General features: G+C 38.8%; 1 protein-coding gene, 2 non-coding genes and 1 pseudogene across 3 annotated transcripts; 2 read left to right on the forward strand and 2 right to left on the reverse strand.

The window, feature by feature from the left end:
- Window positions 1-105: 105 nt before the first annotated feature.
- On the reverse strand, window positions 106-12676 carry LOC138097903 (chorionic somatomammotropin hormone 2-like). The gene is made up of 5 exons (XM_068994133.1): window positions 12502-12676; window positions 5678-5859; window positions 3098-3205; window positions 1153-1332; window positions 106-297 (listed from the first exon to the last, which is right to left on the reverse strand). Exons 1-5 carry the CDS (start codon window positions 12674-12676, stop codon window positions 106-108), a joined length of 837 nt encoding a protein of 278 aa, XP_068850234.1.
- Window positions 7855-7963, forward strand: LOC138069862 (U6 spliceosomal RNA). Its single transcript, XR_011144128.1, has one exon. It is a non-coding gene; the product is annotated as a U6 spliceosomal RNA (small nuclear RNA).
- Window positions 12677-32905: 20229 nt separating the features above from the next.
- Window positions 32906-43007, reverse strand: LOC138098048 (placental prolactin-related protein 3-like; annotated as a pseudogene).
- Window positions 40937-41045, forward strand: LOC138069855 (U6 spliceosomal RNA). The gene has a single exon (XR_011144122.1). It is a non-coding gene; the product is annotated as a U6 spliceosomal RNA (small nuclear RNA).
- Window positions 43008-67491: the final 24484 nt, after the last annotated feature.

Genomic DNA, 67491 nt, shown 5'->3' on the forward strand with positions numbered 1-67491 from the left:
ACAGAGCATGCATTAAATTTCACAGAGCAGCTGTAAATTTCAAAGTAGCTTGCTATGGGATAGATCATTATGACCATCTCAGAACTGGATGGGATGGATGTGGATTTAGCACGTTTTGCGGATTCGGCATGCCAGGATCTTGGTGTACATGTCAACTTTATGTGAATCACTGCGCAGGCACTGGAACAGGTTATAAAATTCAGAATGACGCCTATCTTCATCGCTGGATGTCAGGGATGGGAGTCCTGACCAGTAAATACGAGCCTCATACATCTTCCACCTGACTGGAAAAATAATCTGAACACCCAAAAGATAATGACTTCTTATGCATTTTATTAGTGTTAGCTTATTTTGTCCCTTCTAATTATCAATTTACGATATGGGGAAGACATACAAATATAAAACTCTCTGAAGTGATGTGAAGTTGCTCAGTCGTGTCTGACTCTTTGCGACCCCATGAACTGTTGCTTATCAGGCTCTTCCATCCATGGGATTTTCCAGGCAAGAGTGCTGGAGTGGGTTGCCATTTCCTTCTCCAGGGGGTCTTCCTGAACCAGGAATCAAACCCAGGTCTTCCACATTGCAGGCAGATGCTTTACTGTCTGAACCACCAGGGAAGCCCTCATAAAACTCTCTAGATATGGATTTTGGAGCCAGCCTATGAGAAAACTATTAGGAAGCTAAAACCTAGAAACATAACTCAAGTTTAGTTTTAACTTTCTCCTTCCTTCCTTCCCACTCTCATCCTTTAATTTTAGGAGAACAGAGAAAGAAGACAAGTGGAATTTGAATAGCAGATGTCCTGGGATATTTTGAAGAAAATGCTGATCTTTGTAATTCTATTCTCTAGTTCTCTTACTCTTGAAGATATTTCAACCACCTGTGCCCAGGAAGAAGCAAGATTTTGGTGGAATTGTGTGCAATGCAGGGAAGGCTGCACATGTCAAAAATTGCAGTGAAATTCTGATTCCTTTACAGTAGAATCTATCACTATGAATGACTAGGCTCCTGCTTTATGTAGTAGCAGTCTAGCATATAAAAGTCATGAATCTTTTTCTTACAAAATGAGATATTGCCAAACTCCTTACGCATTACAGAGGTCATCTCTTCCATTCATGAAAAAAGCAAGAAAGCCCTCTGCAGGATGCTCACCTGGCTGAATTGCCTCTCTATGAGTCCTTGAAGTTTGTCTGAATTTTTCTCATTCTTTATGGCATTTGATAGGATAGCATCTGAGACATTTCTCAAACTCGGCAGCTCTTTGACTAGATGATACAGAGGTCTATTCCAGGAGTACAGTAATATGAGTATCCACTTACTAAGGTCTTCATTCTAAGCAACCATAAGAAACAATCTCATTAAAATAATCACAGTTCAGTGGTTTTGGTAACATGTGGTCTTTGCTCAGAGCAGCTGACCTAAAAAACTTGGTTATTCCTATGTGTATGCAGAGATATTTGAAGGTAGTTAAAGTTGTAAAAGTATAAAATGTAAGCTATTAGTTCACACTTCACTGAATTATTAAGAGCCTAGGTATTTTAGAAACTGATTCTTCTGATGCGTTCTAATATATAACATGAAGAATTTTCCTTTTTCCTCTGAAATTCTACCACCACTCAGTGGGTTCTTTTGTGTTTGTATATTTGCGTGAGAGAATCTAAGTGTTTACGGCAAGTCAGTACGTGCCTGCAGTGCCTGACCCAGGAACGAGGGATTCCACCTGTGCCCACGCCATTGTCACCCAGTGATTCATTCGTATTAATGAATCAGATGAGTCCTTTGTATTGATTTTTGATCGGTAATTGTTTTATGATATTACAACAAAGAGACAAGGAAGAAGACATGGCATTCCTAAACAGGCTTCTCTCCTCAGCTGATCCCGACACCAGCCCCCTGCTGATCTCAGAACACTCTGTTTTGTTGACATGTGTCCGGGCAGAAAATGGCACAGCATTATCTTTAGTAACAGCATCAATGGGATTCACAATGGAGGTTTCCCCCTCTTAGTTCACTACTACTAGCAGAATTGAGCCTGAAAATCCCAGGGGCTGAAGATCTCTAGTTAATATGCTTGATTTCTTTAAAGCCATGAACTGTTTTAGTGGTAAAGAACAGAGAACTGAATAGGATTAAATATAGTAATGCACATAAAGTGCTCAGTAAAATATATGTCCATGTAGTAACTCTCAGTAAACTTTAAATTTAAGCTTATTGAAAAATCCCTCCTCCTCCTCCACTTTGATATTTTTCCTTTACTTGATCATTTTCTTTATTAATGAGCTTAACAGAGGAAAAAAATGCTGGTATCATAAAGAAAGTTGTAGAGGGAGAAGATAGTATTTTAAGGGGGGATGCATGTGAAAATATTTTAAATAATGTTAGGATGAAGGATAATACAGGAAATCAGAAAGGAAAGATTATAATGATGAAAATTTGGAGCTGCCACAAATGATTGAGGCTTGACATGTAAACTGTGTTGTCCTCAGAACAGAGGCAATTTTTGTGGACAGGAGAAGCAAGGCAATGTTTTATAGGCCATTATGGGGGAGACTTACAAATTAAGAATAAAAGGTGACAGAGGAGTCATTGAGAATAACGAATGAAGGTGGTGTCAGGGAAGTAGAAGCAGAATCAGATTCTTGAAAGGAAGATGCGAGGGCTCAGATGGTGCCGTATAGGACTCCACGTAGCAGTCACTAGTGATATGGAGTACTCAAAACTGGGTGTGTTTCTTACATTTCATGAATTTTGCAATCATATTTTATACATGAAAATTCCCATTTATTTCCTGTTTTTGTACAGTATAATAGCTGCAATCCTGTGTCTAATACATTGGTTGAATTAAACTTGTCTGCATGGACAATTTATAGATCTGTTATTTATGTTGCTTCTACAGATCTTTAGTCACCACTTGTTTCTGCTTATGCTTCACTAATTGCATAATATAATTTCTCTTCAATTGCTTACAGTTCCTTCACCTTTTTCTGTATGTACAGTTACTATTACCTCTAATAATCTGAAGCCTGGTAAGCTACATACTGTTTCATTTGATCTGGTAAAAAAAAAAAAAAAAAAAAAAAACAGGTGAAAGACTCACGTTCATCTGTTGGGCTTTGTCTCTTTCTTCAGGAGTATGAAGGCAATTGGTGTGGCAGCTCTTGGTGGCATTGATATAGTACTGTTTGCCCTGGGCATATTTTTCATTCTGAAAGTGATCATGCAATTAGTTAGGGTCGTTGGGCATTTAGTAGTTTAACCCATTACCAGAACATTAACATGTTTGATAGACGTGTAATTTGTTTTAATGGGGGGGCATCACAAAATTTGAAAGTCATTCCTTTCGTACTTTTTCTATACATTGTCTCTATACAAATGATTTTACATAAAACATTTCTAAGTTTAACATTTCCCCTTCTCTGTTTTATCATTACCTTTTTTTTTTGTTAGTATTTGAACGAAATATAGTACATGCTGCTGCTGCTGCTAAGTCACTTCAGCCGTGTCTGACTCTGTGCGACCCCATAGACAGCAGCCCACTGGGCTCCCCTGTCCCTGGGATGCTCCAGGCAAGAACACTGGAGTGGGTTGCCATTTCCTTCTCCAATGCATGAAAGTGAAAAGTGAAAGTGAAGTCGCTCAGTCGTGTCTGACTCTTAGCAACCCCATGGACTGCAGCCCACCAGGCTCCTCCATCCATGGGATTTTCCAGGCAAGAGTACTGGAGTGGAGTGCCATTCTTTTCTCCAAATATAGTACATAAGTACCAATAATTGGTGCCTCCCAGGTGATGATAGTGGTAAAGAACATTCTTGCCAATGCAAGAGATAGAAGAAGACTCAGGTTTGATCCCTAGGTGAAGAGCATTCCTTGCAAGAGAGTACAGCAGCATACTCCAGGATTCTTGCCTTGTGAATCCTATGGACAGAGGAGCCTGTTGGACTTCACTCAGTAGGGCTGCAGAGTTGAGTTGAACACAACTGAAGTGACTTAGAATGCATGCAAGCACCTATATTTAACCATTTAATTTCTTGTTTCTTGTGGGTTAGAACCAATATATTCCCTTATAAGGAATTATACAGTTATGACTTTGACTTATCTCTGAATCCGCACACCAAAAAGCTTAGTATTCATCCCAGGTGCAGAATACAATCTTGTTTATGGTGACAAAATAGTACGTCAGAAAAACAAGGCATAAAGTTATAGGAAATACTAAGCAATGGACTGAGAATAATAAGAGTAGAAATCTAGCTAACACATTGATAGAGAAAAAGTAATCTTTAGCAAAAGTTATGAACATTTAAAGAGATTACTTGGTAGAGTTGGAAAAAAAATGGACAGTCAATAATGGAGGATGAAACAAAAACTAGTGAATAAAAAGAACTATGCGAATTTACTAAAAACCTTTAGTATCGCTTTTTATTAGCTGTCTGCTCTACTGTGTGTTCCTTGACTGACCTAAAAGAATTAACATACAACTTTTAAATAACTTCATCAGAAAGAGAATAATTGTTTCCAATTGTAAACTCCCCTTCTACTGTAGCTCTAAAGCTATACCCTGCAAATCTTAAAACAATAATTTGTAGCGTTAAAAAAAAACTACCATTATTTGTCTTTGTGACAGGATTTCAGCTTTGCTTAACATATTCCATACACCCAGTTCACTGCAGAGCAGTTCTCATTTATTGGCTATTTACTCTGAGCCTGGAGAAGAAAGCTCAGAGAAAAATTGAAGCATCAGTAAATCAACATGCTTCCTTTTCCCCAGTCCCACCTAAAAGTGCTTTGTGTCAGGTAGTATTGTGGACTGAATGCGTGTTCTTCAAATTCATGTGTTAGAGACCTAACTGCCAAAGTACTGTGTATTGAAAAGGGTTCCAACTTTTTGGGACCTCATGGACTGTAGCCCACCAGACTACTCTGTCCATGGGATTGCTCAGGCAAGAATACTGGAGTGGCTTGCCGTTTCCTTCTCCAGGGAATCTTCCAGACCCAGGGATAGAACCCAGGTCTCTCACATTGCAGGCAGATTCTTTACCATCTGAGCCACCGGCGAAGCCCATTAAGGTTAAATGAGCTCTTAAGGTAGAACACTGATCCAATAGGTTTAGTGTCTTCATGAAGCAAAACACCAGAGAATTCTCTCTGTGACTCTGTGTCTTTTATTCTATCTCTCTTCCCCACCCACCACCCTGTGTGAGGACACACGGAGAAGCCAGCATGGGAAGAAAGTTCTTATCAGAACCTCACCTTGCTGGCACCCTTATCTGGTACCTCGCCCCAAGAACTGTGAGGAAATAAATTTCTGTTGTTTATTCCACTGAGTCTATTGTATTCTTTTATGTCATTCCAAGCTGACAAATACAACATCATTTACTTTGGAAATTTACAAAAGAAAATGAATGAAAGGAAATTGAAAACATTATTGCACTTCTAATGAATCTTTGAGATTTCCCAAAACTGATCCTTTCTTCAATTTCCACATCTTATCAGCAGACGGCTTCTTTGACATAGAGATTGTGTTATTTGAAGTTGGCTGATGTAGCCTTCTTGTTTAAAGGATGGTATAGCCCAGTCAGTTACGCCAGGTTCCATCTGGGAGCCTGGTGGGCTACAGTCCATGGTGTCACAAGAGTCGGACATGACTTAGCATCTAAACCACTGCCAGCATAGTACTTACAAACTCATTGAACATTATGGTGGAAAGGTAATGGAAGTCGTGGGACAGCCTGGCGGCATCGATAAACAGGTCTGTAAGTGTTTTCAGGGGGATGTCAAATACATCTGGACTGCAGGATGGGCATGAGTTGCCTTGGCACAAGAGCAGATTTGACAGGACCAGCAGATGGAGCAGGCAGGACACTGCTTAAATAAAAACATGAGCCATTATGAGATGATTGAGTCACCTTAGTTTAACAAACCCATCCTGTGGAGGGAAGCCTTCTCTTTTCCTGTTTCTCTGAGCAGGATTTGGTGCTGTAGCAGCTGGGGTGGGGAAGAAGGAGCACATTCTGTATCAATTTACATGGATGATGATATTTGCACAGATAGATAGTTGGAGAATAGGTTACTCCCTGCATTTTTGTATTGCTCCCAGAAGTGCTTCTGTGCTCTGCAAACATTTGGAACTTAATTCTGAGCCAGAGTGTTTAGGCCATTCTTTTAAGACAGTTTAATGTTGGAACTCTGCAAACTCTGAGCAGCAAGGCCCTCTAGGAGTTCGTAAATTTTCTCACTCTACATTGACTAATGCCTGCATTTTAGACACTGAAATTACAAGAAAAATACCGTAGATCTGTGTGGTTTACTATCACACTGGAGTAACAGTAAACACATTAGTGACTGATTGTACTACAGAGTACAGAGAGAATACTAAGAGAAAAAGGATACTGTTTCTTGGGTCTGCTCACTCACCTTAGTAACCTCATGCATGTCTTTGATACTTTCCCAAAAGCTTTCAAACATCTTAAAATTTGTGTTTCACAGGAACCCTGTGAGATAGCCTTAATCTTCACTATGATCATGAAGTTATGTTAATGAAGATGCAATGACTTGGAGAGGGCAAGTAATTTTCCACAGGTCCCATTATTAGCAGATGCAGTTGACTGGGCACCAGTACTACTCATCTGTTCACTTCCTGATGTCACATCACACATGCCTGTGGCTCTCGGTCTGCATTTGTGCAACCAGGACCACATCAAGAGCTGTGATGACTCTGCTAAAGAGAAAAATATTTTGATTTGACTGCAAAACAGCAGTGATCCTAGAACATTGTTTCTATCCACTTGTTCCACTCTGTCTATAAAACACTCACTGTTAAAGTCTTTGACAATTATCAGTGTGGGGCCTGGTTCTGCTGGCTAGCCTTTCTTCTAGGCACCGCAACAGCTCTTCTACTTTTATGCATCTTTAATCTTCTCATTACATTTTTTTCTTTGAGAAAACAGCAAATAAAACTCCAAATGGTAATACAAGAATATTACCTCGTCAGCATCCAAGACAACGTCATTGGCTCTGCAAACAAGGCCTGCCCTTTCCTGACTTTGACTATTTAGGGACAAAATTTACCTGTCTGGTCAGGAGTACATCCTAACAACCCATGGGGCTTAGGTTCTGAACCGTCTCCAAGCGTCTCCTCTTTGATAGGAGAACTAGACCTTCCTGCTTCCGTGATGTATTGTAAAATTTCAGAAATTATTCCTGGCCCTACCTTTGGCCAACAGAAGCATAAAATCATAGACTCTTGCACGTGTGATTTTAATATTACTTTTCCTGTGCATCCTTTGTAAGTAAGCAGAATTTAAGACTGAAGTGAGCAAGAACTGAGTTTGGACAAGAGAACTGATAAAATAGAGATTTTATCCTCCTGAATGAGATCTGAACATGATTCTTTTTCCAATTTACCAGAAGAGTGGTAATTTAATGAAGGATAAGATATTAGCATTTACGAGGTTTTCTCTGCTCTTTGTTTGTTTAAAGGGGCATAGTATCTGAGAATAAACTGGTCATTTGAAATTACGTGATGAAAATAAAAGAAGTGGTTCTCAAAAAGGAGACATATAAGTTGAAGAAATTTTGGACTATATCTGTCATCAGCTAAAGACCTTATTGTGAGAGGAAAGGAGAATAATAGGTTGTATAACACAGACGTGTTTGTGTGCATATATTTCTGTGCAGGTATACATGTGTTATGCATAAATATGTGATTCATTCCTACATGGAATTTTGGACATTATAAAATTCAAATTCTATAATGGATAGTAAATATAGCAGAATACCCTAATTCCTAATGTAATTGATTATTTATTGGTAGATGACTAACTATATGATTTTTTATTCTGCTAAAATGTTAGATGTGTGTTTGCTTCAGTAACACGTATATTAAATAACTGGAATAATACTGAGAATATTAGCATGGCCCCTGCCCAAGGAAGACACACAAATCTGTGAAGCCTTCCATATTTTTCTGTAACAACTTTGAGGGTTGGGACAGGAAGGAAGGTGGAAAGGAGGTTAAAATTCGAGGGGACATAGGTATACCTATGGCTGATTCACACACTACTGTCTGTGATTCAGTGCCATAGCAAGCTATAATCCTTGTCTGTGTTCGCTTTTAGGTGGTATAGTGCCCAAACTTTGAAACTGAGCCTGTTCCCAGAAGCGCAGTCGTGAGTCCTGCCCAGGGTGTTTGTTCCTGATGCTGGAGGCTTCTGTTTGCTGGTCACTAAGGCCCAAATTTTCTCACCTGAGCATTCTCTGGGTCTATCATGTGCACAAGTCTTTATATTTTGGTGTTCTAATTTGATTCTCTTATTCCTTTAATCAGACTACCAAGTCCCTTTACGGTTTATTTTTCAGACCCTTTTGTGCTTTGATCTTTCTGATGCTCATTCGTGTATCTGCTTCCATGTCTACCTCTCTGAGTAGTTTTCAGTGTCTACATAAACCCTACCCTATTTTCTTGCTGTCTGGATTTTGGCGTTTAGCATCAGCATATTTTATGAACTTCATTTTCCTTCTGGGTCCGTTTCTGGTATACATTTAAGCTGGTTCTTTCATATCTGGCTTCTTTATGTTTTCTCCAAAAATTAGAGAACTCTGCTTTCTTTCTAGGCAGGATGCCCCTTGTTTTGATACCATTGCTAACTTTCTGTGATTTCACTTCCTGCCTCATAAGCTTTGTCTTTCTCAATCTACTGTAACTTGAGTACTATGTGCTCTATGCTGGTATTACTATTTTAAATAAATATCAACCTAGCGTACATGAGAAATAAAGGGAATAATATTATAAGTGTTAGTAATAATACATTCCCCCAAATTATAATCCAGTAATGCTCCCAGTTTTAACTGACTTTCTATCCATGTATTGTTGAGGTCCCATACTCATTTTTCCATACTAAGTGTTTCAATTTTGAAATAGAATGTAGAAAACAAAGGAATGGAAAATTCTGAAAATCACCTTGGATTTTATATGCTTCAAGATTAAGTATGTAATTGTTAGTTTTTTTATAGTTAGTAGGGCTCTTTTAGCACATATATCTCAGTGTAGAGTGATAGCTATTGAATGAAGGCTGTATACTGGGAACTCCAATCACCAAACAGGTGATTGGAGATAAAGAATGCAATCCCAGGAAGACACAGGCTTCTGTTCTGGAAGGAAAAATTTACAATGTCTCTCATCTACTGTCTACTCTTCAGATTTTTCAAAACACTTGCTCTTCCTCTGCTCATTTAATAATTTGGGTTGTTTGATTTCCTTTCCTATAAGATGCACGAGCCTCTTATATATACCTGGATATGAAGCCCTTACCAAATACGTGCTTTGCAAATAATTTTTTTTAATTCCATAGGTTGCCATTTCATTCTATGGATAGCTTCTTTCACTATGCAGAAGGTTTTGTGTTTGATGTGGTCTCACTAGTTTATTTTGCAGTTCTTGCCTTCTTTTTTGATGACTGAGTTGTTTGAGATGCTTCTATTTTAGAAAGCAATCCTTTTTCAGTTTTTTTTTTTGCTATTATTTTCTCCCATTCTTACCAAAAGACACAGACTGGCTGAATGGATACAAAAACAAGACCCATATATATGCTGTCTACAAGAGACCCACTTCAGTCCTTGAGACACATACAGACTGAAAGTAAGAGGATGAAAAAGATATTCCATGCAAATGGAAAAAAAAAAAAAAAGAAAACCAGATTGGCAATTCTCATAACAGAAAAAATAGTCCTTAAAATAAAAACTGTTATAAGAGATAAAGAAGGACACTAACAAATGATTAAGGGATCAGTCCAAGAAAAAGACAACAATTTTCAATATTTATATACCCAATGTAAGAGTACCTCAATACATAGTTAAACACTAACTGACATAAAAGGGGAAGTTGACAGTAATACAATAAGTGTAGGGCATGTTAACACCATACCGATACCAATGGACAGATCATCAAAACAGAATTTTAATAAGGAAACATAAGCCTAAAAGTAGATATTAGAGCAAACAGACCTAATTGGTATCTTCAGCACATTCCATCCAAATCAAGTGCACATGGAACATTTTCCTCATCTTGAGTCACAAATCAAACCTCAGTAAATTTAAAGAAATTGAAAGGATATCAAGCATTTTCTCTGACCACAACACTATGAGACAAGACATCGATCATAAGAAAAAAAACAACAACTCTAAAGAACACAAACACATGGAGATTAAACAACACATTTCTAAATAATGAACAGGTTACTGAAGAAGTGTCTGACTCTTAGCGACCCCATGGACTGCAGCCCTCCAGGCTCCTCTGTCCATGGGATTTTCCAGGCAAGAGTACTGGAGTGGGGTGCCATTGCCTTTTCCACTGAAGAAGTAAGGGAAATCAAAACACTCATAGAAACAAGGAACAATGAAAACATGATGATCTAAAACCTATAGAATGCAACAAAAGCAGTTCTAAGAAGGAAGTTTATAGTAATACAAATCCTACCTCAAGAAACACAGTGAATAGACAGCCTAACTTTACATATCTTTAACTCTTTTTAAATTTCTCTTATCAATGTCTTAAAGGTTTTGCATCAAATCTTTCAACACCTTGCTTAAGTTTATTTCTAAGTGTTTTATCTTTTTGTGATGCAATAGTAAATGGGATTGTTTTCTTTATTCCACTTTCTGATAGCTCGTTGTTGATATATAGGTTGGCAACTGAGTTTTGTATATTGGAATATAGTAAATATAATGTATGCTACATCTTTAAAGAATAGACATTTTCCCACAAATAAGATATGTAGATGATCAAGAGGTATATGACAAGATGCTCAGCATCACTAATAATCAAAGGAAATGCAGATCAAAAGAACAAGAGAGACCATGTCATACCTGTTTGAATGGCTAGTACCAAAAATGTAAGAAATGACAAATGTTATTGAGGATGTGGAGAAAACAGAGTGCTTATGCACTGTTTGTGGGGATGTATACCGGTGCAACTACCATGAAAATGTACTGTGGAGGTTCCTCAAGAAATTGGGGCTGGTGCACGGGGATGATCCAGAGAGATGATATGGGGTGGGAGGGGCATTCAGGATTGGGAACTCATGTACACCTGAGGCTGATTCATGTCAACGTATGGAAAAACCAATACAGTATTGTAAAGCAAAATAAAGTAAAAATTAAAATTAAAAAAAAAAAGAAATTTAGAAAAGAACTGTTATGTGATGCATTATCCCACTTCTGGATATGTAGTCAAAGGAAATGAAATCATTGTCTCAAAGAGAGATCTGTATTCCCATGTTCATTGCAGCATTATTCACAGTAGCCTTGGTATAGGAACAACCTGAGTATCTTTCAAGAGGTGAATGGATTAAAACAATGTGATATGACATATATAGTTAAATATTATTTAGCCATTAGAAAAAGAAATATATCCTTCCATTTGTGGCAACATGGATGAAACTGAAGGGCATCACCCCAAGTGAACTAAATCAGAGAAAGGCAAATACCATATGATCTCAATTATAACGAAACTCAGTAGAAAAAAAAAAAAAAAAGATGGAACTCAGAGTACAAAAAATAATTACCAAAGACTGGAAGTGAAGTGAAGTGAAATCTGCTCAGTCGTGACCGACTCTTTGGGATCCCATAGACTGTAGCCTACCAGGCTCCTCTTTCCATGGGATTTTCCAAGCATAGTACTGGAGTGGATTGCCGTTTCCTTCTCCAGGGGATCTTCCCAACCTAGGGCTTGAACCCGGGTCTCCTGCATTGTAGACAGATGCTTTACTGTCTGAGCCACCAGACTGGAGGGTAGGACAAATAGGGAGAGATTTTTAAAGGTTACATATTTTCATGAATAAAGAATTAATAAGGTCTGAGGATCTAAGTTTGAGCTTCATGATCTAATCATGAGATCTAATCATGAGATTGAACAAGCTCTGGGAGTTGTTTTTGGACAGGGAAGCCTGTGTTGCCACAGTCCATGGGATCATATAGAGTCGGACACCACTGAATGACTGACTGAACTGAAGAGAGTGGAACTTACCTGTGTTCTCTTCCAAAAGCAAAAGACAAACATGTGTGGTGATGACAGTGTTACTTAATAGAAAGGGAAATGTGTTTCTAATACATGCACAAATGGGGGTGGACAAGATGACGGAGTGGTGGGTGGAAGTGCATCTCTCCACGATGCATCAAGAATGTCTAAAGATGGAGCAATTCTCACAGAAGACCAGGGGACACTGGCAGGACTCCCTGACTACTGAGAAGGAATATCCAGATCCATACAGAACTCAGGACAAAGGAAAGAAGGGACAAGGAGGAAGGGGAAAGAAGGAGGAGAGCAAGTGGAACCAGCCTGCACCTGGGGAAGAAGGAGCTGAAGCACCAGGGAGAGATTCCCATGTGCAAGGCCATCCACTGGGACGGGGGAGGCATTTGAAGCTGTTGGGGAGTGAACTCACTAATCTGTGACAGTCTGAACAGAGTGAGAACCACATAGACAAGCCATGCTGCAGCCTTTCATACCTCGGACAGGGTTGTAAGTCCACTGGTGTCCACGGAAGCTGGGAGCTGGAGCCATGGGGATTGTGGAATGATCCCAGGGTGAGAACTCCTGTTGACCATGGGGAGTCAACCTGATGGGATGGGATGGAGGAAATCTAATGCATGGAATGCTTCTTAAGGAAAGCCATGAAGCCATAAAAGTAGGGTTCAACTGCCTGTGGAGTAGAGCTGTCTCTTTCTCCATGCTGGTACCTGCAGGTTGAGCAATAGAGAAAGACCTTAGTGAGGGTGGTCCTTGAGTGCCTGATGCACTAAGCAATGGAGAACTTTGAATGTTTATATACCCGCCCCTACCCTATTCTCTGTCTAAATTTTGGGTTTAGCATTGTAATGTTTTATGAACTTAAATTTCTTCTGGTAGAGTTTCTTGTTTACAAATTAAGCTAATTCCTCACATCTGGTTCGATCTTGGTGTTTCAAGTAACTTTGAGACCCTTCCTTCCTCAAGGCAATACTGCCCTTTACCTTACTACCATTGTTGACTTCCCATACTTTGACTTCTTGCCTAATATATTCTATGTCTTTCTCTATTCACTATAACTTTAGTAATATGGATCCCTGTGTTGGTATTAATATTTATAATAAATTATTAATGGATGCAATAGAGAATCAAAAGGACTACAGTTACAACAGTAGTAATAAATTACCCTCAAATTACAATCCATTAATACTCCCATTTAAAACTGATTTTCTATCTATATATTATTGAGGACTCTTAATTCATTTTCCTTACTAGGTGGCTCAATTTTGAAATGAAACATAGAAACAATGGAGTTGTAAACTCTGCAAATTACCTTCCTTTTGATATGCCTCATTAGTAAGTATGATTAGCCTCCTCCCCTCAATGGGGCTGTTCTTAGTACACATTATAGCTCACTGTGGGGTGATTGCTATTGACTGAAGAATGTACACTGTGAACTGTAACTGTCAAACAAGTGAGTGGAGATGAAGAAATTAACACCAGGAAGGCACAGGCTTTTGTTGTTCTAGAAGGAAAACCTTGCTGTGTCTCTCATCTACAGTCTAATCTTCAGATTTATTGAAACTCTTACTTTCCTTACACTCCATTAAAATTTTGGATTATTTGGGGCTTTTGGCCCTTGAGTTGTGTGTCTTGCGTATTTTGGATATTAAGCCCTTATCAAATATATGATTTGGAAATATCTTCTGTCAATCTGTAAATTGCCATTTGATTTTGTTGATGTTTCTTTGTTTGGAGTTTGATGTGGTTCCACTTGTATGTTTTTGCAGTTGTTGCCTTTGCTTTTGGTGTGAAATCCCAAAACTCGTTGCAAAGACCAATGGCAAGAAGAATACCTCAATGTATTCTTCTAGGGGTTTAGTTGCTTAAAGTCTTAGGTTCAACTTTTAATCGCTTTTTATTTGATTTTTGTATATGGTAAAAGACAAGGGTACAGTTTCAATTTTTCATAGGACATTCCAGTTTTCCCAATGCCATTTTGAAAAGCTTGTCCTTTCCCCACTAGATATTCTTGGCTCCTTTTTCATAAGCTAACCAACAATATATGGGTTTACTCTTCTTTCCGGCTTTGCTGTTCTGCTCTGTTGATCTGTGTCTGTTTTCGTGCCAGAAGCAAATCATTCTGTTTTTGATTATTATAGCTTTCTAATGCAATTTGAAATCAAAAACCATAGTTTTGAATTTTGTTCTTCTTTCTCAAGATCATTTTGACTCTTTGGTATTTTGTGATATAATACAGCAGAATAGACCAAGAAGAAATGGAAAAAGGACACAGAAGAGATATACAAAAACATATCTTAATGACCCAGGTAATCACAATGGTGTAGTCTCTCATTACAGCCAGACATTCTGGAATGTGAAGTCAAGTGGGGCTTAAGAAGAACTGCTGCCAATAAAGTTAGTGGAGGTGATGGAATTCCAGCAAAGCTATTTAAAATCCCAAAAGATGATACATTTAAAGTGCTCCACTCAATGTGTCAGAAAATTTGGAAAAGCCAGCAGTGGCCAGAGGACAGGAAGAGGTCAATCCTCATCCCAATTCTCAAGAAGAGCAGTACTAAAGAATGTTCAAGTCATTGAACATGTGCACTCATCTCCAGTGATAGTAAGGTTATGCTCAAAATCCTCCAGGCAGGGCTTCAGCATTATGTGAATCTAGAACTTCCAGATGTTCAAGATGGGTTTAGAAAAGGCAGAGGAATAGAGATCAAATCGGCAACATTTGCTGGAACATAGAGAAAGCAAGGGAATTCTGGAAAAACGTCTGCTTCATTGACCTCACCAGACTGTGTGAATCACAACAAAGTCGAAAATTTTACAGAGATGGGCACACCAGATAAACCTTACCCATCTTCTGAGAAACCTTTATGCAGTTCAAAAGGCAACAGTCACAAGTAGAAAAGGAACAATAAACTGGTTCAAAATTAGTGAAGAAGTCCGTCAAGGCTGAATATTGTCACCCTGCTGATTTAACTTATATGCAGTGCATGTCATGCGAAATGCTGGACTGGATGAGTCCTAAAAGCTGGAAGCAAGATTGCTGGGAGAAATATCAACAACCTCAGATATGTGAATAATACAATTTTAATGGCAGAAAGCGAAGAGGAACTAAAGAGCCTCTGATGAGGGTGAAAGAGGAGAGTGAAAAAGCTGGCTTAAAACTCAATATCAAAAAAGCTAAGATCATGGCATCTGGTCCCATCACTTACATGGCAAATAGAAGGGGAAAAAGTGGAAGCAGTGACAGATTTCCTCTTCTTGGGCTCTAAAATCACTGTGGATGGTGACTGCAGCCATGAAATTAGAAGACGATTGCTTCTTGGCAAGAAATCTATGACAAACCTAGACAGCGTGTTAAAAGCAAAAACATCACTTTGCCGACAGAGGTCTGTATAGTCAAGGCTATGCTCTTTCCAGTAGTCATGTACGCATGTAAGAGCTGGACAGACAATAAAGAAGGCAGAGTGCTGAAGAACTGATGTTTTCGAAAAGTGGTGCTGCAGAAGACTCTTGAGAGTCCCTGGGCACCAAGGAGATCAAACCAGTCAACTTTAAAGGAAATCAACCCCATATACTCTTTGGAATGACTGATGCTGAAGCTGAACATCCAGTACTTTGGCCACATAATGTGAACAGCTGACTCATTAGAAAAGACCCTGATGCTGGGAAAGATTGAAGGCAGAAGAAAAAGAGGGTGACAGAGGATGAGATGGTTGGCTGGCATCACCAATTCAAAGGGCATGAACTTGGGCAAATTCTAGGAGATGGTAAGGGACAGGGAAGGCTGGTGTGCTGCAGTCTGTGGAGTCACAAAGAGGCAGACAGGACCTGGCAACTGAAGAGCAACAGTTTTATTTTATTTCATCTTTTTAATTTTTATTTTTACTTTATTTACTTTACAATACTGTATTGGTTTTGCCATACATTGACATGAATCCATCACGGGTGTACATGAGTTCCCGAACATGAACCCCTCCCACCTCCCACCCCATATCATTTCTCTGGATCATCCCCGTGCACCAGCCCCAAGCATCCTGCAACCTGCATCGAACATAGACTGGCGATTTGTTTCTTACATGATAGTATACATGTTTCAATGCCATTATCCCAAATCATCCCACCCTCTCCCTCTCTCTCAGAGTCCAAAAGTCTGCTCTACACATCTGTGTCTCTTTTGCTGGCTCACATACAGGGTCATCATTACCATCTTTCTAAATTCCATATATATGTGTTAGTATACTGTATTGGTGTTTTTCTTTCTGGCTTACTTCACTCTGTATAATCGGCTCTAGTTTCATCCACCTCATTAGAACTGATTCAAATGTATTCTTTTTAATGGCTGAGTAATACTCCATTTGTATATGTACCACTGCTTTCTTATCCATTCATCTGCTGATGGACATCTAGGTTGTTTCCATGTCCTGGCTATTATAAACTTGCTGCGATGAACATTGGGGTACATGTGTCTCTTTCAATTCTGGTTTCCTGGGTGTGTATGCCCAGCAGTGGGATTGCTGGGTCATAAGGCAGTTCTATTTGCAATTTTTTAAGGAATCTCCAAACTGTTCTCCATAGTGGCTGTACTAGTTTGCATTCCCACCAACAGTGTAGGAGGGTTCCCTTTTCTCCACACCCTCACCAGCATTTATTGCTTGCAGACTTTTGCATCGTAGCCATTCTGACTGGTGTGAAGTGGTACCTCACTGTGGTTTTGATTTGCATTTCTCTGAAAATGAGTGATATTGAGCATCTTTTCATGTGTTTGTTAGCCATCTGTATGTCTTCTTTGGAGAAATGTCTATTTAGTTCTTTGGCCCATTTTTTGATTGGGTCATTTATTTTTCTGGACTGCATAAGTTGCTTGTATATTTTTGAGATTAGTTGTTTGTCAGTTGTTTCATTTGCTATTATTTCCTCCCATTCAGAAGGCTGTCTTTTCACCTTGCTTATATTTTCCTTTGTTGTGCAGAAGCTTTTAATTTTAATTAGATCCCATTTGTTTATTTTTGCTTTATTTCTAGAATTCTGGGAGGTGGATCATAGAGGATTCTGTTGTGATTTATGTCAGAGAGTATTTTTCCTATGTTCTCCTCTAGGAGTTTTATCATTTCTGGTCTTACATTTAGATCTTTAATCCATTTTGAGTTTATTTTTGTGTGTAGTGTTAGAAAGTGATCTAGTTTCATTCTTTTACAAGTGGTTGACCAGTTTTCCCAGCACCACTTGTTAAAGAGATTGTCTTTACTCCATTGTATATTCTTGCATCCTTTGTCAAAGATAAGGTGTCCATATGTGTGTGGATTTATCTCTGGGCTTTCTATTTTGTTCCATTGATCTATATTTCTGTCTTTGTGCCAGTACCATACTGTCTTGATGACCGTGGCTTTGTAGTAGAGCCGGAAGTCAGGCAAGTTGATTCCTCCAGTTCCATAGTTTTATACAAGTTGTAGAATTTTTTTTTTCTGTTCTGTGAAAAATGCCTTTGGAATTTTGAAAGAGACTGCAGTGAATATGTAGATAGCTTTGGGTAGTATGGATTTATTAACAACATTAATTCTTCCAGTAAATAAATATGAAATATGTTTCATTTTGTGTCTTTTAACCATTTCATGATTGTCTTGAATGTTTTCATACATAGATCTTTCAACACCTTGCTTAAAATTATTTCTAAGTATTTTATTTTTTGGATGCAATTGTAAATGGGATTATTTGTATTTCTGTAACGTGTTTTGGTGTATGGATAGGTAACTGAGTTTTATATATTCAAATACAGTATGCAAAATGCATGCTACTTTTTTACAGAGTAGACAATTTTCTGCCCAAATAAGACATATAGAATGCTCAAGAAGTATATGACAAGATGCTCAACATATCTATCAGGGAAGTGCAAATCAAAAGTACAACATATACCACATCATTCCTGCTTAAATGGCTTTTACCAAAAAGTAAGAAATAAGTGTGATTGAGAATGTGTAGGAAATGGAGGTCTAATAGATTATTTGTAGGAATCTATATTGGTGCAACTCCCATGGAATACCTTCTGGAAGTTTCTCATGGAATTTCACAAAGAACTGTTATATGGCCATTAATCCCACTTCTGGATATATATTCCTTTCTGCATGTATATTCAAAGGAAATGAAATAATCATCTCAAAGAGAAATCTGTACTCCCATGTTCATTGCATCAATATTCACAGTAGCCTAGAAACAACCTATTATGGGAACAATCTAAGTATCTGTCAGTCGTGAAGAGATTAAAACAATGTGATGTGAGATATATACGTGTGTGTGTGTGTGTGTGTGTGAATTTTATTTAGCCATTAAAAAAGAAAGAAATTTTTCCATTTGTGGCAGCATGGATGAGTTTGGAGGGCCTTATGTTAAGTAAAATAAGTTAGAGAAAGACAGATACTGTATGATCTCAGTTGTAAGGAATCTAAAAAAAAAAAATGGAAATCAGAAACAGAGTAGGAGAGTGATTGCCATAGCTTGGAGAGTGGAGGAAGTAGGGACAGGTTTATAAAAGGTTATACATTTTAGCATATGAAAATTTTAAGGTCTGAGGATCTAATGTATAGCATTATTACTATAACTGATAAAATTGTGTTGTATAATTGATGCTGTCTAAGAGAGTGGAACTTACCTGTGTTCTCTTCAAAAAATAAGAGGTAAACATGTCACATGCCAGCTAAGATACTTAATTTAATAGAAAGGGAAAATCTTTTCTAATGCATTATGGCAGAGGGGTAGGTGGAAATGGCAAGTATACTGGAATGGGTTGTCATTTCCTCCTCCAGAGGAGCTTCCTGACCTAGGGATTGAACCATCTCCTGTGTCGTCTGCATTTCAGGCAGATTCTTTACCTGCTGATCCATCAGGGAAGCCCTAACAAAACTACAATATGTCCTAGAAATTCCACTATTGGACATATACCCTGAGAAAACCATAACTCAAAAAGACATGTGAACCCCAAAATTCATTCCAACAGTGTTTACAATAGCCAGGACATGGAAGCAATCTAGATATGAATTGAGAGAGGAATGGATAAAGAAATTGTGGTACATCTATACAAGGGAATTTTAATTAACCTTAAAAAGAAGTGAATTTGGGTCACTTGAGCTGAGGTGGATGAACCTGCAGCCTGTTATGTAGAGTGAAGTAAGTCAAAAAGAGAAAACCAAATATTGTATACTAATGTGTATATATGGAATCTAGAAAAATAGCACTGGTTAAACTATTTTCAGGGCAGGAAGAGAGACACAGACAGAGAACATGTTTGTGGACACAACAGGGGAAGGAGAGGGCAAGTTGAATTGAGAGAGTAGCATTCAAACATAGTACATTACCACATGTAAAATATTAATGGATAGCCAGTGGGAAGAGGCTGTGTGAACCAGGAAGCTTACCCAGTGCTTTGTGACAACCTAGAGAAGTGGGATGGGGTGTGTAGTGGGGGATTCAAGAGGTAGGGGATACATGTATACTTATGGCTGATTCATGTCATTGTACAGCAGAAGCCAACACATTGTAAAGCAATTATACTTCAATTAAAAGTAAAATTAAAAAATAATATACATATATCAAATTATCCTGTCCTTGGAAGGAAAGTTATGACCAACCTAGATAGCATATTAAAAAGCAGAGACATTACTTTGCCAACAAAAGTCTGTCTAGTCAAGGCTATGGTTTTCCCAGTGGTCATGTATGTGTGAGAGTTGGACTGTGAAGAAAGCTGAGCACCGAAGAAATGATACTTTTGAACTGTGGTGCTGGAGAAGACTCTTGAGAGTCCTTTGGACTGCAAGGAGATCCAACCAGTCTATTCAAGGAGATCAGTCCTGGGTGTTCATTGGAAGGACTGATGCTAAAACTGAAACTCCAATACATGGCCACCTCGTGCAAAGAGTCAACTCACTGGAAAATACTCTGATGTTGGGAGGGATTGGGGGCAGGAGGAGTTGTAAGCAGTTTAGCATTAGATCTTTGAGGGACCATCTTTATCTAGCAGCTCCATAGCCGCCCCATCCTTGTCAGAAATGAAGATGATTTACACAGATAAGGAAAATAAAGAAGTCTCGCTTCCCTGGTGGCTCAGATGGTATAGAATCTGATTGCAATGTGTGAGACCTGGGTTGCACCCCTGGGGCAGGGAAGATCCATGCAGAAAGGAACGGTTACCCAATCTAGCATTCTTGTCTGAAGAAGCCTTTGGACAGAGAAGCCTTGTAGGCTACAGTCCCTGGGGATCACAAAAAGTCAGACATGCCTGAGCGACTAACACACAATGAACTTTAAGGATTTGGAAGCTGTACCAGAACTAAGGCTAGCTTATGGCAAAACCAATAAAATATTGTAAAGTAATTAGCCTCCAATAAAAAAAATAATAAAAAATAAAAATTAAAAAAAAGGGAAAGCAAAACTCTTTGAGTCAGGCAAGAATATGGATGCACGAACACTTTTAGGCCAACAGGGCAAAGGAAGAGAATGGATATTGCAGTCTCTAAAGAGTCTTATACATAGCTGCAGCTAAAAGTGAGGGCCTCTGACCAGAGCTCTGGGCTTCAGTGGAGAAACTTGGCCACTTCCCACCAAGAAAGGAGTCAGAGGAAATAATCAATCCACTAATCTTTCTCCACTGACTCACCAAACTCTTTTGTCCACCGCTGGCCAAATTCAAGTAGAAGTTAGAGGCGAGGAGATCTAGAGGGATAAAGTCTGGTCTCCTCAGCCTCCAAAGATTCATAACATAATAGAAAATGGTCTACAGGGTTCCCCAGTTCAGTTCAGTTGCTCCGTCATGTCCGACTTTTTGCAACCCCAAGAATCGCAGCACGCCAGACCTCCCTGTCCATCACCAGCTCCTGGAGTCCACTCAAACTCACGTCCATCAAGTCGGTGATGCAATCCCGCCATCTCATCCTCTGTCATCCCCTTCTCCTCCTGCCTCCAATCCCTCCAAGAATCAGAGTATTTTCCAATGAGTCAACTCTTCTCATGAGGTGGCCAAAGTATTGGAATATCAGCTTTAGCATCAGTCCATCCAAAGAACACCCAGGACTGATCTCTTTTATAATGGACTGATTGGATCTCCTTGCAGTCCAAGGAACTCACAAGAGACTTCTTCAACACCACAGTTCAAAAGCATCATTTCTTTGGTGCTCAGCTTTATTCACAGTCCAATTCTCACATCCATACATGGCCACTGGAAAAACCATAACACTGACTAGACAGACATTTGTTGGCAAAGTAATGTCTCTGCTTTTCAATATGCTATCTAGGTTGCTCATAACTTTCCTTCCAAGGAGTAAGCATCTTTTAATTTCATGGCTGCAGTCACAATCTGCAGTGATTTTGGAGCCCCCAAAATTTAAGTCTGACACTGTTTCTACTGTTTCCCCATCTATTTCCCATTAAGTGATGGGACCAGATGCCATGATCTTCGTTTTTTGAATGTTGAGCTTTAAGCCAACTTTTTCACTCTCCACTTTCACTTTCATCAAGAGGCCTTTTAGTTCTTCTTCACTTTTTGCCATAAGGGTGGTGTCATCTGCATATCTGAGGTTATTGATATATCTCCCGGCAATCTTGATTCCAGCTTGTGTTTCTTCCAGTCCAGCGTTTCTCATGATGTACTCTGCATATAAGTTAATTAAGCAGGGTGACAATAAACAGCCTTGACGTACTCTTTTTCCCATTTGGAACCAGTTTGTTGTTCCATGTCCAGTTCTAACTGTTGCTTCCTGACCTGCATACAGATTTCTCAAGAGGCAGGTCAGGTGGTCTGATGTTCCCATCTCTATCACAATTTTCCACAATTTATTGTGATCCACACAATCAAAGGCTTTGGCATAGTCAATAAAGCAGAAAAAGATATTTTTCTGGAGCTCTCTTCTTTTTTCCATGATCCAGTGGATGTTGGCAATTTGATTTCTGGTTCCTCTGCCTTTTCTAAAACCAGCTTGAACATCTGAAAGTTCATGGTTCATGTATTGCTGAAACCTGGCTTGGAGAATTTTGAGCATTACTTTACTAGCATGTGAGATGAGTGCAATTGTGCAGTAGTTTGAGCATTCTTTGGCATTGCCTTTCTTTGGGATTGGAATGAAAACTGACCTTGTCCAGTCCTATGGCCACTGCTGAGTTTTCCAAATTTGCTGGAAATTGAGTGCAGCACTGTCACAGCATCATCTTTCAGGATTTGAAACAGCTCAACTGGAATTCCATCGCCTCCACTAGCTTTGTTCATAGTGATGCTTTCCAAGGCCCACGTGACTTCACATTCCAGGATGTCTGGCTCTAGATTAGTGATCACACCATCATGATTATCTGGGTCGTGAAGATATTTTTTATACAGTTCTTCTGTGTATTCTTGCCATTTCTTCTTAATATCTTCTGCTTCTGTTAGGTCCCTACCATCTCTGTCCTTTATCGAGCCCATCTTTGCATGAAATGTTCCCTTGGTATCTCTAATTTTCTTGAAGAGATCTCTAGTCTTTCCCATTCTGTTCTTTTCCTCTATTTCTTTGCATTGCTCACTGAGGAAGGCTTTATGTCTCCTTGCTATTCTTTGGAACTCTGCATTCAGATGCTTATATCTTTCCTTTTCTCCTTTGCTTTTCGCTTCTCTTTTTTTCACAGCAATTTGTAAGGCCTCCCCAGACAGTCCTTTTGCTTTTTTGCATTTCTTTTCCATAGGGATGGTCTTGATCCCTGTCTCCTGTACAATGTCACGAACCTCCGTTCATAGTTCATCAGGCACTCTATCAGATCTAGTCCCTTAAATCTATTTCTCACTTCTACTGTATAATCATAAGGGTTTTGATTTAGGTCATACCTGAATGGTCTAGTTGTTTTCCCTACTTTCTTCTATTTATGTTTGAATTTGGCAATGAGGAGTTCATGGTCTGAGCCACAGTCAGCTCCCAGTCTTGTTTTTGCTGATTGTATAGAGCTTCTCCATCTTTGGCTGCAAAGAATATAATCAAACTGATTTCAGTGTTGACGATATGGTGATGTCCATGTGAAGAGTCTTCTCTTGTGTTGTTGGAAGAGGGTATTTGCTATGACCAGTGCACTCTCTTGGCAAAACTCTATTAGCCAAGGTTCCCCAGGGGCATATAAAGAATATCAAACACACCCACCATTTCTATGTAGTAGCTATGATTTCTTTATCTTATGAATCTAGTTGTAGTTATGTTTGCTAGACATTTAGGATGACTGAGTAGGATTAACTTTAATGGGAGAATTCAGTTTCTGATTTGACCTAGATTCGAGTATTTGTCACTGCGTTTCTGGTATCAAAATATTATTACTGGGACCCTAACTGACTGTATCCTTGGTTCACTTAAACCCCTTGAAGAGATAGGTAATGTGACCAGATTTTGGAAGGAACCAGAAACTTTCAAGATATGTTTTTATACATTGTTGAATTTGTTTGGTTGATTTGCATGTGTGAGAGTGAAAACTTAATTCCAAATTTGTGAGAGACATTAGTCTGAAATTTCCTTTTTGTACTGTCTTTGTCTGATTTTGATACAGAGCGATACTGGCCATATCTAATTAGTTGGGAATGATTTCCTACTCTTTTATTTTCTTGAAGAGATTATGTCAAACTGATCTTAATTTTTAAAATATTTGTTAGAATTCTCTGGTCAAACTATCTTGGATTGGTGATTTCTTTTTCAAAAGTTTTATGTCACAGTTTCAGTATCATTAAAGTTTATAGGAGTATTCAGATGATGTATCTATTTTTGCTTCAAGTATTTTGAGATTATGTTGTTTGATATATACATATTTAATATGCATGTATCCTGCTGAATTGACTCTTTTTTTCCTTATATAATGCTTGTATTCCTTTGCTTATAGATATTTTCTTTGCTCTAAAGTCTACTTTATCTAATATTAACATATGTTTTTATCCTTTTAGTTTCCAAATATCCATGCCATTATTGAGTTTCTTGGGCTTTCCAGGTGGCTCAGACAATAAGGAATCCACTTGCCTTATGAAGACCTGGATTCAATCCCTGAGTTGGGAAGATACCTTGGAGGAGGTCACAGGAATCCTTTTCTTACCTGGAGAATTCCGTGGACAGAGGAACCTGGTGGGCTATATTCCATGGGTCACAAAGAGTCAGGTACAGCTTAGCAACTAAACCACCACCTGGTGTTCCTTCACATTTGTTCCTTGGGAGGAACGGCCCTACTCAGGCTGCCTTCTGATCTAGGTTGGAGGTCAGGAATGCTGGGCCTGGCTTGTCTTCTCTTAGGTGCTTCTGTGTTGCTATTCCATTCTTCAGGCCCTAAACTAGTTCACCTTCTTCTTGCTAAATATACAAGGTCCCCTTTAGCGGTCTCTTCTTTTTTCCAGAACAAACAGAGGAGTGGGCACAAAGAGGTTAAGATCATCTTGTCTGAACCAGAAACCTGAGATGTGTTTTATAACTTAGGGAAGAGATTTCATGGAAGGAAGTTGAGGAAGAAAGTGGAAAGGAGTCCACAGCAGGCTGGAGATGACAGTCGTGCAGTCCCTTTCTTTAGAAGTCATCAGAAGCTGAGAAAGTATTTTTTCTAGGATATATATATATTCAGCTCTGAGTAAGTACACTTTCTGTTTCTGCAAACTGTAAGTCTTCTGTATTTTTTCATTAATTTTCTTTACAAATACATATATATATATATATATATATATATATATATACATATATATATACACACACACATACATAATGATATCCATACGACATTTTATTTATTCTTCTAGACCATTTCCGTTCAGTTCAGATCATTTGCTCAGTCTAGTCTGACTCTTTGCGACCCCATGAACTGCAGCACGCCAGGCCTTCCTGTCTATCACTAACTCTTGGAGTTCACCCAAACCCATGTCCATTGAGCTGGTGATGCCATCCAACCATCTCATCCTCTGTCATCCCCTTCTCCTGCAGCCCTCAATCTTTCCCAGCATCAGGGTCTTTTCAAATGAGTCAGCTCTTCACATCAGGTGGCCAGAGTATTGAAGTTTCAGCTTCAACATCAGTCCTTCCAATGAACACCCAGGACTGATCTACTTTAGGATGGACTGGTTGGATCTCCTTGCAGTCCAAGGGACTCGAGTCTTCTCCAAAACCACAATTCAGGAGCATCAATTCTTTGGTGCTCAGCTTTCTTTATAGTCCAACTCTCACACCCATACATGACCATTGGAAAAAGCATAGCCTTGACTAGATAGACCTTTTTGACAAAGTAATGTCTCTGCTTTTTAATATGCTTTCTAGGTTGGTCATAACTTTCTTTCCAAGGAGTAAGCGTCTTTTAATTTCATGGCTACAATCACTATCTGCAGTGATTTTGGAGTTTCAAAAATAAAGTCAGCCACTGTTTCCACTGTTTCCCATCTATTTGCCATAAAGTGATGGGACCGGATGCCGTGATCTTAGTTTTCTGAATGTTGAGCTTAAGCCAACTTTTTCACTAGGCCGTTTTTTTCAAGGCCATAGCTTTACATTTATTATGATTTGCAATTGAAATCCTGAAAAAAAGAAATCTATTGTAGAGTTTGGATTATCTCCCAGTAGATGGATTGATGGAATAACAAAACAATTAAAGATGACTCCTTAATTGAGCTCACAAAATTTTATGTATGCATATGAAGAGATTTATTCACATATAATTTTATTCTTGTCCCCTTGTGTTATTCTGAGAACTTTGATTGAAGTGATATATGAAAGAAATTACTTTATTATGATAGTTAAACTACTGGTATGATTGTGTGTGTACATTCAGAATCCATTAGTCCAGTGGCCGTAAAGATGAGTGTCCTCATCCCCTGGGGAAGAAAATGTTACCTTATCCATTTATTTTGATCTCACTGTTATTTAATTTATATTTTGTGTATATTTTTTAAATGTCATATTAGAATAGCAACACATAAAAAATATTTTTACATAATATAATTAGGTCACTGACAGTGTGTTGAAAAATGGAAAATAATTTGGAGATTAGTTTTTCAGGAAACAGAAAATTATCAAAATTTGTTGCATAAAATATTACTAATTTTACCAACAATTTTTTACAAAACCAGTTCAACTGAAGAGAGGCACAATGTTCAGAACATCCATGTTTGCGTGAGTCTGCATAGAGCCTCAGAGATGGAAATATTTTTGAAGTTGGGTAGAAGACCAAGAGACCTACCTGGACAGGGGAAAACTTGAATCTCGAATGCAAGAAAGTATGTTTGCTCCCCTCTGTGTGGTCTAAGTTGTTTTTCTTTAAATCACCTCCCTTTTTTCACCTTTATTCCCTAAATCCTATCCTCTGCTTTACTATTAGTTTCCAATAATACAGATCACCTGTTAACATACCATATAATGTACTTGGATACATGTTTATTGCAGATTATCTGTTTTCCACTAGCTGCAATATCAGTTGCATGAGGACAAGTGTCTGCCTGCTTTTTTTATAGATGTAAACTAAGCACCTATAAGAGTTTTTGAGTCAAGGAGAAATTAAGTCATTGATCAACTGGTTAAAAGACCAATAGCAGAGTACTGGGCAGGCCTATAGGTTTCAAAATTTTGTGGTTTTAATTAGCTATTGTAAATAAGCTATTCTGCAGTTAATATTACAGGTTAAGACATGTTTCTGTTTCTTTTATCAGCATAAACATAAACTACATTTGAAGATAAGTTTTTAGACCCGACATGATAAGTAAAATGCACGTTTGAAAATATATATATACTAGTTGATTTGTTTTCTTTATCCAAAATATAATTTTTTTCTTACCTAGGTGTGTCTACATATATGTTTATATATATAAATAAAATTCCATCTCGTCAAAGCTATGGTTTTTCCAGTAGTCAGTATGGATGTAAGAGCTGGACCATAAGGAAACTGAGCACTGAGGAATTAATGCTTTTGAACTGCGATGTTGGAGAAGACTCTTGAGTGTCCCTTGGACTGCAAGGAGATCAAACCAGTCAATACTAAAGGAAATCAGTCCTGAATATTCATTGAAAGGACTTATACTGAAGCTAAAGCCCCAATACTTTTTCCACCTGATACAAAGAACTGATTCATTGGAAAAGACCCTGATGCCCGGAAAGATTGATGGCAGGAGGAGAAGGAGATGGCAGAGGATGAGATGGTTGGATGGCATCACTGAGTCAATGGACATGAGTTTGAGCAGGCTCCAGGAGATGGTGGAAGACAGTGGAACTTGATGTGCTGCAGTCCATGAGGTCTCAAAGATTTGAATATGACTGAGTGACTGAACTTAAATGAAGGTATGCATATGTGTTATGTATATAACATAATGATCACTATACATAGGTCACATTGACAAATAATGTTATTTTAGTTTCAGGTATCATTATACATAGATAATATGGACATAAAATGTTATTTTCAGTTCAGGTGTACAACATAATAATTTGATATATATATATATATTGCAAAAGGATCACCACAGTAAGTCAGGTGAATATCCGTCACTAGAAATAGTTATACTTTTCTTCTTGCAGTGAGAACTTTAAGATCTCTTAACAGTGTTCAAATAGCCAATAAGCATAGTCCCTTTTTGACTTAGTGCAGTTAAATGAGAAATTGGCTAGAGTCTTAGAATCAAAGAATCATGTTGAAACAGTTGAGTTGAATCAAACTTCCCAGTGCCAACTCATATAGAGCTTTCTTGAAAAATTCATCCCTGATTAGGCCCTCCAGGCTCCCAAACCACATGGTTTGGTGTGCAGGCATATATTGGTGTTTAAGGCATATGCTCTCTTTTCCACTTGTCCATGCATTTCTTTCTCGACATCTTTCAGTGCTTTATCCATCTCCTGTCTTCACTATCCAAACTGGTTATAATTATGGCAGAAGACATCTAAGTAGCTAGACTCACAATTGCTGCCCACTGGGCATTTTGGAAAGAGGCTGTGAAGGAGTCCTTAGTCCATCAATAGGAATATATCTCAGGATTGAACACTGTTTAATTATTTATTTGATTAGAGATTAGCTGACCATCTGCTGAGAGTAAGGTAATGAAGGGTTAGCAACCAAGGGAGGATTCAGGCAAAAGGATGAGAACCTCTTGGAGAAAGTGGACACATGATTAAAGAGACCATGACCTCTATTTGGTTTAGGTTTTAGGTTTTGTCTAGGCTGGCTCTGTAAAGGTATGGGTTGTTTCCGTTTGATTTCCATTCAACCTCTATACTTTACAATGTATGTCTTATTTAAGTGCTGAAAGTGACTAGTGACTTACTGCTTGTTATTACTGGGTAGTTCTGCTTTGGATCTGGTATTCCAGAGTGTCTAGCAGAGGCTTCGTAGCATGCTTATTTCTATCATTTGCCTTAGAACCTTAACATTTTTTTTGGTGATTTCTGGTACTAAGTTGATGAAATACAGGAAAACATAGCTCAGGTGCTTTTGGATAAAACCTTAATTTATCTCCTCACTTCTCTCTGACTTTTCATTGATTGACTCAACTAGTCACATATTGCTGGATGTCTTTTTTGACTCTTATGTCTGCTTCATTCCTTGCATGTGGTCAAGCTCTATTTCATTTCCTGTATCTCTCACATCCTTTGCATCTTTTTAATTTGCAGGGCCCTCTTTGATTTTTAGTGTCATAATGTTCTCAGCTCTTTCTGGTCTCTTTCTTTTCCTCTACCAGCCCCAACAGCCACAATTCCACAATCCACATTAAAGTTTCTCTTTTCTAATTCTGAACATTGTGGTCTCTTGGAGTAAATATTCTTGGTTTCCTGTTGCTTTGTAGAATAAAGACAAACTGTCCAAACTGGCATATATGATTCTCCTTAATGCATAAAAATCCATAAAAGTATTTCTCCATTCTAACCCTACAATAATATATACAGTATATCATGGGAGCATAATCATGAGAGATACAACATGTACAGTAAAAAATGAACATTTCTTGTGTTTTTGTCAGACTTGATTATTCACTGATATCTTATAAGCTATCTGTATTAATATATCAGTTGCCTTGATCTAGGATGTCAGAGTTCCTTAATTCATAATATGATACTAAATGAATTGACAGATGTACTGTTTTCCTTTTTCCATATCAATATCCCATCAACCTTTCAAAACTCCATCATAAAGCCATCCCATTTGTGCCATTCCTATGACCCACTCAGGTGGCTCCTCGCTTTAGTTCAGTCTACTGTGGCCCCATGCTGGTATCACATCTCATTCTTCTCTCTACCATGCAATACAGCAGTTTGTGTGTTTATATCACCCTCTCCGTCTCCACAAGTTGCGGGCCTGCTTCTGGAACATAGAGACTTTTTTAAACCTCAGTTTAAGTCTCACTGTATCCATGACATGTGGCTTACTAATCTATAAGGTCAGTGAACTTAAAAGGTTCTTTATTTATTTGTTTCCATTCGGTAACCACTGCTACTATTCTTGATATAGTAGGGCCATTTCTTCAAATGTAATCTTACACGGAAATCTGTAAAAGAGGGGAAAATCGATGCTTTCTGGATGGCAAGGGAGTGATTGTTAAATCCTGTCCAAATATCCCCTCTTTGGCTATTCCTGACTGACTCTATAATATATCTATAGCTCTGTTCAATATTGTCTGAAATCTACAGTATTCACTTTATATGTCACAGTCAAGCAAGTAGAGCACTCTCAATGTCACCACCTCTGTGCTTGATGTAAAGTCCTAAATTTATGCTTGAAATAAATTTTATAAGAGACAAATACATGAAGATGTATGTGATCTATTGGTGAGTGTATGTTTCTTCCCATTGTCCCATTTATTGCCAAATTTTCCCTCTAATAAATACCATCTTCTCTGCTGGAAATATCGAGACATTGAAGGACAGAAAGTTAAGCAAGTACAAAATAGAATTAGGTGTTTTAGGCAGTAAATGACATAGAAAGTGCTTACAGGGTGTTTGATGGTCTTTTACCTTTGGAAGAAGAAAGTGAAAGTACAAGAAAGCTGACACTTTACATGCATGGAGGAGCCAAAGGAGGGATTGATAGTTTGCTTTGGGAGAGAGTATTTTGTCATGTTCTGAAAGGTTTGGGTCATCCCAGGTAGAGGCAGGGGCAGGACTCAGGCAAGAATAACCCTGCCTATGAGGGAAGAGGTTTGTTTTGCGGACAGTGTTCCTGTATGTGGGTGAAACTTTTCTTTGCCTAAGAAGAAGATTTGGCTGGATTCTGCCCTGAAGAGTTGCCAAGCTTTGTTCATCTCTAGAACTATGGCCTTTAGTAACAACAAAAGAATACTTCTAATATAAAGGACAATTTCAGAAAAAAGAGGAGACAAGAGAAAATGGAAATAAAAGGGAATATGAGATATTTGCTCATAGGATATTAAAAATGCATATATATTTGGGTCCTTAAAAATAAAGTGTTCTAACAGCATTTCATCCTTCACTACCCAAGTCCTAGACTCACTTTCCCTTTGCTGCTTTTCCTTCCTTCTGTCTTTCTCTTCCTTCTTCCTTTCTCTTCCTTCTCTTATTCATCCCACTTTTCCTTCTACCTTTTGATTTCCCATTTTCTGTTTAAGAAGAATTACTGCTATAGCCCTAAAGATGCTGCAACACCAGCCCAGTAACATCTCTGACTTCTTAGGAGAGCCGGTCAAGAGATTGGCCCTCATGTCAGGTTGTTTGGAGGCTGTTGAACAAGCTGAGCATCCCTAATCCACTCACATTGCTCCAGTCTCAGTAGAGACTAAGTCGATTTGGATGATTTTATAATTCAGGAATGACTAGGGCATGTTTGTAAGGCAAGATAATTAATGACTAGGATAGTTACTCTAACAGTAAGAGAGAATAGCATCTCACTTCTCAGATAAATGTGTTTTTAAATCCAGCTTTCTGATCTACTCAGTATCTATGTGACCAGTTAGTCAATTGTCCAGAATCCATAGTGGTAGACAGATGCACACCAGTATTCTGCCATTCAATTGTTCAGAGTTTTTATGATACATGGGTGTCCTGTGGGCTGCTTAATTTTCTCCAGATGGTGCTTGCAGAGTGAGGGAAACAGAGAGGCTGTGGTAACTACTGCAGGTGTCAAGCTGTGGGTTCCAGAACATTTCCCCTGATTAAAAAGGAAACTATGATGTTGGGAATCCCCAACTTGTGAATGTCATGGAAAATCACAAGGATACCCCTCAAGGGAAACACTTGTCAGTAAGGGGAATTTCAGATCAGTCCATCTGGGCCAAGAAAGGGTTACAACAGCAACATGTAAGTCAGTGATGTCAGAACTTTCCCTCTTGTGACCATCTACCCTCTTCCAACATGGCCTAAGGAAAGAAGATCCAGAGAGGGAGAGAGAAGGACATTTGCAGAAATGGACACATCTGCACTTCCTCGTAGGTCCCCTGGGCCTCAGCAGGGGAGAGGGAAACATTGAATAGGCTGAATATGAGGTGGAGTTGACACTTGACTGACCTGGACTTGGGAAACCCAGAGTGATGGAATGTGTGGAATGGCTGCAAGGTGATGCAGGAAATGAGGATGCAGTGGAGTGTGGGTGACGACAGCCCCTGGAGGAGGATGAGCCAGTTCACGTGTGTATGTGCTATAGACTCAACCTTTGTGTACCCCGGAATTTCATATGATGAAATCCTGATTCCCATGTTTATGGTATCCAAATCGTTGCAACCACATGAACTGTAGCCTACCAGGCTCCTCCATCCATGGGATTTTCCAGGCAAGGGTATTGGAATGGGTTGCCATTTCCTTCTCCAGGGGATCTTCCCAACTCAGATATCAAACCTGGGTCTCCCGCATTGCAGGCTGACGCTTTACCATCTGAGCCACCAGGGAGGCCCTAATGTAGGAAATGAGGGTTCAGTGGAGTGGGGGTGACAACAGCCCCTGGAGGAGGATGAGCCAGTTCACGTGTGTATCTGCTAGAGACTCAACCTTTGTGTCCCCCAGAAATTTCATATGATGAAATCCTGATTCCAATGCTTATGGTATCCATAGGTGGGGCCTTTGTGAGGTGATGGAGTTATAAGGATGGAGACTCCTCAGTGAGATGAGTGCCTTTATATATAAGAGACACACAGAGCTCCGAGCCCTCCCCCATGTGGGGATACAGTAAGAAGTGTGTGACCAGAATGGACCCTGCATGTCCACGGTGTGGAAATAAATTTCTGTTGTTTTTAAGCCTGTGATATTTTGTTATAGCAACCCAGAAGGACTAAGACAGCATCCTAACCATCTTTAGTCAGTTCAGTAAACCTCATGCTATTTATACAAAGGTGCAAAGCATTTGTATTGTGTGGTGTAACACTGTGATAGTTGGCTGACAGGTCGTGGCTGGGTTTCATAAAGAATTCTGAGAATTCAGTCTTCTTGGTAGCATGAACAGAACCATGAACAATTGTCTAATACTTTGATTCTAATAACTAGACCCAAAATACTTGGCTGTGATTCTTACATAATCTCTTAATGGTCTTTGTTGTAATGCCAGCTTCTGCTATTTGTGACTAATTTTAATAGGAGCTTCATTCTCTCAATGTAGGGGTGGATTTTCTTTTGATTTTCTATTAAATGAAGATAAAAAATGTTAAGAAATTGCCCTCTTAGACTTTGACATCTCTACAGAGTCTGTGTTAATTTTTTTAAGAGGAGACCAATTTCACAGAGCATGAATTATGTGGAGAGTGGTAGGACGGGGGTTCAGGATTGAGAACTCTTGTACACCTGTGGCGGATTCATGTCAATGTATGGCAAAACCAATACATATTGTAAAGTTAAAAAAATAAAATAAATAAAAAATAAAGAGCAAAAAGAAAAACAAAAGCTATAAATTTTAAAGAAGCTTGCTCTGGGATAGATCATTATGACCACCTCAGAGCTGGATGGGATGGATGTGGGTTTAGCACGTGTTGTTGATTCGGCACAATAGGATCTCGGTATAAATGTCAACTTTCCATGAATCCCTCTGCAGGCACTTGAACAGGTCATAAAAGGCAGAATGACGAATATCTTCATCGCTGGACACCAGGGATGGGAGTTCTGACCAGACTATGCGATCCTCGGTCAGCCGCCTTATTGGAAAAATAATCTGCATACCCAAGGGATAACGACTTCTTATGTGTTTTTAATTAGTATTTGCTAATTTTTTTTTTAACTTCCAATTATCAAAATAAGATTGGGGAAGACATACGAATATAAAACTCTCTAGATAAGGATTTTGGAGCCAGCCTATAAGAAAACTAAGAGAAATCTAAAATTTAGAAACATAACTCGTTTAGTTTTAATTTTCTCTTTTCTTCCTTCCCACTCTCATCCTTTGATTTGAAGAGAACAGAGAAAAGAAGACAAGTGGAATTTCAATAGCAGATGTCCTGGGTTACTTTGAAGAAAATGCTCATCTGGGAAATTCTGTTCTCTAGTTCTCTTACTCTTGAAAATATTTCAACCACTTGTGCCCAGGAAGAGGCAAGCTTTTGGTGGAACTGTGTGCAATGCAGGGAAGGCTGCACATGTCAAAAATTGCAGTGAAATTCTGATTCCTTTACAGTAGAGTCTATCACTATGAATGACTAGGCTCTTGCTTTATGTAGTAGCAGTCTAGTATATAGAAGTCATAAATATTTTTACAAAATGAGGTATTTCCAAACTCCTTACGCATTACAGAGGTCACCTCTTTCATTCATGAACAAAGTGAGAAAGCCCTCTGCAGGACGCTCACTTGGCTGAATTGCCTCTCTGAGTTCTTAAGTTCTTCAATTTTTTTCACATTCTCTCTGGCATTTGATAGGATAGTATCTGAGACTTCTTTCATTCTCTGCAGGTCCGTGACTAGATAATACAGAGGTCTATTCCAGGAGTACAGTAACATGAATATCCACTTACTAAGGTCTTCATTCTAAGAAACCAGAAGAAACTGTCTCATTAAAATAATCATAATTCAGTGGTTTTGGTAACACGTGATCTTTGCTCAGCGCAGCTGACCTAAAAAACTTTCGGTTTTTCTATGTGTATGCAGAGATATTTGAAGGTAGTAAAAGTTGCAAAACTATAAAATGTAAGCTATTAGTTCACACTTTATGAATTATTAAAACTCTAGGTTATGTTAGGAACTAATTCTTCTGATGAGGTCTAATTTATAACATGAAGAATTTTCTTTTTTCCTCTGAAATTCTATGACCACTCTGTGAGTTCTTTTATGTTGTGTATTTTCATGAGAGAAATCTAAGTATTTATGGCAAGTCAGTACGTGCCTGCAGTGCCTGACCCAGGAAAAAGGGATTCCACCTGTGCCCACATCACTGTCACCCAGTGATTCATTCATATTAATGAATCAGATGAGTCATTCGTATTGATTTTTGGTCAGTAATTGTTTTATGATATTACAACAAAGAGACAATGAAGAAGACTTGACATTCCTAAATAGGCTTCTCTCCTCAGCTGATCCCAACACCAGCCGCCTCCTGATATCAGAAGAGTCTGTTTTATTAACATGTGTCCAGGCAGAAAATGGCACAGCATTGTCTTTAGTAACAGCATCAGTGGGATTCACAATGGAGGGTTTCCCCTCCTACTTCACTACTAATACCAGAATTCAGCATGAAAATCCCAGGGGCTGAAGATCTCTAGTTAATATGTTTGATTTCTTTACAACCATGAACTGTTTTAGTGGTAAAGAACAGAGAACTGAGTAGGATTAAATACAGTAATGCACCTTAAGTGCTCAGTAAAATGTGAGGCCATGTAGTAACTCTCAATAAACTTTAAATTTAAGCTTATTGAAAAACTCCTCCTCTTTTTCCTCTTTGAACTTTTCCTTTACTTGATCATCCTCATTATTAATGAACTTAGTAGAAAATAATGCTGGTATCATTAAGAAAGTTATAGAGAGAGAAGATAGTATTTTAAGGGAGGATGCATGTGAAAATATTTTAAATAATGTTAGGAAGAAGGATAATGCAGGAAATCAGAAAAAAAGAGATTATAACTGCGAAAATTTGGAGCTTCCATAAATGAATGAGGCTTGATATGTAAACAGTGTTGTCCTCAGAAAAGAGGCAATTGTGGCCATGAGAAGCAAAGCAATGTTTATAGGCTGTTGTGGGAGAGACTTACAATTTAAGAATAAAAGGTGACAGAAGAGTCATTGAGAATGACAAATGAAGGAGATGTCAGAGAAGTGGAAGCAGAATCAAGAGCCTTGAGAGGCAGATGCAGTGGCTCGGGTGGTGCGGTATAGGACTCCCACATAGGAGTCACTAGTAACAGGGAGTACTGAAAACTGGGGTGTGTTTCTTACATACTCATGAATTTTTCAGTCTTATATTTTACACATGGAAGTTCCCATTCATTTCCTGTTTTCGTACAGAATAGTGTCTAATGCATTGGTTGAACTAAACTTGTCTGCATGGACATTTTATAGATCTGTTATTTATTTTGCTACTACAGATCTTTAGTCATCCCTTGATTTTGCTCATGCTTAATCAAATGCACAATATAATTTCTTTTCAATTTCTTACCGTTCCTCCACCTTTTCCTGCATGTACATTTACCATTACCTCTACTAATCTGAAGCCTGGTAACCTACATACTGTTTCATTTGATCCAGTGAAAAACCCAGGTGAAAGACTCACGGTCATCTTGAGGGCAGTTTCTCTTTCTTTGGGAGTAGGGATGATATTGGTATGGCACAGCTTGGTGGCATTGATATAGTACTGTTTGCCCTGGGCATATTTTTCATGCTGAAAGTGATCAAGCAATTAGTTAGGGTTGTTGGGCATTCAGTAGATGAACCCATTACAGGAACATTAACATGTTTGACATTTGTGTAATTTTTTTTAACAGAGTGCATTACAAAATTTTAAAGTCATTCTTTCCCTATTTTTCTATGCATTGTCTCTTAAAAATGATTTTACATCTAACTTTTCTATGTTCAAAATTTTCCCTTCACTATTTTAATATTCTCTTTTATTTTTATTTTTTAGTATTTGACCCAAATATAGTACTTTGGTACCATACTTGATGCTTCCCAGGTGACGTAGTTATAAAGAACATTCCTGCCAATGCAAGAGATATAACAAGACTCAGGTTTGATCCCTAGGTGAGAAGCATCCCTTGCAAGAGCGTACAGGAGCATACTCCAGTATTCTTGCCTGGCCAATCCTATGGACAGAGGAGCCTTCTGGGCTACAGTCAGTAGGGTTGCAAAGAGTTGGACACAACTGAAGTGAATTAGAATGCATGCATGTACCTATATTTAACTATTTAATCTCTTGTTTACTGTGGGTTTGAGCCAATATATTCCCTTACAGAGAGTTATACAGTTATGACTTTGACTTATCTCTGAATCCACACACCAAAAACCTTAGTGTTCTTCCCAGGTGCAGAATACAATGTTGTTTATGGTGACAAAATGGTAGGTCATAAAAACATGGCAAAAAGTTATAGGAAATACTAAGCAATGGACTGAGAAGAATAAAAGTAGAAAAATCTAGCTAACACATTGATATAGAAAAGCTAATGTGTAGTGAAAGCTATGAACATTTAAAGAGATTACTTGAAAGAGTTGGGAAAAAAATGGACAGTCAACAATGGAGGATGAAACAAAAACTAGTGAGTAAAAAGAACTATGCGAATTTAATAGAAACCTTTAGCACCACCTTTTATTAGCTGTCTGCTCTACTGTGTACTCTTTGATTGACCTAAAAGAATTAACATACAACTTTCAAATACCTTCATCAGAAAGAGAATAATTGTTTCCAATTGTAAACACTCCTATTGTAGATCTAAAACTGTTCACTTACAAATTTTAAAACAATAATTTTTAGCATTAAAAAAACTACCATTATTCATTTTTGTGGCCGGATTTTAGCTTTGTTTAACGTGTTCCGTCCACTCAGTTCACTGCAGAGCAGTTCTCATTTATTGGCTATTTACTCTGAGCATGGAGAAGAAAGCCCAGAGAGATCCTGAAGCACCAGAAAATCAACATGCTTCCCTTTCCCCAGTCCCACCTTAAAGTGCTTTATGTCAGGTAGTATTGTGGACTGAATATGTGTTCTTCAAATTCATGTGTTTGAGCCCTAAGTTCCAAAGTACTGTGTTTTGAAAAGGGTTCCAACATAATGGGATCCCATAGACTTAGCCCACCAGACTCCTCTGTCCATGAGATTGCTCAGGCAAGAATACTGGAGTGACTTGCCGTTCCCTTCTCCAGCTAATCTTCCAGACCCAGGGAGAGAACCCAAGTCTCTCACATTGCAGGCAGATTCTTTACCATCTGAGCCACCAGCGAAGCCCATTAAGGTTAAATGAGCTCTTAGGGTGGAACACTGACTCAATAGGTTTAGTGTCTTCATGAAGCGAAACACCAGAGAATTCTCTCTGTGTCTCTGTGTCTTTTATTTTCTCTCTCTTCCCCACCCACCACCCTGTGTGAGGATGCATGGGGAATCCAGCCTGGGAAGAAATAATTCTTACCAGAACTTCACCTTGCTGGCACCTTTATCTGGGATTTCTAGCCGCCAGAACTGTGAGAATTATTTCTGTTGTTTATTCCACTGTTAAAATAAATTTCTGTTGTTTATTTCACTGAGTCTATTGTATTCTTTTTGGCATTCTTGGCTGACAAATACAAAATCATTTGTTTTGGAAATTTACAAAAGAAAAGGAATGAAAGGAAATTGAAAAAGTTATTGCACTTCTTAGGAATCTTTGAGATTTCACGAAACTGATCCTTTCTTCGATTTCCACATCTTAGGATCTGATGACTTCTTTGAACTAGAGCCTGTGTTATATGAAGTTTGGCTGATGTAGCCTTCTTGTTGAAAGGACAATATAGCTCAGTCACTTACGCGAAGATTCCAACTGGGAGCCTGGCTGGCTACAGTCCATGGGGTCACAAGAGTCAGACATGACTTAGCAACTAAACCACTATCACCACAGTACTTACAAACTCATTGAACATTATGTTGGAATGGGTAGCGATGTCGCAGGACAGCATGGTGGTGTTGAGAAACAGATCTCTAAGGGATTCCAGGGGAATGTCAAACATGTCAGGACAGCAGATCGGGCATGTTTTGCCTTGGCACAGGAGCAGATTAGACATGACCAGCAGCAGCAGCAGGCCGGACCATGTTTAAATAAAACATGAGCCGTTCTGAGTTGATCTAGTCACCTGAGGTTATCAAATCCATACTGTGGTGGGAAGCCTTCTCTTTCTCTGTTCCTCTGAGCAAGAGTGGTGCTGTAGAAGCTGGGATGGGGAGAAAGGAGGGCCTTCCATGTAAATTTACATGGATGATGATATTTGCACAGATAGATAGTTGGAGAAGTAGGATACTCCCTGTATTTTTGTATTGCTGCCAGAAGTACTTTTGTGCTCTGCAAACATTTGGAACTTAATTCTGAGCCAGAGTGTTTAGGCCATTCTTTTAAGACAGTTTAATGTTGGGATTCTGCAAATCTGAGCAGCGAGGCCATCTAGAAGTTCCTAATTTTTAGACTCTACATTGACTAATGCTTGCATTTTAGACACTGAAATGACAAGAAAAGTCCAATTGATCAGTGTGGCTTACCATCACGCTGGGTTAACAGTAAACACATGACTGACTGATCGCTACCATTGACTAAAAAGAGAATACTAAGAGAAAAAGGATACTTTACTTTGATCTGCTCACTCACCTTAGTAACCTCATGCATGTCTTTGATACTTTCCCATAAGCTTAAAACATCTTAAAATTTGTGTTTCACTGTAACCCTGTGATATAGCCTTAATCTTCACTATGATCATCAAGTTATGTTAATGAAGATGCAATGACTTGGAGAGGGCAAGTAATTTTCCCCAGGTCCCATTATTAGCAGATACAGGTAACTGGGCACCAATACACTCTTCTGTTCACTTCCTGATGTCACATCACACATACCTGTGGGCTCTTGGTCTGCATGTATGTAAGCAGGACCACATCCAGAGCTTGATGACTGTGCTTAGGAGAAAAATATTTTGTCTTTGACTGCAAAACAAAGTGACCCTAGAACATAGGTTTTATCCACTTGTTCTGCTCTGTCTATAAAACACTCACTGTTATAGTCTCTGACAATTATCAGGGTGGGGGACTGGTTCTCCTGGCTAGCTTTTCTTCTAGGCACCTTGACAGCTCTTCTACTTTTATTCATCTTTAATCTTCTTGTTACATTTGTTTCTTCAATAAAATAGCAAATAAATCTCCAAATTTAACAGAAGAATATTACCTGGTCAGCACCCAGGATAACGTCATTGGCTCTGTGAACAAAGCCTGCTCTTTACTGACTTAGACTTTTTAGGGACAAAATTTATCTGTCTGGTCAGGAGTACATCCTGACAAACCATGGGGCTTAGTTTTTGTAACTATTTCCAAACATCTCCTCTTTGATAGGAGAATTAGACCTTCATGCTTCCATGATGTATTATAATATTTCAGGAATTATTCCTGGCCCTACCTTTGGCCAACAGAAGCATAAAATCGTAGACCCTTGCAAGCGTGATTTTAATATTACTTTTCTTGTGCATCCTTTGTAAGTAAGTAGAATTTAAGACTGAAGTGAGCAAGAACTGAGTTTGGACTAGAGAACTGTGATAAAATAGAGATTTTATCCTCGTGAATGAGACGGGAAAATGTTTCTTTTTCCAATTTACCAGAAGAGTGGTAATTTACTTAAGGATAAGATATCAGCATTTACTAGGTTTTCTCTGCTCTTAGTTAGTTTAAAGGGGGAAAGTATATAAGAATAAAAAGTTCATTTAAAACAATGGAGTATTACTCAGCTATTAAAAAGAATATATTTGAATCAGTTCTAATGAGATGGATGAAACTGGAACCGATTATACAGAGTGAAGTAAGCCAGAAAAAAATCACCAATACAGTATACTAACACATATATATGGAATTTATAAAGATGGTAATGATGACCCTGTATGCAAGACAGCAAGAGACGCAGATGTGTAGAGCAGACTTTTGGACTCTGAGGGAGAGGGAGAGGGAGAGTGTGGGATGACTTGGGAGAATGGCATCAAAACATGTATACTATCATGTAAGAAACGAATCGCCAGTCTATGTTCGATGCAGGATGCAGGATGCTTGGGGCTGGTGCACGGGGATGAGCCGGAGGGATGATGTGGGTGGGAAGTGGGAGAGGGGTTCATGTTTGGGAGCTCATGTACACCCGGGGCGGATTCATGTCAATGTATGCCAAAACCAATACAGTATTGTAAAGTAAAATAAAGTAAAAATAAAAATTAAAAAAAAAAACAGAATTAGATGCAAAAAAAATAATAAAATAAAATTAGGTGATGGAAATAAAAGAAGTGGTTCTCAAAAGGAAGACATATAAGTTGGAGAAATTTGGGACTTTATCTCTCATCAACTAAAGAGTTTATTGTGACAGGCAAGGAGAATAATAGCTTGTATACATAGACATTATTGTGTGCATATATTTCTGTGTAAGTATGCATGTTTTATGCCTAAATATATGCTTAATTCCTTCATGGAACTTTAGACTTTATAAAATTCGATTTTATAAGAGGCAGTAAATATAGCTTCTGCTTCTGCTGCTAAGTTGCTTCAGTCATGTCCAACTCTGTGCGACCCCATAGATGGCGGCCCATCAGGCTCCCCCGTCCCTGGGATTCTCCAGGCAAGAACACTGGAGTGGGTTGCCATTTCCTTTTCCAACGCATGAAAGTGAAAGCGAGGTTGTTCAGTCGTGTCTGACTTTTCATGGACTGCAGCCTACCAGGCTCCTCCAACCATGGGATTTTCCAGGCAAGAGTACTGGAATGGGGTGCCATTGCCTCCTCCAAGTAAATATAGCAGAATACCCTAATTCCTAATGCAACTGATCATTTATTGGTAGATAACTAACTATATGATTTTTTTTGTGTTGAAATGTTATTCGTGTGTTTGCTTTGGTATCACATATATTAAATAATTGGAATAATACTGAGAAGATCAGCATGGCCCCTGCCCAAGGATGATGCACACATTTGTGAAGTCTTCCATATTTTTCTGTAACAACTTCGAGGGTTGAGATTGGAAGGAAGGTGGCAAAGAGGTTAAAGAAAGAGGGGACATAGGTATACCAATGGCTAATTCAAGTTGATATTTGGCTGAAAGCAGTACAGTTTTGTAAAGCAATTACACTTCAATTAAATATCAAGTAATTCAATTATTAAAACTGTTATTGGGGATCATATAACAGGTTCACATATCCATTGTATGACTAAAGAGGATCTGACTGGAAACTGATGGCATCAATTATCATTGGTTAATTATTCATTTGAACTCTGGGAGTTGGTGATGGACAGGGAGGCCTGGTGTGCTGCCATTTATGGGGTCACAAAGAGTAGGACACAACTGAGTGGCTGAACTGCAATGAGTGGTTCATTAACTTTATAGTTGAATGAGAAAAGTAAACTAACAAACACTACTGTCTGTGATTCAGTGCCATAGCAAGCTATAATCCTTGTCTGTGTTCGCTTTTAGTGGGTATAGTGCCCAAACTTTTAAACTGAGCCTGTTCCCAGAAGCGCAGTCATGAGTCCTGCCCAGGGTGTTTGTTCCTGATGCTGGAGGCTTCTGTTCACTGGTCACTAAGGCTGAAATTTTCTCTCCTGAGCATTTTCTGGTTCTATCATGTGCACAAGTTTTTATATTTTGATTTTTAACTTGATTCCCTTATTGTTTTGATCAGACTACCAAGTGCCTTTACAATTTATTTTTCAGACTCTCTTGTGCTTTGATTTTTCTGATGCTCATTAGTGTATTTGCTTCCATGCCTACCTCTCTGAGTAGTTTTCAGCATCTACATAAACCCTACCCTATTTTCTGATGTCTGGATGTTGGGGTTTAGCATCAGCATAATTTTATGAGCTTCATTTTCCTTCTGGTGCAGTTTCCAGTATACAGCTTAAGCTGGTTGGCTCCCATCTGGCTTGTTCGTGTTGTCTCCAAAAATTAGAGAACTCTGCTTTCTTTCTAGGCAATACTGCCCCTTGTTTGGATACCATTGCTAATTTTCTGTGATTTCCCTTCCTGCCCCATAAGCTTTGTCTTTCTCAATCTACTGTAACTTGAGTACTATGTGTCTCTATGTTGGATTTTTAAAGGTTACATATTTTCATGTATAAAAAATTAATAAGGTCTGAGGATCTAAGTTTGAGCTTCATGATCTAATTGTGAGATTGAAAAAGCTCTGGGAGTTCGTTATGGACAGGGAAGCCTGTGTTGCCACAGTCTATGGGTCACAAAGTGTTGGACACCACTGAATGACTGACTGAACTGAAGAGAGTGGAACTTACCTGTGTTCTCCTCAAAAAGCAAAAGATAAACATGTGTGGTGATGGCAATGTTACTTAATAGAAAGGGAAACTTGTTTCTAACACATGTACAAATGGGGGTGGACAAGATGATGGAGGGGTAGGTGGAAGTGGGGTACACCTCTCTCCACCGATGCATCAAGAACATTCAGATACAGCAGTTCTCACAGAAGACCAGGGGAACACTGGCAGGACTCCCTGAATAATGAGAAGGAATATCTGGATCCATACAGAACTTGGTAGGACAAAGGAAAGAAGGCACAAGGAGGAAGGGGAAAGAAGGAGCAGAGCTAGTGGGACCAGCCTGCACCTGGGGTACAGGGAGCTGAAGCACAGGGAAAAGACCCCACGTCCATGGCCGTCCACTGGGATGGGAGAGGCATTTGAAGCAGTTGAGGAGTGAACTAATTATCTGTGACAGTCTGAACAGAGTGAGAACCACATAGGCAAGCCATGCTGCAGCCTTTCATACCTTTGACAGGGTTGTAAGTCCACTGGTGTCCACGGAAGCTGGGAGCTGGAGCCATGGGTATTGCAGAATGATCCCAGGGTGAGGACTCCTGTTGATCGTGGGGAGTCAGCCTGATGGGATGGGATGGGATGGAGGAAATCTGCTTCATGGAATGCTTCTTAAGGAAAGCCATGAGGCCATTAAAGTAGTGTTCTACTGCCTGTGGAGTAGAGCTATCTCTTTCTCCATGCTGGTACCTGTAGGGTGAGCAATAGAGAAAGACTTCAGTGAGGGTGGTCCTTGAGTGCCTAATACACTAAGCAATGGAGAATTTTGAATGTCTATATACCTGCCCCTACCCTATTCTCTGGCCAAATTTTGGGTTTTAGCATTGTAATGTTTTATGAACTTAAATTTCTTCTGGTAGAGTTTCTGGTTTACAAATAAAGCTATCTCTTCACATCTGGCTCGATCTTGGTGTTTCAACAAACTTTGAGAACCTTCTTTCCTCTCAAGGCAATATTGCCCTTTACTTTACTACCATTGCTGACTTCCATACTTTCATTCTTGACTAATATGTATTTCTCTATTCACTATAACTTTAGTAGTATGGGTCCCTGTGTTGATATTAATATTTATAATAAATTTTAACCTGATGCAGTTGAGAATCAAAAGGACTACAGTTACAACAGTAGTAATAAATTACCCCCAAATTATAATCCATTAATGCTCCCATTTAAAACTGATTTTCTATCTATATATTATTCAGGTCTCTTAACTTATTTTCCTTCCTAGGTAGCTCAATTTTGAAATGAAATATAGAAAACAATGGAGTGGTAAACTCTGGAAATTACCTTCCTTTGGATTTGCCTCATTAGTAAGTGTGCAAATATTAGGGTTTTTTGTTTTTTTTCCCTAGTGGGGCTGTTCTTAGTAAATATCATAGCTCACTGTGGGGTGATTGCTATTGACTGAAGAATGCACACATTGAACTGTAATTGTCAAACAAGTGAGTGGAGATGAAGAAATTAATGCCAGGAAGGGGCAGGCTTTTGTTGTTCTAGAAGGAAAACCTTGCTACGTCTCTAATCTACAGTCTAATCTTCAGATTTATTAAAACTCTTACTTTCCCTCAGTTCAGTTCAGTCACTCAGTCGTGTCTGATTCTTTGCGACCCCATGAATCGCAGCACACCAGGCCTCCCTGTCCATCACCATCTCCCAGAGTTCATTCAGACTCACGTCCATCGAGTCCGTGATGCCATCCAGCCATCTCATCCTCTGTCGTCCCCTTCTCCTCCTGCCCCCAATCCCTCCCAGCATCAGGGTCTTTTCCAATGAGTCAACTCTTCTCATGAGGTGGCCAAAGTACTGGAGCTTTAGCTTTAGCATTATTCCTTCCAAAGAAATCCCAGGGCTGATCTCCTTCAGAATGGACTGGTTGGATCTCCTTGCAGTCCAAGGGATCCTCAAGAGTCTTCTCCAACACCACAGTTCAAAAACATCAATTCTTCGGTGCTCAGCCTTCTTCACAGTCCAACTCTCACATCCATACATGACCACAGGAAAAACCATAGCCTTGACTAGACGGACCTTAGTCGGCAAAGTAATGTCTCTGCTTTTGAATATACTATCTAGGTTGGTCATAACTTTTCTTCCAAGGAGTAAGCGTCTTTTAATTTCATGGCTGCAGTCACCATCTGCAGTGATTTTGGAGCCCCCAAAAATAAAGTCTGACACTGTTTCCATTGTTTCCTCATCAATTTCCCATGAAGTGATGGGACCAGATGCCATGATCTTCATTTTCTAAATATTGAGCTTTAAGCCAACTTTTTCACTCTCCACTTTCACTTTCATCAAGAGGCTTTTTAGCTCCTCTTCACTTTCTGCCATAAGGGTGGTGTCATCTGCATATCTGAGGTGATTGGTATTTCTCCCAGCAATCTTGATTCCAGCTTGTGTTTCTTCCAGTCCAGCGTTTCTCATGATGTACTTTACATGTAAGTTAAATAAGCAGTGTGACAATATACAGCCTTGACGTACTCCTTTTCCTATTTGGAACCAGTCTGTTGTTCCATGTCCAGTTCTAACTGTTGCTTCCTGACCTGCATACAGATTTCTCAAGAGGCAGGTTAGGTGGTCTGGTATTCCCATCTCTTTCAGAATTTTCCACAGTTTATTGTGACCCACGTAGTCAAAGTCTTTGGCATAGTCAATAAAGCAGAAATAGATGTTTTTCTGGAACTCTCTTGCTTTTTCCATGATCCAGTGGGTGTTGGCAATTTGATCTCTGGTTCCTCTGCCTTTTCTAAAACCAGCTTGAACATCAGGGAGTTCACAGTTCACGTATTGCTAAAGCCTGGCTTGGATTTACTTTCCCATAATCCATTAAAAATTTGGATTATTTGGATTTTTTTGCCCTTGAGTTGTATGTCTCATGTATTTTTGGATATAAGCCCTTATCAAATATATGATTTGGAAATATCTTCTGTCAATCTGTAAATTGCCATTTGATTTTGTTGATGTTTCTTTGTTTGGAGTTTGATATCATCCCACTTGTATGCTTTTGCAATTGTTGCCTTTGCTTTTGGTGTGAAACCCAAAAACTCATTGCAAAAACCAATGGCAAGAAGATTACTTCAATGTTTTCTTCTGGGGGTTTAATCTCTTAAAGTCTTATGTTCAACTTTTATTCCGTTTCTAGTAGATTTTTTTGTATTGCAAAACACAGAGGCACAGTTTCGTTTTTTCATAGGACTATAGACTTTTCCCAGTGCCACTTTTGAAAAGATGTCCTTTCCCCACTGGATATTCTGGCTCCTTTTTCATAAGCTAACTGACAATAAATGTGTGTGCCCCTTTCTGGCTTCACTGATCTGTTGATGTATGTGTTTATTTTTGTGCCAGAAGCAGATCATTCTCTCGTGATAACTATAGCTTTCTAGTACCATTTGAAATCAGCAACCCTAGTCTCAAAATTTGTTCTTTTTTCTCAAGATCACTTCTGTCTTTGGTGTTTTGCGATTTAATGCAGCAGAATAGACCAAAAGAGATGGAGAAAAGTACACAGAAGAACTGTACAAATAAATATCGTAATGACCTAGATAATCACAACGGTGTAGTTTCTCACTCAGAGCCAGACATTCTAGAATGTGAAATCAAGTGGGTCTTAAAAAGTACTGCTGCCATAAAGCTAGTGGAGGAGATAGAATTCCAGCAAAGCTATTTAAAATCCTAAAACATGATGCTATTAAAGTGCTCCACTCAATATGTCAGGAAATTTGGAAAAGCCAGAAGGGACCAAAAGACAGGAAGAGATCAAACCTTGTCCCATTTTCCAAAAGGGCAGTATTAAAGAATGTTCAAGCCACTGAACCATTGCAATCATCTCCAGTGCTAGTAAGGTTATGCTCAAAATCCTCCAGGTTAGGCTTCAGCATTATGTGAACCCAGAACTTCCAGATGTTCAAGTTCGGTTTAGAAAAGGCAGAGGAACCAGAGATCAAATTGGCAACATATGTTGGAACATAGAGAAATCAAGGGAATTCCAGAAAAACATTTGCTTCATTGACCTTAATAAACTATGTGGACCACAACAAAGTGAAAAATCGTTAAGGAGATGGGCATACCAGACCAACCTTACCCATCTTCTGAGAATCCTGTATGCAGTTCAAAAAGCAACAGTTATAAGCAGACAAGGAACAATGCTGCTGCTGCTGCTGCTAAGTCGCTTCAGTCGTGTCCGACTCTGTGTGATCCCATAGACGGCAGCCCACCAGGCTCCCCTGTCCCTGGGATTCTCCAGGCAAAAACACTGGAGTGGGTTGCCATTTCCTCCTCCAATGTATGAAAGTGAAAAGTGAAAGTGAAGTCGCTCAGTCGTGTCAAACTTGTAGCGACCCCCTGGACTGCAGCCCACCAGACTCCTCCGTCCACAGTATTTTCCAGGCAAGAGTACTGGAGTGGGGTGACAGTGCCTTCTCCCAAGGAACAATGAACTGATTCAAAATTAGTGAAGGAGTCCGTCAAGGCTGAATATTGTCACCCTGACAATTTAACGTATATGCAGAGCATGTCACGCAAAATGCTGGACTGGATGAGTCCTAAAGGCTAGAATCATTGCTGGGAGAAATATCAACAACCTCAGATATGTGAATGATACCACTCTAATGGCAGAAAGCAAAGAGGAACTAAGGAGTCTCCAATGAGGGTGAAAGAGGAGAGTGAAAAAGCTGACTTAAAACTCAATATCAAAAAAGCTAAGATCATGGCATCTGGTCCCATCACTTACATGACAAATAGAAGGGGAAAAGGTGGAAGCAGTGACAGACTTCCTCTTCTTGGGCTCTAAAATCACTGTGGATGGTGACTGCAGCCATGAAATTAGAAGACGATTGCTTCTTGGCAAGAAAGTTTTGACAAACCTAGACAGTGTATTAAAAGCAAAAACATCACTTTGCCAACAGAGGTCTGTATAGTCAAGGCTATGCTCTTTCCAGTAGTCATGTAAACATCTACGAGCTGGATAGACAATAAAGAAGGCAGAATGCTGAAGAACTGATGTTTTTGAACTGTGGTGCTGTAGAAGACTCTTGAGAGTCCCTTAGGCACCAAGGAGATCAAAACCAGTCAACCTTAAAGGAAATCAACTCCATTTACTCTGCGGAAGGACTGATGCTGAAGCTGAAGCTCCAATACATTGGCCACCTAATGTGAATAGCTGACTCATTGGAAAAGACCCTGATACTGGGAAAGATTGAAGACAGAAGAAAAAGAGGGTGACAGAGGATGAGATGGTTGGATTGCATCACCAATTCAATGGGTATGAACTTGGGCAAATTCTAGGAGATGGTAAGTGACAGGGATGTCTGGCGTTTTGCTGTCTGTGAAGTCACAAAGAGACAGACAGGACCTGGCAACTGAACAACAACAACAGTTTGATACAAGTTGTAGAATTTTTTTATTTCTGTTTTGTGAAAAATGCCTTGAGATTTTGAAAGAGACTGCAGAGAATATGTAGATAGCTTTGGGTAGTATGGATGTATTAACAATATTAATTCTTCCAGTCAATAAATATGAAATGTTTCCCTTGTGTCTTTAAATATTTCTTTCATGATTGTCTTGCTTGTTTTCATACATAAATCTTTCAACATCCAGCTTAAATTTATTTCTAAGTATTTTTTTGGGTGCAATTGTAAATGGGATTATTTATATTTCTGTAATTTGTTTTGGGGTATGGATAGGTAACTGAGTTTTATATATTCAAATACAGTATGCAAAATGCATGCTATGTTTTACAAAATAGACAACTTTCCCCCCAAATAAGAAATACAGAATGCCTGAGAAGTATATGACAAGATGCTCAACATATCTATCAGGGAAGTGCAAATCAAAAGTACGACATACACTACCTCATTCCTGTTTAAATGGCTTTTACCAAAAAGTAAGAAATAAGTGTGATTGAGGATGTGTACGAAATGGAGATCTAATGGATTATTTGTAGGAATCTATATTAGTGCAACTCCCACGGAATACCTTCAGGAAGTTTCTCACGAAATTTCACAAAGAACTGTTATGCACCCATTAATCCCACTTCTGGATATATATTCATTTCTGCATATATATTCAAAGGAAATGAAATAGTCATCTCAAAGAGAAATCTGTACTGCCATGTTCATTGCATCAATATTCACAGTAGACTAGAAACTTATTATAGGAACAATCTAAGTATCTGTTACGAGGTGAAGAGATCAAAGCAAAGTGATGTGATATATATGTGTGTGTGAATTTATTTAGCCACTAAAAAAGAAATAAATTCTTCCATTGGTGGCAGCATGGATGAATTTGGAGGCCTTATGCTTAGTAAAATAAGTTAGAGAAAGACAGATACTGGATGATCTCAATTGTAAGTAATCTTAAAAAAAAAAAAGTGGTACTCAGAAACAGAGTAGGAAAGTGATTGCCAAAGCTTGGACAGTGGGGGAAATAAGGATGGGTTTGTAAAAGGTTACCCATTTTAACATATGAAAATTATAAGGTTGAGGATCTAATATATAGCATGATGATTATAATGGATAAAATTGTGTTGTATAATTCATGCTGTCTAAGAGAGTGAAACTTACCTGTATTCTATTCAAAAAATTAAAGGTAAACATGTCACATGATAGCTACATTCAGTTCAGTTCAGTTCAGTTCAGTAGCACAGTAACTCAGTCACGTCTGACTCTTTGCAACTCCATGAACTGCAGCATGCCAGGCCTCCCTGTCCATCACCAACTCCCGGAGTTCACTCAAACTCACGTCCATCAAGTCCATGATGCCATTCCTCCATCTTATCCTCTGTCTTCCCCTTCTCCTTCTGCCCTCAATCTCTCCCAGCATCAGAGTCTTTTCCAATGAGTCAAGTCTTTGCATGAGTTGGCCAAAGTATTGGAGTTTCAGCTTTAACATAAGTCCTTCCAAAGAGCACCCAGGACTGATCTCCTTTAGAATGGACTGGTTGGATTCCTTGCAGTCCAAGGGACTCTCAAGAGTCTTCTGCAACACCACAGTTCCAAAGCATCAATTGTTCCATGCTCAGCTTTCATACGTTACTTAAGTTAATAGAAAGGGAAAATCTTTTCTAATGTATATGTAAATGAGGGTCAGCACTACAGCAGAGAGGTAGGTGGAAATGGCAAGTATACTGAAGTGGGTTGCCACTTGCTCCTCCAGAGAAGCTTCACGACCTAGGAATTGAACCATCTCCTGTGTCGCCTGCTTTGCAGGCAGATTCTTTACCTGGTGAGACATCAGGGAAGTTCTAACAAAACTACCATATGTCCTAGAAATTCTATTATTGGGCATATACCCTGAGAAAACCATAATTCAAAAAAGACACATGTACCCCAAAATTCATTCCAACAGTGTTTACAATAGCCAGGACCTGGAAGCAGTCTAGATGTGCATTGAGAGAGGAATGGATAAAGAAGTTGTGGTTCATCTATATAAGGGAATTTTAATTAACCTTAAAAAGAAGTGAATTTGAGTCACTTGAGCTGAGGTGGATGAACCTACAGCCTGTTATATAGAGTAAAATAAGTCAAAAAGAGAAAACCAAATATTTTATATTAATGTGTATATATGGAATCTAGAAAAAATGGCACTGGTTAACCTATTTTCAGGGCAGGAAGAAAGACACAGACAGAGAATATGTTTGTGGACCCAACAGGGGAAGGAGAGGGCAAGTTGAATTTAGAGAGTAGCTTTGAAACATAGTACATTACCATATGTAAAATATTAATAGATAGCTAGTGGAAAGTGGCTGTGTGACACAGAAAGCTTACCCAGTACTCTGTGACAACCTGGAGAAGTGGAATGGGGTACGTGGTGGGGGGATTCAAGAGGGAGGAGATACATGTATACTTATGGCTGATTCACGTCATTGTACAGCAGAAACCAACACATTGTAAAGCAATTATACTCCAAATAAAATAAATTTAAAAATTCATATACACATATGTCAAAGTATCCTGTCCTTGGAAGGACAGTTATGACCAATCTAGATAACATATTAAGAAGTGGAGACTACTTTGTCAACAAAGTTCCATCTGGTCAAGGCTATGTTCTTCCCAGTGGTCATGTATGGTTGTGAGAGTTGGACTGTGAAGAAAGCTGAGTGCCAAAGAATTGATGCTTTTAAACTGTGGTGTTGGAAAGACTCTTGAGAGTCCTTTGGACTGCAAGGAGATCCATCCAGTCCATTCTAAAGGAGATCAGTCCTGGGTGTTCATTGGAAAGACTGATGCTAAAGCTGAAACTCCAATACCTGGCCACCTCATGGGAAGAGTTGACTCATTGGAAAAGACTTTGATGCTAGGAGGGATTGGGGACAGGAGAAAAAGGGGACAACAGAGGTTGAGATGGCTGGATGGCATCACTGACTCAATGAACACGAGTTTAAGTGAACTTCAGAAGTTGGTGATGGACAGAGAGGCCTGGCATGCTGCGATTCATGGTGTTACAAAGAGTTGGATATCACTGAGTGACTGAACTGAACTGAACTGATACTTTAAATATCTTACAGTTTTCTTTGCCAATTCTGTCTCAAAAAATGCTCTGCTTGCTAGTCACTATTCATGACATTTGATTTATATATGTCGGTGTCTACATAGGAAAAATTTTAAAAAAGAACTGCAGTATCTACTGAGAAAGGCAAAATGGAGACTTTTTCAATGTTTAAATATCACTTAAGCAAAAGCATTAATAATTAAGTAGTTATCAATGGATGAATAGCCCCCTCTGGCCTCGCTTTTAACTGCACCCTGCTTCTCCTCTTTCTAGTGTTTGGTAGGTTTTTTATCTTTGAAGGCAAACTTAACAAGTCAGCTTCCATACAAATGTTATAACTGGGTGCTTAGTCCCCAAGGGTGACAAAGAACCTTATCAGTTGAAACTGCTTGTGTGAAATAAAAGCCTCCCCCTGTATCATTTGTGCTTTTAAGGAGATCCAAAAAGCTGAGGGTAGCACTGAGAGAGAGGTTTTGTTTTCCAAGCTGGATCCTATTGTCAGGACTAGATCAGTGGTGTATGAAATTTTTCAGGCTGCTTGAGCAGCAGTGGCTGTCTTATGCTTGCTCACATATGCCCATCACACACACACACACACACACATACACACACCCCCCACACACACTCCCCACATAATAAAAGACTGGCATGCAAAGGAAAATCAGGTTCCCATTTTCCAGTGACTGAAGATAGAAAATTTAGACTGATCTTGTTGCCCTAATTCTCTTCTTTTCAAAGTAAAATGTGAATGAAAACAGTGAAAATCTCACACTAAACCTTCAAATCAGAAGAGAATTTTAATGTTCCTCCTTCACTTTCTTAAAATAAAAATATTCAAAATAGTATAAATACATAGACCTCAATATATTCATACAGATATACATACAGGGTAGCTGAAGGATCTTCTAACCAGGATGTCATTAACTTTGGTGTGGAAGGTCTCTGGCAGTGTTACGATGACCAGTCACTGAAAGGTTTAACATTTTTCATGTGGCTGAATATGGTTTTTCTTCTCAACACTGCAGATCATAAAGCCTTTGTGGGGCTACAGTAAAACCCGAGAAACTTGCTCTTGTTTTGCTATCACCACCTCTGAGTTTTGAACCTCTGGGGGTGTCTTATCAACAGAAGTCTCATCTGAAATGGCTGTTGTTAAAATGAACATGTGTTGCATTTGAAAAGATATTTTTATTATTTGTTACCATAATAGCTGTAATTTTCGACTACTTTTCCTTTCTCTAGGAAATTTTACATTTTTTAAATGTGAGTGTTGGTATTAAAGTTATAGGGACAATGCATAAGAGTTTTAAAAAATTAATGCATTGATCAAATTTTGGAACTATAAAATAGGTTTGGGGTGACCTGATATCGCTCAGTCCTTTTGTTGGTTATAGAATGGAAACCACATCAGATGGTAACCATTCTGTTCCTTATACAATTCCTGGGAAGTCAATCCACAGTCTCCTTTAATGATCCACCCCAGGACTCAACAACCCAGATTGCTGAAATTTCCTATTATGTATACTTTGAAGCTTGAAGTCATTCCATGTTTTATTTTCTATTTTCCATGGAATTTGAAACCTCTCTAGTCTAATAATTCCTAATACACTTTGATGTGATTATTAAATGATCTTGAACATAATTTTCTAAAGGTAAGCCATCTTAAGCATTTAGCATTTCTCATGTCTTCCTTTGCACTCTATCTTTTGTATATTTTGGCATATGAATATATAATCATGATTGAAATTGTTTCAAAGCTTCATAATTTACAAAGCAATTTTTATATCCACATTGGTCTTAGTCTCATTGTGATAAACAAGGAGACAAGGGTTTCATACACTTAGGGAAGAAAGAAACCTGGGAAACAAGGAAGGAAGTTAAGGTGATGTGTAATGAAGGGTTGAGTAGATCAGGAAATGTAAGAACATGAAAGAACATGTAAGAACATGAAATAATGGGATGTGTACATATTTCAATGGCCAAACTAGGTAAGATAGATGGGTCTGCCAAGAACAGTTGCCCTTTTCTGATTCACTAATTTTTGTAGCAAGATCAAAGCCTCATGTTTTTTGCAGACCCTTGCCTGATTGAATCCCATTCTGACAAAGTTGGCACACAGATGCTCTGCACACAGGTGTGTTACAGACCTTGACAAGTGAAATGAGCCAATTTGTATTCTGTCTACCAATGGCTCTTTGGTCTGCCCCTCTTTCCCTCCATTTTCTGTACTCTTCCTGCATGTTCTACTGGGTAGGATGTGGAAATGGGTAGCTCCAACACACACATTAAAAGTTGTGGGGATAAAGTTGACTCCATTAGAAATTAAAGTTACACTGCTGGTTCAGCAGTAAAGAACCCACCTGCCAAAGCAGGGGACCTGGGTTCAATTTCCTGAGTGGTGAAGATCCCCTGGACAAGGAAATGGCAACGCACTCCAGTATTCATGCCAGGGAAATCCCATGGACAGAGGACCCTGGTTGATTACGGTCCACAGGATTGCAAAAGAATCAAGCACAAATTAGTGACTAAATAACAAAATCAGGGGTCTTTCCCCATCATTCCCTCTTGCTGGCCACTGTTGAATATGATTTTAAAACTGGAGATTTGGAGTTGTAATTGGAAATCAGAAATATATATTACTTTTCCAATTGAAGGAGAAATCTGTAAACTCAGTCCATGAATGTTTAAAATCTTAGAACTTCATTAAGTTGTGATGACTACAGTGAGACAGTTAAAGCTGAGAAATAGAAGCTCAGCCTTCTCTCCCCAGCAAGACAGCTGCCAGATGACGCTGTGCTCTGAGCTTGTTCTCTTGGCCTCTGTTCTGCTCGTCTCCTGCATGCAGAGCAAGAAAACTTAAAAAGCTATTAGAGTGTGGGGGAGTCAGATATCCAATGGCAAAAATTTACCCCAATCCCACAAAGAAGGCAACCCTTTTTCTTTTAAATTGGAAATTTTAAGGAAAGATTTATGGACCTTTGGGTTTATAAAACCACCTGGCGCTTCATAGTTTGCAGGCTGGTTGCTTTGAGAGTTCAAAGTTTGGACTGACCACACCACTACTGCTACCGCTCCCTCCTTCTTGAATAGTTCAGTTTCGTTTCTACATTGATACCTAAGAAGCTAGGCTTTTGTTTGTTTTTTAATTTCTCTTTTTTTCTCTCTTGTTTTTTTTTTAAATTTAATTTTATTATTATTATTATTTTTTACTTTACAATATTGCATTGGTTTTGCCATACATCAACACAAATCCACCACAGATGTACACGTGTTCCCAATCCTGAACCCCACTACCACCTCCCTCTCCATACCATCCCTCTGGGCTTTTAAATTTATTGGACAACTTGTAAAAATTGGTAGGATTTAGAGGAATGTACCTGTTACTTTTTAAGGACATTTTTACTGTTTGACCCTTTTTGCATTAAGGATTCCAGTTGGTGACCTCTGAGTTTCCACTTAACTTGGCTTCCTTATGGAAGCACTGCGTAATTTGGGTTTTGTTCTAGCAGTTGGTGACCTTTGACCCCTCTCAGTAAAGTGTTTATGCTGAGGAGGGCTTGAAAAGGGTTTTCAATGGGATATTTCCAACCTCTTCCAAGCTAAAGTATTCTTCCTCTCAGCAGAGCAAAGTCTTATATAGAAATGGTTTCCATTCTTTATAGAGTGTTCTGGTGGAGCAACTCAGATCAAAGGCTTGATATTTGAAAAATGCACATTCACATTGCAGAGCAAAAAAAAAAAATGTTATGCAAGTCAATAGTATCACTTCAGAGTGACTAAAGTGTGTTCTCAATTTCAAAAGAAAATGGAGAAAATGAGAACAGGGTGTATAACTTTTTTCTGCCTAATTGTATTTTTAACTGAGGTGAAATCTCAAATATCCCTTTACTGCTAATGACAGGTCTCCAAGGACTCTGGGTGCAGGGCAATCTGCTTATTAATTGCTTGTATCTGTGATAATCTTGTACATTTAGATTACAAGGGTGACAAACTTTGATCCACCTCACACTTTTAGAATGCAAATTAGTTACACTTTATTAAAGGAATAGCATTTTAGGGAAGAATATAAAATGAGAAACAGAGATAATGTGGATTAGCCCTTTAGATACCTTTAGTCCCAGAAAATTGGTGGTATTCATAGAATGTTTTACTGTTGTTGCTATAGTATTTGTTGAGTACCCATTTTATGGATGTCTGTCACGCTTCTAGGTAGAGTATAACTGTATCCTTAGATTACACAACATTTTAGGGATAGGGCTGTTTATTTTTTTCTTTGCATTTTCAACATAGTTTATGATAACATTAGAAAAAGTCTCATGTGCGCATCTATGCATGCAAATATTTTAGCGTATTATATCGGTACTTACTTGACATATGTATCTTGCACACATTATCTGATTTGCTAGAAACTAAGTATTAACCATATTGTGATGAAAATTACCTCTCCTGACAACTCTTTCTTTCCCCATATTCTTTCCTGAAATGATGATGCTGAACTATAATATTGTGTAAGTCTATGTTCAGAATGTAAAGCTCAAAACATGAGGCTCAGAGATTGACTCTTGAGGTCTGATCTCTTCCTTAACTTTGCCTTAACCCATTAGACATTATGTCAGCGGTTAAGCAAGGCAATATGTTTCCTTCCACAACAGTAGCTCTTATTTTGCTTCTCAAACTCTGATAAATCTATTTGTTTGCATCCTCTTTCCAACACAATGCTAACATGTCAAAGTTCATATGTAGACTGAGATGAAAACTGAATTGTGGATCTTAAATGATACTACACAGTCATTTGTTTGGAAAATGGGGAGACTCCAGATTGAACAGATATGATACACAGACATTTTACTAAAGTGGTTCTGGATTTGACTCTTCTATGACTGAGTCTTGTTTACTAGACCTGCTTTTCATTTCTACTTAAACTCCAAAAGTGCTTCAGAGATTTTATCAGGTTCTTTTGAATTTGCTTTTAGCTAATCCCCTTAGACACAGTTTATAGACTAAGGGGGAACCTCCCAAAATTTTGCAGAATGAAATTGCATCCCCTAAAATTGTTACTTCTTGTATTGCTCAGTGACTAATTGGTGTAAGAAAACAGGCTGACTTGGGCTGTTTTCTTTCCTACTGTAAGATCCAGATGTGCTACAATTAAGACACATTGCAACCAAGTAAATAAAAATGCTAAAAAAAAGAAATGTTGGGATCTTTGCCACATAGTGGCTTTAAGTATGAACCTTGGAGTCCTGTAGCCCTTGTACGTACTCTCACTCCACCACACACTAGCTCTGAATCTTTAGGCCAGCCTTAATTTACTTCTCTCCATAATGCCATTGAAACTAGTGTCCACCTCATAGAGTTGCATAAAAATTAATGAAGATAATGCAAGAAAAACATTTCAGAGAAAGACCAGAAGATAAATGCTTGACCAATGTTTGTCCCTTCACATTTTCTTAGTGTGAAGTTACAACGAGGGAGACTTGTCAAGCAAAATCAGCCACCGGGCTGTGTAGTGAACGGCTCAGCCTCATCCAAAGGGAAGTCTGGACTTTGCCCTTGTTTCCTGGGAGCTCCTCTCCAAACCCTTAGGTTGTTTCCTCTGGGAAAGGGTGACTGAAGGCGTTAAAGTTTGACCCTGAGAAAAGCGCTATTGTTTATGTGAGGGTTTTGGGCCAGTCTGATAAGAATGTAAACAGGGTGATTTAGAGTAAAAACTTTGGGCCACAAGAATGATGTGATTCAGGATGGGGGTTTTGGTCATGCAGTATCACCTGAACCTCTAGAGAGGTTAGAGCCTGAGATCAGCTGTATGGACCGTCAGTCATGCCTTGGCGATGGAACCCCAGTAAAAGTTCTGGACACACAGCTTGGAGTGAGCTCCCGTGTCTGCAAGTGCTCACTGCCAGCACATTGGTGCTGGGAACACAAAGCTGTGCATTACACCCTGGGAAGAGGAAACCAAAGTTCCATGTTTCACACTTTCTTTGACTCTGCCCTATATGCCTACATTCCTTGCCTACAATCCATGGGGTCACAAGTAGTTGGGCATGACTGAGTGAAGAAGCATAGCAGTGTTCATTTCAGCACTGTTTACAATAGCCAGAACATGGAAGCAACCTAAATGTCCATCAACAGAGAAATGGACAAAGAAGATGTAGTGTAGATATACAATGTAATGTTACTCAGCCACAAGAAGGAACAAAATAATGCTATCAGAAGCAATATGGATGGACTTGGATATTTTCATACCAAGTGAAGTAAGTCAGAGAAAGACAAATGCATAAGATATCACTGATATGTGGAATAATAAAAAAATGGTACAAATGAACTTATTTACAAACAGGAAGAGAGTCAAAATGTAGAAAATAATCTTATGGTTCCAAGAGGAAGAAGGGAGGGATGAATTGTGACATTGGGATTGACGTATACACACTAATATATATAAGGTAGATAACTAATAAGGACCTACTGTATAGAACAGGAAACACTACTCAACTCTCTATAATGAGCTACTTGAGTTCAGTTCAGTTCAGTTCAGTCTCTCAGTCATGTCCAACTCTTTGCAACCCCATGAACTGCAGCAAGCCAGGCCTCCCTGTTCATCACCAACTCCCGGGGTCTACACAAACTCATGTCCATTGAGTCGGTGATGCCACCTAACCATCTCGTCCTCTGTTGTCCCCTTCTTCTCCTGCCTTCAATCTTTCCCATCATCAGGGTCTTTTCAAATGAGTCAGCTCTCGCATCAGGTGGCCAAAATATTGGCGTATCAGCTTCAACATCAGTCCCTCCAATGAACACCCAGGACTGATCTCCTTTAGGATGGACTGGTTGGATCTCCTGGCAGTCCAAGGGACTCTCCTTTTCCAACACCACAATTCAAAAACATCAATTCTTCGGTGCTCAGTTTTCTTTATAGTCCAAGTCTCACATCCACACATGCCTACTGAAAAAAACCATAGCCTTGGATAGACGAACCTTCATTGACAAAGTAATGTCTTTGCTTTTTAATATGCTTTCTAGGTTGGTCATAACTTTCCTTCCAAGGAGTAAGCGTCTTTTAATTTCATGGCTGCAATCACCACCTGCAGTGATTTTGGAGCCCAAAAAATAAAGTCTGACACTGTTTCCACTGCTTCCCCATCTATTTGCCATGAAGTAATGGGTGGGACTGGATGCCATGATCTTAGTTATCTGAATGTTGAGCTTTAAGCCAACTTTTTGCTCTCTTCTTTCATTTTCATCAAAAGGCTCTTTAGTTCTTCTTCACTTTGTGCCACAAGTGTGGTGTTATCTGCATATCTGTGGTTATTGATATTTCTCCTGGCAATCTTGATTCCAGTATGTACTTCATCCAACCCAGCGTTTCTCATGATGTACTCTGCATGTAAGTTAAATAAGCAGGGTGACAATATACAACCTTGACATACTCCTTTTCCTTTTTGGAACCCGTCTGTTGCTCCATGAGAAAAGATTCTAAATAAGAAAGGTGGGAGGGTAGTTCAGGATGGGGAACACGTGTACACCTGTGGTGGATTCATGTTGATGTATGGCAAAACCAATACAATTTTGTAGAGTAAAAACAATAAAAATAAATAAATGATAAATGGGAAAAAATAAATAAAGTTACACTAAAAGAAAGAATGGATATACATACATGTATATCTTATTCACTGTTCAACAAAAACTGACATTTATAGCATTGTAAATCAATTTTTCTGCACTAAAAACAAAAATAGAATTAAAAATAAATCGAAGATCTGGAATAAACTATAACCACAGGTATAACAGGTTTCAGTGAGCTCTTGCAGTCCTAGCTGATGATGGAACCCAAGAATGGTCTTGGGAGATCCCCAAACTTGTAATTGCTATCCAAAGTGAATAAAGTCTTGAGGACTTTCCACACTGAAATTTGTATCTGTCAAAGGCCCTTTTCTTCAGATGCATGGCCATGATGTTTCCATGTTGGTCAACTGGTACTTTGTCTAAGAACTCAGTGATTAACTCATATTTCAAATAGGAACATGTATAGGAGGGGGGTGGATTGCTCAATAAATTATAACCAAGGAAGATCCTGGAGATACTCCTATTTTGTTGTGAAATCCATCAAGGAGTTTGCCATCTCAGACCTTCCACCTGGAGCTGCTGGTCCTTATTAAACTTCATTAGTCCTTGGCTTCCTATCAGCACTGCAGAGCATTCAGTATGGATGAGGCATTGGGTTAGCTTAGACAAGTCTCCTCATTGGGTGCCAAGGTCTGAATGCTTGTGGTCTCCCATAATTCATATGTTGAAAACCTAATCACCAAAGGGATGATTTTAGGAGGTGGGGCCATTGGAAAATGATTAGGTCATGAGGAGAGAGGCCACATGAGGGGACTTGGGCTCTTATGAAAGAGGCCTGAAATACTTGCTCATCCCTTCTATTTAGGGATATGTCCTGGAAGAGGCTCTCACTCAGTCAACCATGCTGGCACCCTGATCTTGGACTTCTAACCTCCAGAACTGTGCCAAATAACATGGTTTATAAACTACCCAGCCTCTGGCATTTTGTAACAGCAGTCTGCGTGCACTAAAACACTGAACGTGATTAAATGGGGGAAAAAAGTGTAAATCTTGTTTTCCCTTCCAAGTCATAAATGTGGAACAAGTAGTATAGATATTCAATTTCTGAGGGACGTGATAAGATATTCCATAGAATTATACATTTCTTGTAGTTCTTTGCCATGCTCACATGGGAAGATATTTTCTTAGATATAATTAACATTTAAACCAATAGGTTGTGGATTTTATGCAATGAGTTGAGGGTGTTAAGAGCAAAGACAGAGGTTTCCCAAAATAAAGGCAATTCAGCCTGAAGACAGCACCATTACTGATACCCCAGTCGTTAGCCCGTCAGCATAAAGATGAATCAACTGGACCCTAAGGCCTGTCACTGGGCTCTCATCAGAATCCTAAGTTAGCTGCTCTTTGACTTGGAAAACTTAACTTCAATTCTCTAGTGCTTGGTTTTCTCAACTGGAAAAGGAAAATTAGAGTAGAAAATCCTTGACATTTCCAAAGAGTATGCAAATCTCTGTATAAAACATGATTCCAAACTGAAGTTTTATTCTTTTTCCCGAAAAGAAAATTATCACTTGGTTGTGCAGCTTCCCAGTTTGGATCTCTTATACTTCTCATTATCTTCTCTATCCCACAGTATATTTCTCTAGCTTAGCTTTCAGAAAAAACCTTGATAGAAATAATTACTTGACTGTTATGGAATATTACTTTTATCTTTGATTTTCCACCGAAAAGCAGGAGTTGTAGTTAAGCACACTAGTGAGAGAAACTGTTTCTAAATGTCAGGATGTCAACATAGGAAGTTTGCTGTGTATAGTTACTCAGTCATGTCAAACACTTTATGACCCCCCTGGACTGATGGACCCCTTGGACTACAGCCCGCCAGATTCTTCTGTCCATGGGGATTCTCTCAGCAAGAGTACTGGAGTGGTTTGACATGCCCTCTCCCAGGGATCTTCCTGATCAGGGATGGAACCCAGATCTCCTGTAGGCAGGCCGACTCTTTACTGTCTGAGCTGCCAGTTGATAATAAAATAGGTGTTGAAGTATACAGAAGATGTGTGATTTTTCTACTTTTGTCTCCTGCAACAGTGGGTTTTTTCCCAGCTAACATATCAGTCCTGTTTCTATTTACCTGAATGCTATCTAGAATGCAAGTTCTCTCTAAAAGAAACAAATCAACACAAAAGGAACTTTCATCTGGAATAACAGTTAAGATTTTGTCCGGTTGTCAGTTTATCCAAAATACCAGAGGCTGGGTATTTGCTTTTAATTATAATATTTACCTCAGAAAGAACAAATGGCTGGCCAGTTTCTGCCATGTTTGATACTCAATAGTAACTTCAGGGCAGTTGGCGTAATCTTGTAGATGCAAGGGAACTGAATTAAAGGAGTGGGAATTGGTGTTGTTCAGATAAGTAATTGTAATATAAGTCAGAATGTGGTCAGTGAGATAAAAATGGTGAGAATGAAATTAGGAAGCCATAAGGAGGAAGATGGCACTTTCATCCAAGAAAACTAGGTAACATTCATCAAGGAGGTGAATTTCTTTTGTAACTTTGAAGATAAATTAGGTATTTTTGTACAATGTAAGAATATTTGATTTGTAGGCTCACCTTAAAGTATTTTTATCTGTCATGATCAGAGAGTACAGCTAAGAAACTGAACTCCTCTAGTGAAGTTGAGAATCCTGTGTAAAATGTAGACTCAAGCGGCAGGTTCAGAGCATTCTCTCTAGTCCTGTCCTATTCAGCCTTTTAGTCAGTGACTCAGTTATCACATTATCTTAGGACATGAAACTGTGAGGGCTATTGTATGTGGAATAAAAGACCAAACATCCAGTGCTTTCCATCTAATAGGGTAACAATTAAAAGCAAATGCATCCACAGTTCTGTGAAAATGAAAGTTTCTCAGTGGTGTCCGACTCTTTGTGACCCCATGGACTATACAGTTCATGGAATTCCCCAGGCCAGAAAATTGGAGTGGGTAGCCTTTCCCTTCTCTAGGGAATCTTCCCAACACAGAGATCAAACCCAGACCTCCCAAATTGAAGGCAGATTTTTTACCAGTTGAGCCACAAGGGAAGCCCCCACAGTTTTAGTTCTGTAATTATGTCCAAATAACCAGGGTATCAGGGTTTGGGTGGGGAGAGAAGTCCTAAATGGTTTTAGTTCACTGTATGCTGTGAGAGTGACATCAAAAATTCATTGGAATTTTACTCTGCCCAAATGAAAGTGTTTCATTGAACAAACACCTAAGGAAGGCCTGCTGGATGCAAAGAATGGACAGCAGTGAAGAGCACACATGTGGACTTTGTGAATTAGGACTTAAATTTTAATAGAAAAACAGAAAGAGGTAAATTTCAAAGTTAAATGTTGCACCACAATTGGGGCACGTGTCAAGAGGGAAAAGCACAGAATGCCATATGTCCACATGACAAGGAGCCCTGAGCTCTGTCAGAATCAAAAAAGGCTGCTTTGTGGAAGTGGTTTTTACTGAGATCTGAAAGATGTCAGGGAATTCATTTGGTAAAACCGCGAGGGTCTTCCAGGGAGAAGAAATGGCATTGCTAAAGAGCTTTAGCTATATGTGAGAATATAGAGTGAGAAGAACACACATGTCAGGATTGAATCTTCAAGTAATTTAAATTACTTGGTAAAACTTAGGCTAACTGGACAATGAATACAAGGCAGAATATGATCAGTCTGTGAAAGAGACAAGAATCAAGTTTTGCAAAGCATAGGAGATAATTCATTTGCCTGGTAATTCGGTAAAGATTCACTTAAACCTAGGAAACCAGGTTTCTACTGCTACTTTTGGATTGAGTTTTATAAGTTTAGATAAGTGATTGATCATTCTTGGATTTCCTTATCTATCCTTAATATGAGAGGATTTTCTAGATAATTTCCAAGGTTTCTTCCTTTTCTAAATATCCAATGAATCCCACTGGTTATTATCTGCAATTAAAAAAACCCTTTTACATACCAAGAGTAATGGCTGAAATATTGCCGGGGTCCAGCCCCCGGGATCCAGGGGAACCTGAAGGAAAAATGGCATTGGCAGATTATTTAGAGAGATAAAGGAAGAATATTGTAGATAAGAAAACAGAGGATAGAAAGAGGCTGATATTCCTTGGTTTACATTGCAGGGAGCCTCTATGCTCCAAGGGATCAGCCTGAAAAAGAGTAAGAGGGAGAGAGAGAAAATGATCAACATGGGGAGACCAAGCTGCTTCGGTGAGCGAGGCCCAATATTTTTATTTTCAAAAGGGTGTTTTATACCTTTACTTGTACATAGAGGGAAATGAAAGATGCAAGTCATACAGAGTCAACCCAAACATTACATCTGTTTTGTCTTTATCAAAACCAGGATTTTTTCTGCAAACCTTTCCCATAGACAATGTTGTGTACATTATCTTCTGGCCTTGGAGGCCTGTGGACATGTTATGACCCTCTTTTGATAAAGGCTGCTCAACCAGCAAACTTATTTTCCCTTGAAATGTTTTTTTTTTATATTTTTAATCTATGTCAGCCTCAGAAAGTATTAAACAAGTTTCATTTCTCATGGAGCAAAGGTGCAGTGAGTTACAAGAAAGAACCAATTAGCTCAAAAGTCTGATGTGGTTAATTTCAAGGCTACTATTTTGTTTTCTTACATTCCAGCCATGTTAACTAATGCACTCCCAGGTGCACAGTGGATAAGAGATATGCGAACTTAGCAACAAGCATTGGCCCAATAATGAAATCCTACACCAGCACTACTCTAATAACTTTTAACTCTTTAAAAAGCTCTATGTTTTAGGCTTTTTGTGCCTCTCACAGTTAGGAGGCTGTAAATAATCATATGTGTAGCTGCAAGAGTCTGGATATACCTGCCAAGCAAGCTAGAATGCTAACAGAGGGGGTTTGATTTGAAATATTTCTCTCATGTCTAGGAGACTTATTAGCTATAGCCCTAAGTTGATTTTCTCCAGCGAAAGGTGGTCAGGGATAGCCGCCTGTTAATGTCAGAGGAGTTGGTGAAAGTCATGAAATAGTAAAGCAGACAGATTCTGGTTTTGGGGTAGATACTTGCGAAAGCCGAGGGAGCCCTTTGAGTCCTGAAGCCTTGCCTAACAGTTCTCTTCCACATGATCTTGTCGTGGGTGGGATCTCCCGTGGTGGCTCCTGGCAAAATATCTTTAATATGATATAAAAAGTATTGAAATTCTTTTTTTTTTCTTTTTTAAGCTTTTTAAAATGTGATGTCCAGATAAAATGGGAAGATATTTAAAGTAAACATTACAATTTAAATAGGTATACATGATTAATGGATTCCCTCCTAGATTTAACTAACATATCTATTAATATCACCTCACATATTTACCTTTAAAGATTTTTTTGGTGAGAATTTTTATGTTTAACTCTCTTACATGTGTGCTAACTGACTTCAGTCATGTCCAACTCTTTGTGACCCCATGGACTATATAGCCTGCCAGGCTCCTCTGTCCATGAGGATTCTCCAGGAAAGAACACTAGAGTGGGATGCCATGCCTTCCTCTAGGAGATCTTCCTGACCCAGGGATTCAACCCATGTCTCTTATACATCCTGCACTGGCAGGAGGGGTCTTTATCATTAATACCACCTGGGAAGCCCCACAAATGTCAATAACACTTTACAAACCATAGTCACCATGTTACACATTAGAGCCTCACAAATTATTCATCATCTTACAGCTTAAAATTTGTGCACTTTGACCAAATCCATTCTTAAATCATTGATTTCTCAGAACTTATTTCTGCATGACCTATGAAATGTTCTTGTGTTTATGATTTTGGAGTCAGAGAAAAATGTCCCTCTCCTGTTGTAAGCAGTTTAGCATTAGATCTTTGAGGGACCATCTTTATCTAGCAGCTCCATTGCCACCCCTATCATTGTCAGAAATCAAGATGATTTACACAGAAAAGGAAAATAAAGAAAAGTGGCTTCCCTGGTGGCTCAGATGGTAAAGAATTGGCCTGCAATGTGGGAGACCGGGGTTGCACCCCTGGGGCAGGGAAGATCCATGCAGGAGGAATGGTTACCCACTCCAGGATTCTTGTCTGAAGAAGCCTTTGGACAGAGAAGCCTTGTAGGCTACAGTCCCTGGGGATCACAAAAAGTCAGACATGCCTGAGTGACTAACACACAATGAACTTTAAGGATTTGGAAGCTGTATCAGAGCTAAGGCTAGCTTATGGCAAAACCAATCCAATATTGTAAAGTAATTAGCCTCCAATAAAAAAATAATAAAAAATAAAAATTAAAAAAAGGGAAAGCAAAACTCTTTGAGTCAGGCAAAACATGGATGCATGAACAATTTTAGGCCAACAGGGCAAAGGAAGAGAATGGATATTGCAGTCTCTAAAGAGTCTTGTACATAGCTGCAGCTAAAAGCAAGGTTCTCTGACCAGATTCTGGGCTTCAGTGGAGAAATTTGGCCACTTCCCAGCAAGAAAGGAGTCAGAGGAAATAATCAATCCACTAATCTTTCTCTACTGACTCACCAAACTCTTTTGTCCACCCCTGGCCAAATTCAAGTAGAAGTTAGAGGCGAGGAGAGCTAGAGGGATAAAGTCTGGTCTTCTCAGCCTCCAAAGGTTCATAACATAATAGAAAATGATCAACAGGTTTCCCCAGTTCAGTTCAGTTCAGTTACTCAGTCATGTCCGACATTTTGAGACCCCATGAGTTACAGCACGCCAGACCTCCCTGTCCATCACCAACTCCAGGAATGTTGGGCCTGGCTTGTCTTCTCTTAGGTGCTGCTGTGTTGCTCTTCCATTCTTCAGGCCCTAAACTAGTTCATCTTCTTCTTGCCAACTATAAAAGTTCTCCTTTAGTGGTCTCCTTTTTTCCAGAACAAACAGAGGAGTGGGCACAAAGAGGTCAAGGTCATCTTGTATGAACCAGAAACCTAAGATATGTTTTATAACTTAGGGAAGAAATTTCATGGAGGGAAGTGGAGGAAGAAAGTGGAAAGGAGTCCACAGCAGGTTTGAGATGAAAGTCATGCAGTCCCCTTCTTTAGAAGTCATCAGAAGCTGAAAAAGTATTTTTTCTAGGTTTTATATATATATATATATATTCAGCTCTGAGTGAGTACACTTTCTGTTTCTGCAAACTGCAAGACTTCTGTATTTTTTCATTAATTTTCTTTACAAATACATATATATATATATATATATATATATATACACACACACATAATGATATCCATACAACATTTAATTTATTCTTCTAGACCATTTCAGTTCAGTTCAGATCAGTTGCTCACTCTAGTCTGACTCTTTGCAACCCCATGAACCACAGCACGCCAGGCCATCCTATCTATCACCAACTCTTGGAGTTCACTCAAACCCATGTCCATTGAGCTGGTGATGCCATCCAACCATTGCATCCTTTGTCCTCCCCTTCTCCTCCTCCCCTCAATCTTTCTCAGCATCAGGGTCTTTTCAAATGAGTCAGCACTTCGCATCAGGTGGCCAGAGTATTGAAGTTTCAGCTTCAACATCAGTCCTTTCAATGAACACTCAGGACTGATCTACTTTAGGATGGACTGGTTGGATCTCCTTGCAGTCCAAGGGACTCAAGAGTCTTCTCCAAAACCACAGTTCAAGAGCATCAATTCTTCGGTGCTCAGCTTTCTTTATAGTCCAACTCTCACACCCATACATGACCATTGGAAAAAGCATAGCCTTGACTAGATGGATCTTTTCGACAAAGTAATGTCTCTGCTTTTTAATATGCTTTCTAGGTTGGTCATAACTTTCCTTCCAAGGAGTAAGCATCTTTTAATTTCATGGCTGCAATCACCATCTGCAGTGATTTTGGAGCCCCAGAAAATAAAGTCAGCCACTGTTTCCACTGTTTCCCATCTATTTGCCATGAAGTGATGGGACCGGATGCCATGATTTGTTTTCTGAATGTTGAGCTTAAGCCAACTTTTCCACTAGGCTTCATTTTTTTCAAGGCCATTGCTCTGCTTTTATTATGATTTTCAATTTAAACCTTGAAAAAAAAAGAAATCTATTGTAGAGTTTGGGTTATTTCCCAGTAGATGAATTGATGGAATAACAAAACAATTAAAGATGATTCCTTAATTGAGCTCACAAAATTTTATGTATGCATATGAAGAGAGTTATTCACATATAATTTTATTCTTGTCCCCTTGTGGTATTCTGAGAAATTTGATTGTAGCTATATATAAAAGAAATTACTTTATTATGATAGTTAAACTACTGGTATGATTATGTGTGTACATTCAGAATCTATTAGTCCAGTGGCCATAAAGATGAGTGTCCTCATCCCCTGGGGAAGAAAATGTTAGCATTCTATTTCCATTTATTTTTATCTCACTGTCATTTAATTTATATTTTGTGTATATTTTTAAAATGTGTCATAATATATTAGAATAGCAACACATATAAAATATTTTTACATAATATACTTAGGTCACTGACAGTGTGTTGTAAAGTGGAAAATAGTTTGGAGATTAGTTCTTTAGGAAACAGAAAATTATCAAAATTTGCTGCATAAAATGTTACTTAATTTGGGGGTGTTTACCAACAAATTTTTATGAAATCAGTTCAACTAAAGAGAGGCAGAATATTCAGAACATCCATGTCTGCATGAGTTTGCATAGAGCCTCAGAGATGGAAACATTTTTTGAGTTGGGTAGAAGACCAAGAGACCTGCCTGGACAGGGAAAAACTTGAATGCAATAAGGCATGTTTGCTCCCCTCAGCGTGGTCTAAGTTGTTTTCCTTTAAGTTACCTCCCTTTCTTCACCTTTATTCCCTAAACCCATCCCCTAATTTACTATTTCTTTTCCCATAGTACAGATCACTGTTAACATACCATATAATGTACTTGGATTCATGTTTATTGCAGATTATCTGTTTTCCACTAGCTGCAATATCAGTTGCATGAGGACAAGTGTCTGCCTGCTTTTTTAAATAGATGTAAACTAAGCACCTATAAGAGTTTCTGAGTCAAGGAGAAATTAAGTCATTGATCAACTGGTTAAAAGACCAATAGCAGAGTACTGGGCAGGCCTA

This window comes from Capricornis sumatraensis, chromosome 22 (genome assembly GCF_032405125.1).
Source record: "Capricornis sumatraensis isolate serow.1 chromosome 22, serow.2, whole genome shotgun sequence".
Lineage (NCBI taxonomy): Eukaryota > Metazoa > Chordata > Mammalia > Artiodactyla > Bovidae > Capricornis > Capricornis sumatraensis.

Bases quoted from the DNA above. Each gene is read 5' to 3' on its own strand.
- LOC138097903 (XM_068994133.1), bottom strand. From the start codon at position 12,676: ATGGCTTCATGGCTTTCCTTAAGAAGCATTCCATGCATTAGATTTCCT. The intron at 3,206-5,677 runs GTAAGTACTATG...GATCACTTTCAG, and splicing joins CCATAATGTTCAATGAGTTT to AATGAAAAATATGCCCAGGG. The intron at 298-1,152 runs GTGAGCATCCTG...TTGGGTGTTCAG, and splicing joins TAGAGAGGCAATTCAGCCAG to ATTATTTTTCCAGTCAGGTG.